This window comes from Orcinus orca, chromosome 9 (assembly GCF_937001465.1).
Source record: "Orcinus orca chromosome 9, mOrcOrc1.1, whole genome shotgun sequence".
In the NCBI taxonomy this organism is placed as follows: Eukaryota; Metazoa; Chordata; class Mammalia; order Artiodactyla; family Delphinidae; genus Orcinus; species Orcinus orca.
The window spans coordinates 2725797-2796296 of NC_064567.1; the positions used below are offsets into that span (position 1 = coordinate 2725797).

General features: G+C 51.8%; 1 protein-coding gene across 7 annotated transcripts; it reads right to left on the bottom strand.

The window, feature by feature from the left end:
- Positions 1-12556: 12556 nt before the first annotated feature.
- On the bottom strand, positions 12557-24922 carry INSIG1 (insulin induced gene 1). 7 transcript variants are annotated; one of them, XM_033408218.2, is made up of 6 exons: positions 24761-24917; positions 23658-24090; positions 21866-21990; positions 20488-20644; positions 20065-20164; positions 12557-14325 (listed from the first exon to the last, which is right to left on the bottom strand). In XM_033408218.2, the coding sequence occupies exons 2-5, from the start codon at positions 24064-24066 to the stop codon at positions 20097-20099; spliced, it is 759 nt and encodes a 252-aa protein (XP_033264109.1). In that variant the 5' UTR covers positions 24067-24090; positions 24761-24917; the 3' UTR covers positions 12557-14325; positions 20065-20096. The 7 variants fall into 7 exon arrangements, 5 of the variants coding, with proteins under 5 accessions (XP_033264109.1, XP_033264108.1, XP_033264107.1 ...); XM_033408217.2 differs by having other exon boundaries at positions 12557-14457; positions 24761-24916; XM_033408216.2 differs by having other exon boundaries at positions 20478-20644; positions 24761-24916.
- Between the last annotated feature and the right edge of the window lie 45578 nt (positions 24923-70500).

Sequence of the window (70500 nt, forward strand, 5' to 3'; positions counted from 1 at the left end):
CCTTGCCTAAGATCTGTTACCTGAACTGATCTCGTAACAGTAGTGTGCCCTGTGGCCTCTTGCCACTGGATGGAACGGCAACGACTCAGGCAGCCTCAGAAGCCACGTGGTCAAGACGGCAGAGGCCCTGTGCACCGACCCCTGAGTGACCATACGAGCTGCGCTGCCCACCGCCTCTGCCCGGCGCCCGGGCGAGAAGCGCCTCCTTTGTCCTGTGATGCGCGTGTTTGTTGCGATCTCTTGTTGGAGGGGCTCCTCTTGCCGAATGAGAACACGAGGTGCAGATTAAAAGGGGGGAAATGAGCTCAGGGGCACTGAGTCCATTACCTGCTCCGCTGTGTGCGTTGGGAGAGCAGTGCTGCCCCAGCCATCTCACGGGGCCTAGTTCAGTGACCCTGGAAGTTAACCCGCCGGCCGGAGAGCACCAGACAGGAAATGTGTGACAGGGCTACTGCTGGAGTGTCTTGAGCCTTTCGAGAAACGTGCCTGACACGAAGCTTTGTTTTCTTTTTCTACTTATTTCAGCTATTTAAATACATAAAAATATATGTAACGCATAAGTAATAAAACACAAAGAGTGAACCCCTGGGTACCAGCTCTCAAGCTGAGCGCTGAAGCGTTACAGTGGGCTGCATCCCTGCTCTGTGCCCTCCCTGGGTAACCGTCGTCTTTACGGGTGGAATTAGTTTTTTCAGTTGTCCACCGGGATTAATGAGGGTCTGACTTTTCATGAAGATCATCGGTATAACAAAGTTAATTTGTAGCCAGAAGAATTTAATGGGGCAGCTATTTGCAGCGCTCACCTGGTGAGTGCTGTGGGGCGGGGCAGGGGAGGATGCGCAGAGCCTGTGGGGCGGGGCAGGGGAGGATGCGCAGAGCTTTAGGGTCAGAAGTTCGTGCCTTATGATTATGAACCTTTGGCGTCTAAAAATGTTTATTTTCTGTGCGGAAATTACTTCTTCAATACATTTCTGTTGTTGTTTTGCCGTGCCGAGCAGCTTGTGGGATCTCAATTCCCCGACCAGGGATTGAAGCCGGGCCAAGGCAGTGAAAGCCCGGAATCCTAACCACGAGGCCACCAGGGAACGCCCACATTTCTGTTATTTTTATGCAGAGCTATTGAATCTTTTTTCTTTTCCTTTTGGTGCCACTTTAGAGATAAAAGATAAAGATGTGGTTTTGTTTCTATACTACTGCTACTGGCATTCATGATTATACATTAAAGGTGCAAAAGTGAGTAACTCTGTTATCATCTTTGAAATTTAATGTCCACTAATGGCTTACTGTCTCTGTGCGTTAGTATTTGCAGTTTATTTAATAATCTAAAATCTGTTACCTTAACTGACCTCGTAACAGTAGTGTGAATATTTTTTTTCTCCCAATTTTACAAACAAAGAAACTTATCTCAGGAATTAGATGATGGGTCATAATGTAGTGAGAATCAGAAATTGGACTCAAGATCAGGTATTTTGGTTTAATAAACTGTGCTCTCTCTACGATTTTTCCCCAGTGGCTTTGTTTTCGGCTCAGTAACAAGCATTCTGACGCTCTGGAGCGGGTTGGGGGCTCAGCGTCACCATGGAATAGATCAGTGTCTGTGGGTGCTGTAACCACTTGCCAAAAGCTTGGTGGCTCAAAACAAGAGAAGTTTATTCTCTCACAATTTGGTGTCACGGGGCCCTGTTCAGGGTGTCTGCTCACGTCTGCCGTGAAGTTTCTGCACCCACCCCACAAGTGGGACAGAAGTGGGTGGGTGTAGGCGGGAGCAGGGCACAGACACCCTCAGGAATGCCCCACGGTGGCTTATGCAGGCTCCCGTGTTTGACAGTTTTGTCTGAGGAGTTGCTAACATCCACGTGACTGTGGGCACCTTCCTCGGAAAACCCTCCTCCATCGGGCCTGAGCTTGAATTTGTTCCCTGGTAGCTTGGAGGCCTTTGCTTAGGTTTGGTCTAATGGTCTGTGGGCCTGAGCCGAGCTCGAAGGCAGGTGCCAGCACCCAGGGGAGAGAATGGCATGTTGTGTCGTTAGGGTCACGTGGTCACAGCCCCAGTCCCGTAACCCAGTTACAGACGCAGCTCCATCAGTACCAGTTCTCAGGAACTTGGCCTTCAAGGTTTGCAAAGCAAGAACAGAACTCACCTCGCTATGATGTAAGTTAAAAAAAAAAAAAGCAACAAAGCCCACCCCTGGATATAATGCTGAGTGAATCAAGGATTATGGGGTCGACTTCAGTTCCTTGACTGTAGCCAAGCAGCTGGAAATTCCCGGCCTGGGCGGCCGGGGGGCACAACGTGAGCTTTCGTCCCAAATCCGGCACAGGCCGCTGATGAGGCTCTGTTTTTGCATGTTACAGACCTTTTCTCTGTTAACGTAAGTGTTAAGTTGGCCAGGCATTCGATCTTGATTACTGGTCCCTGAGCTCCAGGGCATAGGGATGCCTTTACTTGGGTTGGCTTAGGTTCTGAAAGGGTGTTTTAAAGTTAATATGACTTAGAAGATGCAGAGTCTGTAGAGGCATTTCCATGAAACTGGACTGTGAGTCAGTCCTTTGAAGCTTTTAGACCAGGCACTCGCTTGTCATCTTTGCTCTACTCATTCTTGGCCCCCAGGTTTTCATCTGTGTTGAAAAACTGTTGAGGTACACAAGCTACTCTTATTCTGACCTGTGGTTACGACTAACCCCAGCTCTGCCGTTTGCTGTGTTTCCTTGGACAAGTTATGTGACCTCTCTGTGCCTTGTTTCCTAATCTTAAAATGGGAGTAGTCTCTACTTCATCAGGTTATTATGAGGATTAAGCGAGATGGTATAGACCAAGTCCTAACACAGTAGCCAGTGCACATCGAGGCCCCAGTAGATCTTCTGTGGGCATGCTGGTCATTATCAGCTTCAGTGCTGTGGCCTCCGTGCTGGCCACTCCATGGTCACTTGGAGTGACCCGTGGCTTTCAACAAGGGCTTCATCATCAGTACCCTCAGCGTGCCCGTCCGTCAGGCTCCAGAACAAATGCCGCTGTGTTCCTGGGCGCTAAGTGGTGAGGAGGCCCTGGCTCCCCATCCACCCAACTTTTCATGTACTCTGGCTGCTTCTCCGAGCTCTCTGAGATTGTTGATTGCGTAACAGAGCGTGTGGCTGGTACAGTACGCGGCAGAAGGTTCTGTTCTTCAGAACACTTGCGGGGGGGGGGGAGGTTAGGGGGTGCTTCGTTCTGCTTAGTTCAAGCCCTTGATTCAGATCTGATTTTTCTTTGGTCCGTTTCCACCGTTTCACCTTCAACTAAAGACTTAATCAACAGAAACATCCTATTGCTTGGTTCCTCCATCCATTTGTTCATTGATTCAGCAAACATTTACTGATTATCCATGCTAAGTAATATAACAATGTATTGTATATAGATGGCTGAAGGGTCTATCTGGTGATTTTTCTTAAAACTAAGAGCTCCTCCAAAGGAGAATTGAAATGTTTACCTCCAGTGACAGCTTCCTCAACTTATAGACAGTCTATTAATGTGTTCTTATACTTGGTCTTTGTAAATAAGACTCGGGAACCTAGAGAGAGCCATACAGAACCAGGGTGTTACGTTAGATACTGTTTATCACTCCAGCTCAGGCACTTTGGAGTGTAAAGGCGGAGCTATTAGTAATTATGCCAAGAAAACAGGCAGGAGCTGGGACTGGCCCAGGAAGCCAGGACATACGGTCCACTGTGCAGAAAGACAGCGTGAACACTCCTAATACGCAGATAGGCCCTAGAAGTGAGAAATAGTAACAACTAAAGAACAAACAACGTTGTAGAAAAATGAGCCAGAAGCTGATCAGAAAATTCGCAGGAGAAATACAAATGGTTAATAAACATACTCAAAGGTTCAGTCTACTGGTGATCAGCGAACTGCAAGGTAAAAAAGAGGAACCACTTTCACCTGTAGATTGGCAAACACTGAAGGTAAAGTGGTTCCGCATGTCAACACAGGTGGGAGATTCCCAGGCGTGGGAGTGTAAACAGGGACAGCACATTGAAGGGAACATTCACAGTATCTGTTCAAAAATCAGATGTGCGCATGCTATAAACCCGGCAGTGTTGCTTCTAGAGCGCTGGCGGTTGAGGCAGTCAGGCAGGGTGGCAAGGGAGCGCAGACACATGTGCCTGCCTGACCATTGGTAGTGATGGAGAACCACCGGAGATGACCCAGCTGCTCCCTAGAAGGGGCCGCTTAAGTAGTCTAAAATTTACTCTGTAGAAGAGTGTGTGGCTCCTAAAAAGGAAGCGATCGCCCCGAGAGTAATGCAACAAATGGTCTGAGTCAGACACACCTCACCTGATCTCGACCTGAGCCCACCTGCCTGGTTTCTGCCACTTGGAGACCGACCCGTGTGCCAGGGGGCCCTGTCTGAGGCTGGCCAGCCACGCCGGGTCCCAGATGAAGCACCAAGTCCGAGGCAAGGGGTCGGCTTCCTGCAGAAGCTGCCGTCCAGGTGACACAGTACGGAGACGGGGGACAGAACTCTGTGGAGCCGACCGCAACTCAAAGAGGCGGCAGAGAGCAGGCAGCTAGATTCCTCCCTCCTTCTCCAGTGGACCGTCTCCAAGCATGGCTTTTCCATACAACCTGCCTGGAGGTGTCCCGTGTGGCTGGAGCCCTACGTGCAGCTCCCCGGCCTGAAACAAAGCGGGCTCAGCCCCGACTCAGCTTCTTGAGCTCCCCTGGCTTTGTGCCCTCCCCACCTCACTTCCCATCCTCACCCTTGTTGCCCTGGGATTGCTCCTGCCCAGGAAGAAGCATCAGTACCACACCTCACTTCAGGCTGTGTTTTCCAGGGAACAGGGACTGAGCCACCTTCTTAGTGAAGTTTTCATTTCAACCAACCTACTTAAAATTGCAACCCACCTGCCACCCTCCCTCCTAATTCTCCTGACTCTGCTCTGTTTTTTTCCCCCATAGCACTTGTCATCTCCTAAAATATTATATCATTTATTTCTTTAGTGTTTAGTGTCCATGTCCTCTGGCTAGAAAAGAGGCTTCAAGAAGGCAGGAATCTTTGTTTTGTTCACCAGTATATCTCAGAATGCCTAGAACATGGCACTTAAAAAAAAAACAAACACTCATTGAATAAATAGATGAATGAATTTGTGTGGTTGACATGAAAAGATATTCATGATACATTGTTGAGTAAAAAGCATAGTTTTCAACATCCTGTGTTTGTAGATTGGAAGACTTAACATTGTTAAGATCTCAATACTATCCAAAGTCATCTACAGATTCAACCCAATCTCTATCAAAATCTCAATGGCATTTTTTCACAGAAATTGAAAAAAACCCTAAAATTCAAATGGAATCTCAAGGGACCCCAAATAGCCAAAACAATTTTTAAAAACAAGAACAAAGTTGGAGGACTCACACTTTATGATTTCAAAACATATTACAAAGCTATAGTAATCAAAACAGTGTGGTAATGGCATAAAGATAGACAGATTGAAAATGGAAGGGAATAGAGAGCCCAGAAATAAACCCTTGTGTATATGGTCAATGATCTCAACAAGGGTGCTAAGACCACTCAATGGGGAAAGGACTGTCTCTTCAACAAATGGTGCTGGGAAAACTGGATATCCACGTGCAAAAGAATGAAGCTGGGCCATTATCTTAACACCATATACAAAAATTAACTCATAATGGATTAGAACCCTGAACATAAGACCCAAAACTATAAAACTTCTAGAAGAAAACACAGGGGAAAATCTTCGTGACTTTGGACTTGGCAATGATTTCTCAGACACAACGGTAAACACACCAACAACAAAAGAAAAAACAGACAGATAGGACTACCTCAAACTTAAAAACTTTTGTACGTGAAAGAACACAATCAAAAGAGTGAAAAGGCAAGGTAAGAATGGGAAAAATACTTGCAAATAATATATCAGATAAGGGGATCATACCCAGAGTATATGAAGAACTCCTGGAATTCAACAACAACAAAATTAACTGGATTAAAAACCGGGCAAAGGCCATGAATAGACATCTCTCTAAAGATGGTATACAAATAGCCAGTAAGGATATGGAAACATGCTCACCATCACTAAAGTCAGAGAAATGCACCTCAAAACCATGGTGAGCTGTCAGCTCACACTTATTAGGGGGACTCCTATCAGAGCCCAGGAGGGCGGCCGGAAGTGCGTGGGCTTCCCCAGAAGCACAGGCTTCTGCCATCAGTAAGGTCAGTGCTTCGGCCCCTGGGGTCATGTCTGGGACGAGGCGTGGGCTGCCAGGGGAGGCCCAGTGATGTGAACTGGGTCACACAGTGCTCCCAAGGGGGGCACAGAAGCATCCCCACCACCTCTTTTATGGCAACAGGGTGCCCCGGTGCAGGGGAAGGAGAGACAGTGCAGCACCTGCACCCTTGGCTGCACTGCCTGCCAGGGTCACTAGGAGCAGTGCCTGGCCCAGGAGTCAGGGCTGGGGCTCACCAGCAGGGGGAACAGCTTGGGCACCTGGGGCTGCTTGGACTGAATGCAGGAGCCGGGAGTTACCAGAGAGGTGGACATGGGCTACCGTGACCTTGGGCTTGGACACAGGGCTGCAGTGGCCACAGACTCTGCCTGTCCAGTCTCCTCTTGGGCGGTCAGCTCCTCAGTTGTGAAGGGGAGGTGGGAAAGCGGAGGGTGTGGACGGTCCCTGAGACATTCCTCTATACTGTGATCATATTCCCAATAATAGAAGAGCATTCCAGCCATGTATTTCTACGGCTGGGGTGTCTTTGGGCGCCGGGAAGGGAGAACTGTAGGGCAGTAGGACAGGGGATTTGGCTGCCAAACCTGGGTGGAGCCTGGGGTGAGGTGCCCCCAGGGGAGGGCGCCTCTGCTTTCCCTATTTTATTTGTTTGCCAGTCAGTTGCCCTAAGGGCCAGTTGCAGAGAGGAGATTAACTGGGCTTCTCAGCAGGAGAACGTGACACTGGGTGTTGAAGTTCTACCTGGTTAGTGCTGGTTTTAATCTAAGCCAATTATGTTTACAAAGACCACCACACTTTTCCTTGTTGACTAAGCAGAGCCTCTTAGTTTCCCATTTGATTTGCCCAGCAGCATTCCTCCACCCAGCTCCCCGCCCACCCCCACCCCCCCCCCCCCCGAGAAATAAACTGGGTCCATACAAGAGCATTTTCCAAACAACAGAAATCTAGCATAGTGAATTCTATAGTGAATATTTACTGTCATTTTCAACTATCTGTAATGCAGCATGGGTATCCCACCTTAGGATGGCATGGATAATTTGGATTAGATTTCAATATACTGTACAGGAAAAGAAACTCTAGAAGTTCAGACGAAATGTATGAATACATAGAACATCCTTTTGTGCTCCTGGAGAAGTAAAAATCATAGGAAAGAAAGCGAGAGAGATTTATTGCCTGCGGTTCTGGAGGCCAGGTCTCAAGTCAAGGTGTGCAGGACCACACTCCCTCTGAAGGCCCCAGGGCTCTCATCCTTGGGGCAGCCTCAGGCATTCCTTGGGGCCAACCCTCTGTCCTCACTGGAGTCCTCCCCACTGCCTTCACTTTGTCTGCGTCCATGGTTCTCCCTTTTGGGGGGTGTTGTGTGTGTGTGTGTGGGATCTTAGTTCCCTGACCAAGGATTGAACCCAGGCCCTGGCAGTAAAAGCGCCATGTCCTAACCACTGGACCGCCTGGGAATTCCCCCACGGTTCCCCTTTTGAGGAGGACACTAATCCTATTGGATCGGGGCCCACCCTTGTGACCTCATCTTAACTTGGTTAAATCTTCAAAGACTCTTTCCAAATAAGGTCACATTCTGAGGTGTTGGGGGTAGCCCTTCCACTTACCTTCTTTGCGGGGACACAGTGCAGCCCATAACACAGGCTGAAGGACAGTGAGATCCCTGGAGAAACAAGTCCATGAGGAAGGAGCCTTTGGATTAAAAACAGGAGGCAACACTATTTGGAAAAAGGAAGCTTTCCCAACTTTTCTTCTTCCTTCTTGGAGAGCCAGGGTTCTCAGGTAGTAATTACCTGGTGCTTTTAACTGACAACCAAGTACTAAGTCCAGGTGCTAGATTGAAAACTATAGGCTCTTTTAAGTTAAAAATTGGTTTCATAATGCCCGGCAGCTCAGTGTTTGACAACCTACCTACCTACCCATCTTCCTCCTTCCTAAATTCCTTTCAAATACCTGTTACGGAGAAGGATTGGGGTTGCTAAGATGAAACAGAAACAGGGTCCCCAAAGAGCTGTGTGTCTTCGGAAGCGTAAACTAGATCTCCTTGGTGAGCAGGTGGACTCCAGCATCAGAGCAGGAATCTATGTGGCTCCCGGTGCACACAGCATAATTTCTGGCGCACATCGAGTAACATTTTTTACATCGAGTTACGTTTTTCGGTAACATTTTTGTATGTTTTTCAGCGACCATTTAAACAAATGCAAAGAGCTGTCTATGGATCTCAGGAAACACAACAGTTTCCTTTATGAGAAGCCCCCTGACAGGGCTTTCCCGTGTGCCCGGATTTCCAAGAGGACCCGAAGGCCGTTTCTGATCCTGTGAGGTGGAGTAAAGTGCAGGCTCTCCCTCCTCGGACCTGGGAAACTTTGAAATGATCTTTCCAGTGATTTGTTGGCATGTTGACCTTTTTTCAGCGGGCTTCCCCAGAACTGGCCCGACAAGGCGGTCACGTGGAGGACTATTGATCGCCTCTGGGGCTGCAGGAAGCAATTCATTAGGAGCTGACTTGACTGAGGGGCTCCTGTCAAGCCGCCGCCTCACCCTGGGCCCTTTTTCGGAGCTTATCTGCTGGCGCTCCCCTTGCCCTAGCTGGGTCTTGGCAACTAATGTGATTGACGCAAAATTAGAGGAAAGGGTGATGCCAGCTGTTCACACTGGCATGGGGTCACCAGGAGAGTTAGGATGGGTCTGAGAGCCGTCAAGTGGCAAATGAGACACAATCTGAAGGGCGGCAGGATGTCAGTCACCTGTCAAAGTACACAGCGTTCTGCAGTGAAAAGACAAATTCTGAGGGCGTCAGTGTGCACGTGAGAAAGACAAGCAAGCAGCTGGGCGGTGGCCCCAGGCCCTAGTGACAGCCTCTGAGTTGGCAGCAGTGGGTGCTACCCAGGGTTGGCAGCGAGGCTGAGGGCAAGGAGGACCCAACGCAGTCTGACCCTACGCCCGGGTCACCTCCCCGAGCTGGGGCGCCGGTGACACATTAACCCAGAGCAGGAAGACCCTCGTTAGGGGGCGGTGAGGAAAGCAAACCGATGCTGTTGCTGGAAACGACGCCTGCACTAAACTCTGCTCGGAGGAGCCCTCCTCCCATCCCTACTCAGATCTCTCATTTTGTGAGTGGTCCTAACAACTTTAGTTTCCCAGCAGATTGGAGGGGCCTGAGGGCTGGGCAGCAAAATGGCAGTGGGCAGAGTGCCTGCCCTCCTATCGGAAAATGTTTGTTGAATGGCTGATAGATGGATGAGTGGATGATTTATTCAGCATTCTTCCTGAATAATAATGAGGAGCCAGACCCTGAGGCTCAGGGCAGAACAGGATGACTGACAGAGAGGCACTTCTCCCCTCACGGGCACACAGCTGGACGGAGGACCAGAGCACAGACACGGCCAGGCGACAGGGCCCTGTTGCCTTAGCAACTTTGGGGAGGCTTGATGTGATGAGGAAAGTGAGAAAATGACACTTTAGCTGAGGTCTGATGGATGAATAAGAATAAACTCTACAATTTCAAATAGAAAACCTACCTGAGAGGAGATTTCCCTGGCGATCCAGTGGTAAAGAATCTGCCTTCCAATGCAGGGGACATGGGTTCGATCCCCGGTCGGGGAACTAAGATCCCACATGCCACGGACCAGCTGAGCCACGCGCCACTACTACTGAGCACGCATGCTTCAATTATAGAGCCTGTGTGCCGCAAACTACAGAGCCCATGTGCTCTGGAGCCCACGCGCCATAACGGAAGATCCTGCATGCTGCAACTGAGACCCGACACAGCCAGAAAAATAACCTACCCGAGAGAAGACACAGAACAAACACGAAGAGCTATAGGTTCTAATGAGAAAATTACTTTAGGGGACTTTTAACTCATTGTCCTTGGCTGTCTTGTGTTCCTGAACTGGGGAATGTATATCACACAGGACAGCAAAAACTGTAGAGCACTTATAAGGAGCCAACACACTAGAAAAACAGTGGCTAATGGATGAAAATAGCGATGCGATACTGCTTTTCACATGCTACTGTCTCGTCTTAAATCACAAACCTAGGCAGGAACTCCCGCCCTGTCTCAGCACATCCGCTCTTTCCAGACCAGTCGGCCTTGTACCAGGCACTCGTGTTATAATTGTCCAGTAAGAGAGTCTTCAGGTGTGAATCTCTGAAGATCTACACGGAAAATCCACAAAGGACCAAGGTTGGGTCCTAGGCCTTGGATGCAGATTTCTTGCATCTTTCTTTGCATATTTTCGTGTTCTGGGTGTTTTTTTTTATTTGTTTGTTTTTTGTTTTTTTCGCGTTTTTTTGGCCACACCACACGGCATGTGGGATCTTAGTTCCCCGACCAGGGATCGAAGCCAAGCCCCCTGCAGTGGAAGCGCAGAGTCTTAACCACTGGGCCGCCAGGGAGGTGCTTTCTTTGCATATTTTGGCGGCATTCAGGGGTCAGTATGAAATCCCCCTGTGGCTAATCTACCAAGAGCAAGTGTGGTGGTAGATGAGTGGGTAGTTGGCCAGCTTCCTAGTGTGTGAGATAAACGTGTTAGAGCTGAACTGAAGTATCTTTATTAACATTTTATAATATTAATACTTTTCAGAGTATATCCCAACTCTAAGGCTTTATCTGCTAGTTACATTATTACAGAGAGATCATCTGAAACTCTCAGAAAGTGAACATTCATAGCAAAAGGTCTATTTAAAACATGAAGTAGAAAAAGCAAGTTTAGATTTCAATAGGCCCCCTTCGCTCCTCTCTGTTTACCACCAACATAAAGGGAGTGTCTAAAATTCAAGCGTGGGTAGTTCCCGGGCACCAGATGACTTGATTATGTCTAATCCAGGTCTTTAGATGGACTGCCAGAAACACTCCTCAGGTAAGATCGCAGGAGACTTTGAAAACTGGCTAAGTAAACACAGGCCCTCGTCCCCATCCTGAGCTCCTGTTCACTCAGCCTCGCTTTAGCAGCTGAAGAGACGGGACGCGGAAATCTTCTGTGTACCTTTAGTGAAATGGGATATTCAGTCACCTGCTCACAGACCAGAGCAATTCCAGGAAACGTTTCAGTCCCCAGACTTTCTCTTAAACAAGGCTTCGGCCAGCTCAGAGCAGGCATTACCCTGTTAGAGCCTCATGAACTGGATCAATCTCAGGCAAAGTCTTCCGGTCTCTGTGGTGAGGGAAATGTAGCAGCTCTCAGTTTTCCGGACATGAACAGCTCTGTGTTCCATGCAGGAGAACTTACGGGTCTGGACTGTATTATAAATGTATCGGGTTGAGTATAACAAGGGGAGGGCTTTCTCTACTGCCATTGCAACGCTATTTCACGACTGAAAATAACTTTTGCAAAGCTGCGTCGCATAGTTGCCGGGGCGGGCGGGGGTGGGTTCGTGGGGGAGGGTGGGACAGGCGTCCTCTTGTCCCTCTGCTTTCGGGGAAGAGTCAGCGGCACCAAGGACCGCAGCTCAGCTCCAGCCCTGCCTCCCTTCCCAGAAGCCTGTTCTCTTTTCAAGCTTCCCTGTCAACGTCGCTCGGGGGAGAGGGCAATTCCAGGGCATCTCCCGCAGCGCCGGGCCCTGGTTCACCTTTGGGACCGTGCGGGTCGTGCAGGATGGCTTCTCGGGCTGCTCTGGGTGCCAAACTGCGCACAGTTGTTACTTCTCTAATTAAAGAATCAAACAGCACCCACTCTTCGCTGTCTCGGTGGTGCCCTTCACACCTGCCTCCCCCGGCCTGGCCCTGGGGCCCTGGGATGAGAGCCTCTGAGGCCGGTTCTGACTCTTGTCCAGCCCAGCACCCGGCGCTGGCAGAGCAGGCATTCAGGGGACTTGTGCGGAGGGCAGCGTGTGCGGTGGGGCCCTGACAGCTTCGTCACCCGGGGCGGCTCTGCATCCGGCAGGGACCGAGGGAAGTGGACCTGGGGCAGGGCGCTGCTCCTCTGCCGTGTGGCCTGCCACTCGCGGCCCCTGGACATGCTGGCTGTTACTTGGGCTGGATGCTCTTCCCTTTCCCTGGGCTCTGTTTTCTGGGTGTCCAGACCTCCCCCCCGTTCTAGTACAGGGAGAAAGGGCCCTCTCTCCCAGAGAGAGAGGATAGCATTCCTGGGAGAGGACAGAGCAAGGCCCAAGAAGACGCCCAACCTCCCAGGGTCAGTGGGAGGGGCAGGAGGAAGTTAAACTGGGCTGAACTACACGTCACTTTCCACCAGGAGGAAAACGAAGTTTCCCAAGAGGTTGTGTTGAAACTTAGTACATTTTGAAAAGCTATAAAATATTCTTCCATTCCAAATCTGAATATCCTACAGAGAGAATCCGCCGCCTTTTTAAAGAAAAACCCATAAATACGATGGCTGGTTTTGAACCTTTAATAAAAGTAAAAAATGAATGCAAAAGAACACAATGCTGAAAACTTGGTGTGAATGTGGATCCCGCTAATGTTCAAACCTGGCGTAGTGCAAAGCGTGTTCACACTAGTTGACATTCTACAGACTCAGATGGCTTTGGTTCATACACTCGCTATAAAGTATCGGCAACAAAATTCTTCAGATTCACATCTTTTGGCTACATTGTTTCTAACAGGTACAGATTTATTTCCAGTTTAAGAGAAAAAAATACTCACTGTGCATCATCAAGTATATTTGAAAGATTCAATGCCTGCTCTCATCTAATAACTTCTGGTTTTTCATAAAATGCTGATAGCCTCATTGAAAACTCTTTTCACATAGCTGTTTGATTTCAGAAAAATGTGTAAGGGGGTCATTGCAAAGTTCAGAATGATCCTATTTTCTTTTAAGCAAAATTCCTCTAAAACAAATTAGCTACAGTAACCTAAAATTTACTCCAGGATATTTTCCTCAAAACAAAACCCAACTGCAACGAGGACCATCACGTGAGGGGAGCTGAGAGCACAGCCCACGGCTGCTGGCAGTGGCTCTGACCGCCAGCTGCTCAGGGGGAAGGAGTCTTTTCATCCAGCCATGTTCACAGAGTGTAAAACAACCAAAACATTTAAATTGCAAAATACAAAAAGGTAAATTTGTGAGTAAAAATTACAAGTTTACTAAACGCACAAAACTGGAGTATTTCAAAGGACCGGCTCAGTGGAGAGCACAGCAACGAAGTAACTGCACAACTGAGAGGGGCTGTTGCTGAATCTTGCCCCCATGCAGCACTGAAATGGAGAACCCTCTGTAACACCTCATACGTTAAAAAAATAAATATTTAAGAGGATACAAGGCTCAGGTTGGTTTTCATATACATTGCACTTGAAGTTGAAGACCCAGTACTTGCAAACTGGGTCTAACAAACATGGTCTATGCCATTAAATGAATACATTGTGCTCACCACGTCTTTGAGTATTTAGAAACACCAAATGTTTAATACAGTGACATACGCACTCTTCTTTTTACAAGGCAATCACAGATTGCAAATCCCATAGGGCTGTGGAAAAAAACAGTCATCTCTGTTCTGGAGTATCAAAGAAACAACACACGATTTTGGCTCACTAAGACTGAGACACACGGCAGGCAGGTGCCCCTCCTAGATGATTACGGATTCTGGATAAACTGCATAAATACTGAGGTGGACATTCCAGCACATCACAGTGCAGAACGATGACCTCTCATTGCCTTCTGCTCTCGGTAAGATTGTCTACATGCGACTCCACGGAGGAATGAGAAGCACGGCCGTACGCTGGGACACGTGCGCAGCTGCGGGACGGGGCGCCCGGCACTGCCACCCTAAGCTCGCCGCCCCTGCCTTTCTCTTTTTTTACACAACCCTATTTTAGAAATCTTTTGGATAAGTAATATTCCTATTTTATCACACTTCATCTTTGTAAGCACCATCGAGCTCTCCCCTGGGCGCTGATACAAAACCAGAGCTGGTAGTTAGGCTTTAGTTCAAGGCTTGGAAATATGGCAACTTGCTTTTAATGACACATGAAACCGAATCCTTGGGACCCTGCAGCCGGCCGGCCTGCACTTGGGGCCTCCTGAGCAGACCCACGCGTGAATGCCATCAGGCAAGGTGACATCTCAACACAAGTGGTCATCTTCCCAGTCTGCTGCTCTAAAACAGGTGAACTGTTTTCCAGGAGTCACTTGTACAGTCAGCCCAATCTAAAAAGATTATTGAGGAAAAAAGATAATCTTTGTCACAATCCAGTATCCCAGATTTCCTCCCAAATCTTGCCATTCTTCAGGGTCAGTGGGTTTGAAGAATCAATCGCTATGTGGCTTTTCAGGAACACCCTACATGTAAAAAGAGAAAAAGGAGCGAGAGAAAATCAGCACTACATGTATACATATTTTATTTTATTATTATTAGTTTTTTGCAGTACGCGGGCCTCTCACTGTTGTGGCCTCTCCCGTTGCGGAGCACAGGCTCCGACGCGCAGGCTCAGCGGCCATGGCTTACGGGCCCAGCCGCTCCGCGGCATGTGGGATCTTCCCGGACCGGGGCACGAACCCGCGTCCCCTGCATCAGCAGGCGGACTCTCAACCACTGCTCCACCAGGGAAGCCCAATGTATACATATTTTAATTAGCAATTAAGCCGATCCTAAAAAGTGAAAGATAAAAAATTCCTTTGAGTCGGTTAAGATGATGGAGACGAGAAATGCGGAGCAGCAGACAAGCTCCAACAACCCCACCGCGGTCCTCTCCCTGTCCGGGGCTAGGAGGGCTAGGAGCCACTGTTTCACCCAGAAAACAGGGCCCGTCCCTCTCAGGCGAGGTGGCGGGTGTAACAGCTCAGGAGCCGTTTCTACACACGCTTCCTCACTGACCTGTACAGAAATTCAGGGAGATGACCCTGCACTTGTCACCGCCGTCCAGGCCCGGCCTGGTCGGTCCTCAGCAGAGGACAGATGTTCCACTGGAGGAGCAGATCCAAGACCAGATGACCTTCCTGAGGTCACGGGGCTGCGTGAGGAGAGACCGCCACGCCTCCTGCCACGGAGCCAGAGCCCCAGCACACGTTCTAACCTCTGGCTTAGCAGCCGGCCGGCCAAGTGGAGTGGGGAGCGGTGTGCAAGGGCAGCTTCGCGCGCTCCCGAGGCGCCCAGCTCCAGCCCTGCGCTGCACCCACTCAGGCAGGTGGTCAGCCTCCTGAGTTTGTATTTCCCCATCTCTAAAGCGGGCTGACAAGAGTCCCTACCTCCAGACTGCTGTTACAGGACTCAGCTGACAGTGAAACTATTTATCACAACACCTTGAGTGCAACAGAAGTGCTAATTAATGTTGTTATTACTACCAGCAGCCGCTGGATGGCAAACAGGAAAGGCAAACTGAATTCCACGTGCCAGGGAAGCGCACCTATAACCAGGTGTCCGGGGCCTGGGCCCCAGGAAGCAGGGCCACGCTCTTCGCCGTGGCAGCTGGAAGCCTTACTTTTTTTGAGAAAAGACTAAGCTACAAACAGCAACAGATACAGATTCTATAAAATGATGCTACGGACTCACTTTTAAACATGCAGGCTGACAACGAATACCACAAAGAAAAAGCCACTTGGACCATTTAACACTCAAGCAAAGCCGACCTGTAGGTTTGGGGCATGGCTGCCCTTGATGGTAACCATATTTCTTTTAAGGGCAGTGGGAACTGAGAAGGCGCGAGGGGGAGGGGTGCAGAGGCGCTGGGACGGTCACCCTCAGAGGGAACACAGCCACGTCGCACTGGACTCGGGCAGCTCTGGTCACTGTGTTGACCAGCGCCCACCTAAGGTCTCCACCTTCAGACCTTCATCATCTTCACTCGAATCACGTCCCACCACAAAAGCCTTACTTGGTGAAGTTTTAAACCAAGAATTCACTCTTAAACGCTGCCCCTAAAATACCACCTCAGATCCATCTTCTGTCTAAGGGCCCAGCGGCACAGCCAGAGGAAAAGAAATGGGCGGTGCTGACCAATCCCATTTCTAAGGCACTGAGCCATTTCCTGGGTTTTAAGGATGGAAATGAGTTTTCAAACTCTTAACAAAGAATAAGCTCACTTTCACAAATAAGCTGTTAATGTTTTCCCTTTCTTTGAAGAAAGAAAATAAAGACTTGGCTTAAGTATTTTAAATCCTTCTTTAAAAAGAAAATGTTTAACTTGCTCTTTTTAAAGACTTTTTTGGGTGAGAAAGATTCTGGCAAGGTGCCAGTCTGTCCCAGCCTAAACTTTCAAGACTCCCCAAAGAGAGTAAACATGAGGTTAACAATTCTTGGACACAAATACACAGCAGCAGGGCACACATCCCAGCGTGTTAGGATGCACGAGCCTCAGTGGCCCTGGCTTACGTGCTAGGGTCCCCGCAGCCCAGGCCCACGGGACCTTCTCCAGGTGACTGGGATCTGCAACTGCAGAGGCCAGGCAGGTGGAGGAGGGTAGCAGCCACACCTGCAGATGCTTTTACCGCAGTGTCCTCGCTCCAGCCCGCCACGTCCACCTGTTGCTGCTCGGTGGGGAAAGCCCACGCAACAAAAGGTCCTGGGAAGAACTACAGTTGGGCAGGACACTCAATGTCCTGGGGAGCCACAGTTTTCTAAAACAAAGCTTAGTATAAATGGAGTTTTCATTCTTCAGCTCTGATATAATCTGAAGCACATTTAATTTCCTACACTTCCAATTCTCCTCTCATGAAAAATACAGTTTTGGCTTCACGCACTTATCTTTTACTGCTGTGACAGCATGCTTTAGAAAGGCTGCCTGCCAGCCCGCGGGGGTGGCAAGAAAGGCCGCATCCTCAGTTCAAGCCGAAGTGGACAGAGGATTTGCCAAGAGGAGGGGGAGGTTGAGAGGTTCAAGAGTCAGCAGAACTGGATGCGAAGGCTACGCAATTCCTGCTGGACGAAGGCGGACTTTTTATTAAGATTCTCTACTGCTTTCGGGGTAGATTCGTTTACAGATACTTTGAAGGATGGAAGAAGAGAGAAACAGAAAGGCAGAGACCAGTCTGGACAGACTCAGGAAGGGGCTGCTGGGGTACGGATGAGAGTCTGGGAGCTCTGGGGGGACTGATTCGCTGCCTTGTCATCTGCAACCCAAGGCCAAGGCTTTGCTCCCAGTGAACAGACAGCACAGAGGCAGAGGGACCAGAGTCCTGCATGACCTCCACGTAAACAATCTCAACAGGGCACAGCAGCAGGTCTGCCCACCTCCTGACACACATCCATCCGCTGAGAGACCTGTCACAAGCTCCTGTACGCACCTTAGTGCTTCTGCTTCTACAAGTGCAGCTGGCCCTTGAACAACACGGGTTTGAATAGCACGGTTCCACTTACATGCGGATTTTTTTCAATAGCAAATGCTACAGCGCTGCGTGGTCTGCGGTTGGTTAAATCCACGGAAGCAGAGGGCTGACTCTACGTTACACTCAGATTTTCAACTTCTTGGAGGGCTGGTGCCCCAATCCACGTGCTCTTCAAAGGTCAACTGTAATGTTTTCATTGTAAATTTAAAAAATGCAGAAGAGAAAAAACCCCAAACTACCTGCAGTTCTCCTTCTCAGAAATCGCCACTTTCGTTCCTTTACACACCCCCTGTCCTGTTCCCTACCCTGAGAGCAAGTGCTGCACGCCTTTGCCAATCCGACTGACCGATCCTTAAAACTACTTAAACCTGGTTCCTCAATCTCAGGCCTCAAGCAACTCATAGGAGTAAGTCTCCCTCATTGGCTCGCCTGACTTCTGGCAGAAACACAGCTGTGACGTGATGTGCGATCGTTTTGCCTTCATTCACACCGACTGTGCCCTCCGCTGGGTTTGGAAACCTGGAGAAAAGGGACTTAGCTCTTTTCTCCCTTGGAGCAGCCGGCAGCGGGCGCCCGCTACCACATCTGTTCCGAGGACCCACGCTGGACGCAGCAGCCAGAGGGGGAGTCGGGAAAACCAGCTGTGACTGCTCCTCCGGCTGGAAAGGGCCTGCCGTTTCCCCCTTCAGCTGGGATCCAGGCGTAAGGGTTCACAGTTTCATGGATGTAAATACGGCAGGAGCGCTGGGCTCAGAGACCCGGGAGGGTTGTTTCCCTTTGATGACCTGGGATGTTGATCACCCTCCTCCAGTATCAAGACACAACAGTAACATCCAAATACAAGTTTTTCCCCAACTTTAAAGAGTGAAAAAGAAGAAAAAGCTTAAGTGGGGAGAATTACAATTATGCCAGCTATCTTAAGTTAGGTTTAAAACTTTCATCTTTTCAAAAACGAAAATGCCTACGACAAGGATGGAATGATTGCTGATAAACCCACCTTCATTCAGCGTCGTGACCAAAGGTGTGATTATGCCACTCTTGTAAAATAAGTTACCTTCAACCATTTCTAGGTGTTAGGAACTTGTGCATGATGTGTAGTGTCTACCTCTATCAAAAAAGACCCTTGGGCTTCCCTGGTGGCGCAGTGGTTGAGAGTCCGCCTGCCGATGTAGGGGACACGGGTTCGTGCCCCGGTCCGGGAGGATCCCACATGCCGCGGAGCGGCTGGGCCCGTGAGCCATGGCCGCTGAGCCTGCGCGTCCGGAGCCTGTGCTCCGCAACGGGAGAGGCCACAGCAGTGAGAGGCCCGCGTACCGCAAAAAAAAAAGAAAAAAAGACTAAAGCTGGTTAAAAACCTTCATCATAAATGCATGGCAGCATCAGCCCAGCCTCCCGAAGTTATAACCAACTGGCTGAATGCTGTCAGTTTTAACGCCACGAAGGGTCACGGGGGTTGAAGACAACTTATCTCAAAAGCCCTATTAGGACTCCTCAGCTAAATGGCTGAAAATAAAAATCCCAAAGCAGTAAGGGATCGTAAAGCTGCCTCGTTCTACTCTGAACCGGAAGGGGCTCCAGGGAGCAGCACGGGGGCACCACGAGACTGTGGCCACCGTGAGTGTGAGAAGAGCCAGGTCCTCTGATGCTCATGAGGGGTCGAGAAAGAAAGGCTTTTCAATTGAGTCTTTTCGTTTTGGCAAAAGCAGATCCACACAGAGTCACAAAAGGGCGGGAGGCAAGGATGATTTGGGCTCAGGAGCCGGTGGGACACATTACAAATTCTGCCTTTTTGAAATTACTTCCATTTTTATGAAACAGCCAAGCAGCCTTCAGTCTGGCCCTCCCAGGCCACCGTCAGCTGGCGCGAATAAACGGCTTGTTTTTAAAAACACCACCTGAGGAACCAAGTCAAGTTTCTGAGAAAGCCCCAGAGTGTCTCTGAGAGAAATGGCCCTTATAAGATTGTAGTTTCTTTCTTTTTAGTTCATTTTATTTAAGCCTCGAGTCAAAGTCTATTCAAAATGACAGTTAAATGTCCACATTTCATCAAAGCGCTCAAGTGTCGACCATTAACTCCCGGAAATAACTGCTAAGTCATCCTGACTTCGTTTGTCTTTCTGGCTCTCGGGAAGTGGCTCTGTGCGGGGCTCCCGTTTCTCTCTCTTTAGTTATTAGACAGGGTCCAGGCTGGAGTCCGCCTACCCAGGGGAGCTGAGCCCCCTCCCAGCCTGGTCCACACTCTCATAGGCCTGGCCTGGGGTCCTTTCCCTAGCATAGCATCATCTGTACCTGCGTGAAGGCGGGGAGGAAACTCATCATAAATCATTCATTTAGCCATTCAGTAACTTTTCTCTGCCAGTTATCACAGGAGAGGCAGTTCATCTGTAACGTGAGTGGAACTCTAGTTCCTTTTAGTGCGTGTTGTGAGCTTACGATTCCCTGAATCTTTATCATCTAGCAAAGAGTAACCTGGGTATTGTACCTAGTTTTCTTTAATACGCTTTTCTGAATAATTGTTGCGAGTCTCAACTAGATATTTATCAACAGCAACCATAATGCATCACGTACACTCAGCCTATGAAGCTGGAAACCACAGTTGGGCACACAGGTGACAACTGTACGTACCATGGCTAGCTGTCGTCCTATGTTTCCCACGGTCACACCTCCCGAGAAGAAGATGCACGGGAGCCAGGAGCGGATGTACAGAAAGTCCGGGGACGTGTACCTGGAGAGAAGGAGACGTGAGCCCCTGGGCAGCCGGCTCCCCGGCGCAGGCGGGGCAGGCACACGGCGCACCAGCAGCGTCAGTGTGTGACATCCACGCTCACCGCCACTGCTGGGTGTTCCTTTACATTAAATTACGCATGGTGCATTTTTAACACGTCAATCAACAATAAGCAGCGTTTTTGAGAATTTCATGTCTAAGTTTATGCTACGTAATTACAGAAAAAACATGACATCTTAGCTTAGAAGGTATTTTTTTAAAAAGTTAAGTAACAGCTTCCGGACGGAGGTGATATTTGAGAGCACATGCTTACTGATAGACACCATTGTACACCAGCAGCTGAGTGATCACAGTGGCGAGGAAGGCGATGGTGATCCCAAGCCCAAGGCCGCTTCTTGAACGGTCAAATGTCCACCAAAGGCCCAAAGACAGGGCTGCTAACGTCAAGGAGAGCTGAACGTTATTGGCAAAATCCAATTTCTGGCGATGCAGAGTTAAGGAAAAGCGTAACGATTTTTAATATGGTCAAACCCAGAGAAGCCCCAGGGCCTGCAGTTACGTGTGCACCACATAATTCTCCATCCATGGAGGCTGCCAGGCGAGCTGCAGAGAGCATCTGTTGGATACAAGGTTACCGTGACCGAGATGACCTGGAACTTCTCTGGGATCCCTGGGTTGAAAACTTGACTTTACAAGTAAACTTCCTGAAAGCTACGTATAAAATTCTGCTGGTATTTCAACCAACAGCATACTTGGCTAGTAAGTCATCTATAGTTCCCCTTTTACTTCTCGTTTTTATTAGTAGGTTGAACTGAGCAAGCCCAGTCTTCGCTCCACGTCTGCAAGAAGACACCTCACCAGGATGGCATCCAACACGACATGGTCGCAGCTGGTGGAGACACGACTGGCTTCCGTCACAACACTGCTTACCAACTGCGGACGAAACAAGTTTGTCAGAGCCCAGACCTCTTATAATACCCTTTTCTGACATTCTTATCATTAAAATCAGGCTAGAGCAGATTTAAGAAGCAGTAACTCTAAAATTAACTTTCTCCAAAAATATAATCTAGTTGTGCTAAAGAAACCATAAATCTTTTGAGACCTGGGAAACCACGGCCCATCTTCCTGAAGAATGCACTGTGTACAGACACGCAGCATGTCTTGTGCGTCCACCCATGGACGCCAGCACCTGATCCTGAGGTTAGCCTCCACTAAGAACCCTATTCCAGAGGCCACCACTTCTGACTGGCCCTGGGCCTTGCATGCTCATGCCAGGGAGGGACAGAGAAGCAGACAGGCTTCTCCTCCACCTTCTGGAAGGATCCAAGAAGAGTGATGCTCTCGCCACTTCTCACTGGGCCACAGGAACCAGGTCTTCACGGTGGAAGGATGTAAGGTAGAAATGTAAAGGGAATTCACAAGGTCAACTCTGAGGATCCAACAGATGCTGCCTGAGAAAGGACTGAATGAAGACGTCCACTGTGTTCCTGGTGTTAACTGTTTCCTGAAATGAACTGAAAGGACTCCAAGAACCATTATGAAAATTGCTGAGAGTAAACTGAGCAACGTGCTTTGAAATAACATACTCGGAAGAAGATGGTTCAAATGACTCATGATGTGATATATACTCATTAAAAGTAACGAAACTTTCAACGTGTAACGTAAGAAGCTGCTCGGGACAGCACACCCACTGAAGGATACAGCACTGGCGTGATTGATACCAACAAAAACTGCGACACAGCGCATCACACTGGCCCACTCCCTCTTAAACTTGTGTGGCTCTCCAAGGCGACTGTCAATGCAGGGGTAAAGCAAGCCGACGACAGCTGTTGAAGAAAGACAAGGCAGCAGCGTTAGAGAACCGGCTGAAAATGACGTGATCTCTGCGTGGCAATTATTCACATATTTTTCAAACCATTCCTTTTCCTAGAAGATTTATCAACTACAATGTAATATTTGAATTAAAACTAATTTTACATTTTTGTTCTCCTCGAGTACAAACAAAAATCATTGTTTCGAAAAATTTAAAATAAAATCGCAGTTCTTTGGTTTGAAGCACAGAAGGAATGGAGCCAGGGGTCAATTATCCATAAGCAAACTACTTCTGCGCCTACACAGGGGCCTCCAGCTTGCATCAGTGTTGTTCCTTTGTACAGTGGGGAGGGGAGCTGCCACGAGGGCCTTGAGGCCACGGCACCAGTGTGTATAGCCATATACTGAAAGGGTTTAGGAAAACAAAGTAGCCTATCTTTCCAAGAACAAAAATGAGAACACTCTCCCCACCGCTTGGTAACCACAGCACCCCTCCCATGACACGTCCCGGCCGGAACACAGCTCTCCACTCCAGCCTCGTGCTGAGAAGGCAGCGTGTTTCCACAGCGCAGGGGATACACCCAGACTCCGGGGGGGAGTAGGCAGAGTTAAGAACAGTGGGCCTGTCACTCCGTTGTGTCCCCTTGGACACGGTTGCTTAACCTTCTGTGATTCAGCTTCCACGTCTGTAAAATGGAGCTACAGCAGAGTCCTTTTGTGAGGACGAAAGGAAGCAAAACATAAAACTGCAAGGTAAGCAGTCCATAAACATCAGCTACGAAGCAGACAGGAGGGCATCCCTCCTGTAGCACCGTGGTCACTTAGGTACATGCTTGTTCTGCCCGCCAGACCAGGATGCTTGACAGGGGCAGTCCGCTCACTCTGTCTGCCAACAGCTGGGAGAGCTGATGCTACAGAAAGCATCTGACAAATGTTTGCTGATCAGTGGATGCTGTGTGACCAGAGAAGTACTGTGACCTGAGCCGAGACCAATTCAGCAAGTTTATAAAACAAGCCAAATGACCAAGAAATTCTACTCAAAAAAAACAGTCCGCCTGTCCACAATTTAGACTGCTAACCTGGGTTATGTTTTGTGGCTGGCCAGGTGTACTGCAGTATGAACTCTGAACAGGGGATTTGTTTTCCTTCATCTATGGAGCCCAACGCTTTAGGGGGAAGGCCTGGCTTTGGCACGTTCACGGGCATCCCGAAAAAGGAAGTGTGGGAGGCCGCTCGGGCAGCAGTTCTGCCCACTCGGCCCACGTGACGGTTTGTTTTCAGTTACCCAGCGCTGTAGCATGTTCGCTGGGGCAGCCAATCGCACTGCAGTTCCCTCGCTCACCAGTTCTGCCAGCGGCCAATCGCACAGCTCGCTCGGGATGACAGCTGCGGGCTCCCCCAACACTGTCCTCAGGGCCGGATCAGTAAGAGGGAAGGACCTCGGTCAGCCTGGCACCAGCGTGAAACAGCCAGTCATCTCCCCACCTGGTCCCCAATCGCTGGGCTGCTTCCAGCCTCCAGAGACTGGCATTGCGGATCACCATCCTCTCCCCCCGCCTCCTTCTCCAAATACAATCACTGGAGATGCACACTTCCCCTCTGCGGATGGTTCGATTTTCAAATGAACGGTTCTCAGAGGCTGAAAATCGTTCTTAACCAAACATCTTCAGTTTCTACTCACCAGCTGCTGTCCCACAGCACGGGGGAACCCACCAGGCGGAGGAGAAGATGGTGGCGATGACCTCCTCAGGGAACAGGGTGACGTTCCTCTGGACCTGCAGCAGGTTCAGCACCAGGGCCAGGACCACGCCCACTGAGAAGAGCACCAGGCTCCTTTGCACCAGGTGGTGATGCCAGCTGGTGATGTGGCCGCTGCTGCCATGGCCTCCCACAGCAGCGCTCCCGGGCCCGTGAGCCGGGTCAGCGCCCCGGGCACTGTGGGCCACCAGGGGAGAGGGGCCCGACACTGCGGAGGTGATCATTTCTCCCACTTTGGCCTCCAGCCCTCTGGCACTGGCCCTCAGGTGGCTTCTGTGCTTCGCGCCCTTAGCGCAGGGACCGCTCCAGGGGTGGTCGTCCAGTCTGGGCATCAGCCACCAGTGTGACAGGCTTTCCTAGAAGGAAAAGGGGGTGTGGAGGTGGAACCCCGATCAATTCACTTCCAAAGGACATGGCAGGTCCAGGGAGGCCCGGTCAGAGGGAGGGCTCTGCTCGCCTTCATCACCGGTACGTCCAGGGAAACCCCCAAGGCCCTCGGAGTCAGCCGCTCAGGGGAGCCCACGGGCAGGTACCGCGGGGGAGGGCTGCAAGGACCCTGCCCACACACCCCGCCTGGGAGCTGCACAGGCTGTTTTCAGCGGCAGCCGGATTAGGTACACCTGAGCGTTGAGCGCCCGCCGCAGTGCCCCTCTGCATAAGCCCCGAAGTTCTGGCCCGTCCAGTCCAGAAGTTTTTCAGACCCCGTCCATCTGCAGGAGGCAGACCCAGCCAGGCAAGCCTGGAGGCAGGCCGCCCAGGACAAGGTGCTGGGGTCCTCCGAACTGACAGGATCACTGGCAGAGCCCACCTGGGGTCGGGGGTGCAGCCCCCCGCTCCGGGACTCGGGCTGGGGTCAGAGCGTGCGCCCAGCCCCGAGGGTCGGTGCCGAGGATACCAGTGGAAGGCCGTCTCGAGGGGCGGCTGCCGGGAGTGGAGGCGCCGGCGCCCCGACATCCCCGCCCGGCCGACACCGGGACCCCACCCCCGCCGCCACCGGCCTGGGTCCCCTCGCTGCGCCTCGCGTACCTGGCTGAGGGGCGCCCGCCCGCGGGCTCGCCGAGAGAGAAGATCGCCGAGGAGCGTCACGGCCCAAACCGCCTGGAGTTGAGCCCGCGGCGCTCAGCTCGCCGCGCAGCTTATAAGGCGGGCGGCGGGGCCCAGGGTCACGTGACCCCGCCGCGGCCCGCCGCCCGCCCCAAGCGCCAGGGGGCGTGGCCACCGCGCGCCCCGCCCCTCCCGCGCGCCCGTCCGCTCGCGGTCTGGTGAGGCGGCCGCGACCAATCGGGGGCGGGCGACCCATATGACGTCATCACACGCCACCGCAGCCCTGCGTCCGGCGCACTGACTTGGGAGCGCGGACGGACGGCGGGCTGACGACGCCGGGGGCCAGACGGGGGGAGCCGGACGGGGGCGGGGGGACGGACGGGGACGGACTGACGGACGGGGCTGTGGGGGAGGGGACGGACACACCGAAGGGCGGAGCTGGGAGGGGACGACGGGCTGGGGGACCGATGGACGGGAATGCGGGGAATGCCCGACGGCGGACCGATGCACGGCGCTGCGGGGCTGTGTCGACAGGCTGGGGGACTGACCGACGGACGGGGCCGGGGAGTGGGGCACAGGCTGACGGACGGGGCTGGCCGAGAGCGCCCCGGACCTCGGGCGGGCGGCTCCCTGCGCAGGTTCGGACCGGACGGCGGCGGGAGGGCCGTTTCCAGCAATTGGCAGCCGCGGGCCTGGCGTCGGGTGGTTGAACATCTTAGTCCCCAAACCCTGACGCAGGCGTGGCCCATTCCAAAACTTCCCCAGTGAGGCCTCGCCAGCTGGTCACTCTCTGCACCTGCTTGTCACCTGATAATAGTCTGATCTCTATCCCCTGTCCTGCTCCCTGAGGCTCCTGACACCACAGCTGCTAATTTAAAGCGGGTTCGTGTGTGCAGTGACCAGAAGGTGCTGGCATGCGTAGTAAGGGCTCGGAGATATGAGTTGTTTATCGTGTGTGCAAGGATGTGCGTGTTGTTAAGGGTACTTTTATGTTTCCCAGCCACCAGAGTGGTTCTGAAAACTTACGACATAAGATCCTTTATGAAAATGAAAGTGATGAAATTTTCATAAAATAATTTCTTCTAGTTTCTAACTTTCCTTTCATGGGAAAACAAACGATAAAAACCACTCATGAAAAAATAAGACGTTGTTTTATCTTGCTGATGTAATATATTTATACCCCGTTTGCCACATGGGTCTCACCATCTAAAGAGGAGGCAGGCTCCTCGCCAACTGAAAACCCACATTTTGTTGAGCAAGGTCGTATTATTAAGATGTCCTTGAAAAACAGTAGAGAAAGTCTATGGTCTTTTGTACTGTCTGCGGGTGAGCAGAGATTGAGAGGAAGTTTGTGCTCTAAATAGCAAATTCTCTCACGGCCAAGAGACCCTACAGGCTTAGGCAGTGTGAAATACCATATTGTGTGGCATCTTCCACATCAGGGTTTCTGGCTTTATGCCAGAAGGTGAAAAAAAACCTGAACATCTTCCAGAGGAATCAACATTTCTCAAATTTGATTTGGAGGGTGGGGGTAGGATTCACAAGAATTTCTAGTAGTAGTCAGGAGACTTCAAGGAAAAGTAATGCTGGCAGTGGATATGTTTACTGTCCCAGACCATAGCAGTGTTTCCTTAGGAAACCTGAGAGGCGCTACAAAAGACAGTTGCCTTGTTAGCGTGTTCCTGTTGCCCCAGGGTCAGAACTGGTTTCTCTTCTTTGTCTCCTTTACCTGACGGGCTAGACACAGCCTGATTGTGTGGATGTCCTACCCCCGGTCCATGATGCCAACGTGGCATGAACTTAACTTAATCTTCTACTTCTATGAAAACATAAAAGACTGTTGTCACTGTGGATTATAACGAAAATTGCTCTCCAACGGTTATGTTCAATCGAGACAGCATTTGCTAATCATGTGACTTGTTTTCATTTCTTGAGCCTGACCCAGACAAAGCAGGAGTTGGTGGAAAGGAGGGTTCCATCTTCAGCTCTGCCTGTGGCCAGGCAGGGCCAGGCTTTCCTCTCTCTGCCCTGGTCACAACTATGTACTTTGTTCCCAAAGGTTCAAAGTAGTTTTGACTCCAAGGAATCCAAGAAAGGCTTGGAGCCTTGAAAGGCTCCAAGTGGCCTTTCTCTCTTTCTCTCTCAGGAAGCCTGCATAAGTACATGAAGATATGTTTCTCTGTGTGTGTGTGTGTGTGTCTGTATGTGTGTGTGTGTCCGTGTGTGTGTGTGTATACCTTCACAGTAATGTTGGAACCCACAAAGTTCCAAGAAGCTGCCCAGCTATCAAGCAGCAGGAAACTGGTCCGATAAAAGGTGGCACGTCAGTACGACGGGATGCTGTATAATTGAGAGTCATCCCTTCTTCAACCATCAGAGGACTGTGCTGGGTCTCCCCTACCCCACCCTCAAGTTCAAGTCCCATACACACAGGTTAGGAAGCACTGATGTAAATCAAGCTCTTAACCTCATGGAGACGCATATACATCGCAGCCTTGACCCTGAAATGTAGGTGTGTCATGGATTCAGTTGGGCAACACCAGTAGATACAGGAAGCTTTTGCACATCTGCTTTCAAAACCTGGTTTATTCAGATATATGAGGCCCAATAAACCAAGGTGACAGCTCTCTGCTTACCTACTGAACTGCTGTAGACAGGGATTCCTGGCAGCACAGAAATCAGTGTATCTGTCTTCTGGGATCTAAGATAGTTTTCTTCATCTTTTTTCTCTTGCCATTCTGCATGGCCATGCAGACTATCCCAATATCTTTCAATTTCAATGTTCCTTATGTCCAAGTACGTATCTTATAAAAAAACTTTATGGGTTCCTGTGTTGTCTGTCTGCTGTGCAGAAAAGGGCTGTGAATTCCATTAGCCAATTGGTGTGTTAGGGTCTGTTCACTCAGTGACCTTTTTCTCTCTACCGGAGCAGATGTTAATGCAGCCTAGCCTCTGGTTCTCCATCCCCTCTGGCGTCTGTACTGGGACTCTGTGAACCGGGGGGCTCCTGAAGCCACACAGAGGCCCCGGGGACCCGTGGGAAGGCGGGAGGGATGCCTGTGAGCTGCATTTTGTCTGGTCCCTGCCGAGGGCTGTCAGCATGGCCTCTATCTCAGGTAGCGTTGGTCACTGCATCCCCAGGGTGTGTGGTTTGCCTAAATCCCTGTGGAGTCTGATCCCACGAAAGAAGTCAGTCTAGGGGAATGACAGTGGAAGGATTTGGATTTACTGTCTGGAGACCGCAGCCTCGATATCAGAAACCATATTCAAATATTTTGAGAGTTTGAAATGCCATTATCTCCAGCGAGGCTGTCATTGATGCAGTTTCTCTGTTCAGCATAATGGGCTCTATTCTCTCCAGCCCCAGTCAGTGACTCTGAGTTAAGTGTCTGGGCAAATGTGTTCATGAGGGTCCCATTTAGTTCTTAATTGTACCACTTTATATTAATCATTATAGATGTGCTATTACACAAGGGGAGTTTACTGTCCCTTAGGAACTAAACCCAGTCCCGTGCCTTCTCCCCAGACCACTCACTAAGGGCACGATGCTCAGTAGCTCTTCTGGACACAGACGAATCGTGGGATCATGGGCGGTGTGTGTGTGGGGCTGTTCTAAGAACTTTAAGACATCGTGTAGTGGGCAATCTATGGCTCTTAGTCTGTATTCCTACTGTCCTTTTAATTGTAACGCTAATAACCATTTTAAAAATAATCTATTTAAATAACCTATTTTTGAAATTAGGGTAGATGATTAAGTATATTATTATTATTTTTTAAATTTATTTATTTATTTATTTTTGGCTGCGTTGGGTCTTTGTTCCTGTGCGCGGGCTTTCTCTAGTTGAGGCGATAGGGGGCTACTGTTTGTTGCGGTGCGTGGTCTTCTCATTGCGGTGGCTTCTCTTGTTGCAGAGCACTGGCTCCAGGCATGAGGGCTTTAGTAGTTGCGGCTCGCAGGCTCGGTAGTTGTGGCTCGTGAGCTCTAGAATGCAGCCCCAGTAGTTGTGGTGCCCAGGCTTAGTTGTTCTGCGGCATGTGAGATCTTCCCGGACCAGGACTCAAACCCATGTCCCCTGCATCGCCAGGTGGATTCTTAATCACTGGCCACCAGGGAAGCCCAGTATATTATTTTTAAATAGAAAAACATCACGTGCTTATTGTAAAACATTCAGAAAACATGTGAAAATACATTTTAAGAAAATCCATAATTCCCACCACCTAGAGACACTCCCTGTAACTTTTTGGGGTATTTCCAGATATTTTTCCTATGCACGTATGTGTGTGTTTTTTAAAAAAAACAAACAAAAAAACACAAGTAGGATCATACTTTGCGTATAGTGGAACCAGGCCTTCGGAGCTCATGCATAGACCATGTCATCACTTTTTAGCAGCGTTGTTGAGATAAAATTCACTAATCATGTAATTCACCCGTCTGAAGTGTACAATTCAATAGCTCTTAGTATATGCACAGAGTTGTGCAACCATCACCACAGCCAGTGTTAGAACATTTTATCACCCTGAAAGAAGCTCTGTGTGTGCCGAGCTATCATTCCCCTCCTGCGCCTCCCATCCCACCCTCCAGCTTCCACTCCCCAGCCCTAGGCAACTACTAATCTCTTTTCTGTCTCTATAGGTTCTGGAGTTTCATATGAGTGGAATTATATAATATGTGGTCTTTTGTGTTTAGATTCTATCACTTAGCGTGATGTTTTCAAGGTTCATCCTCATTGCACCACGTACCAGTACTTCATTCCTTTTTACGACTGAGTAATATCCCATTATGTGGAAATACCACATTTTGTTTACTCACCAGTGGATGGGCAATTGTGTTGTTTCCACTGTTTGTCTATGATGAATAATGCTTCTTACAAACATTTGTGTGTGAGTTTCTGTGTGGACATATGTGTTCCCTTCTCTCGGGGGGAACTGCTGAGAGTAGACTTGCTGACCCTCTAGTAACTGTCTTTAATTGTTTATGGAACTGCTGGACTCTTCCAGAGCAGCTGTACCATTTCACATTCCCACCAGCAGCATATGAAGGTTCTGATTTCTCCACACCCTCACCAATGCTGGTTGTTATCTGACTTTTTGATTCTAGTTAGCCCAGTGGGTGTGAAGTGTGTGTGTCTTCGTCTTGATAGCAGGATGGTATTCTTCCTGTATGTTGGGGAGTGTCTTCGCTTGTTTGCTAAGACTTTATTGATAAGTGTCATCTCAACACGAGTGAGGGAATGAAGTGAGTGAACCAGTGAAGGAGGAAATACAAGGCAGAGCCTTACCGACGTGGCTGCAGCTGTCCGAGGAAACACATCCACTTGCCTGGTCGTGCACCATGTCTCCCATACAGGCTGTGGAGAACAAACATGTTTTACAAGAACAGTCCTTTGGGGAAAAGAAAAAAAAAGAGTATCTTTAGTTTTCTGTCTCCCTTCTCTGGTTGGTCAAGTTTGTCCCTTGGTCACCATGTCCTCCGCGATTCTGATTCTGGTTCTCAGCACCCCCTGTAGCTGCTGGGGATCCAGAGCCCACGGCGAGTGCATTGTCGGAGTCTGAAGCTGTAGGAAGAGCCCAGGGCTGCTTCTGCAGGTCCAGTTGGGTCAGATGGTCCATTCCTGTGTCAGTCACTCAGAAGGGGAAAAAAGATTCGTGAGAGCCCAACCCTTTGATTTACAGAGACCTCTGCAAATGGCGGCCAGAGTCTTTGGAGGATGCACGAAGGCAGGGTGTGTGGGGTGAGGAATGAATGAGCGTTGGTGGCCCTGGGGGCGGAGATTAGGAAAAGGCTGCAAAGGGCACTGGGATGGAAGGTCCAGAAACAGGAAAAGGAATGTGGTTAGGAAACCCAGAGAGACGCTCCCGTTCGCAGCACAGACACTAAACGCAACGACGCAGTGATCAGCATGGGCCCTGAGCAAGGATGACGTGCAAGTCTGTAAACGCTTCTTCCACGTTAAAGGGGAAAAAAGAAACCCGGAGAGGTGTGTTCCACGAAGGAGGGTCAGCAGAGGCAGAGGCCAGCTCCTGTCCGAAGGAGGCCGTGATGGGACGTGGGGAACTTGGGGGGGGGACAGTGCGGAGTCAGGCTGCTGCTTCATAAGGAGCCAGGTTGGGCAAGGAGGGGAGAACAGGGCTGGAGGGGAGCGTGGGCTGAGGTGTTTTCTCTTGTTTTAAAGACGGGAGAGACACACATTTAAGTGCTGATGGAAGATTCCAGTAGAAAGAGAGAGAAAAGGGGGAGAAAGTGAGTAACTCCTGAAGAGTCCTGCTGAGGAGGGACGGGTGTGGGGTGAGTAGGGGTTGGCTGTCCCCAGGAGGGCGCCCCTGAGGAAGGCCTGGGCCCGCAGGCGGTGGGCCTGGAGGGTGGGCTCCAGGGCGCCGCCCTCAGGGCTTTCGAGTTTGCTGGAGGCTTCGGAGTGAGGGGTGAGCTGGCCAAGCGAGGGCCTCCTGGGGCTTCGTGCCGGGCCTCCACAGGGTCTGCAGGGTGGCGCGATGATTCCTTTGTGCACCATCTGGGGGCAAGAGAAACTGGGTTTTTCCAGGTGCAACAAAGGAAGGACACCGGGGCAGGGAAGGTTAGCGTATCGGGGAGTGGTTCATGGACGTGGGCGGAGGCCCGGGGGTGGGGGTGGCAGCGGCCCCCCGGGAGGGAGAACCGCGCAGAGTGCCGTGAGAACTCGGTGTTCCCTCCCGCGTGCGGCATCTGTGTTTTGTCTGCTGGCATAACCCAGGCACCTACACATGCGTTACTGGATACACGATCTGGAGGAGAGACTGCGGTCACGCGGGGGGTTCCAGAGGGACAGCAGCTGTGGGTGATGGTGACACGCCACGGCGTGGCCCTGGAGTTGGGCGGCCGAAGTGGCGAGGAAGAGCCTCGCGGGCCATGGGGTCCGGCGAGGCGGGGCCGGGGCGCGGCTGAGTCGTACTCGCGTGGGGGGACAGAGCTGCTTAGGCGGGATGGGCTGTGGAAGAGGATGTGTGCCTGGCCCCGTCTCCAGGGAGTGACGACAGTGGACTCAGACGATGGTAGGTGGCTGTGGCTAAGAGGCTGCACTGGGTTGAATAGCGTCACCCCAAATTCGTGTCCTTTCTGGGACCTCAGACTACAACCTTATTTGGAAATTGGGTCATTGCAGCTGTGGTTAGTCAAGATGAGGCCATGCCGGAGCAGGGCTGGCCCTTAATCCAACATGACTGGTGTCCTAATAAGAAGAGGGACAGAGCCACGGAGAGAGAGGACACAGAGAAAGGCCACGTCATGATGGAGGCAGAGGGTGGAGAGATGCAGCTGCAGGCTGAGGAAGCCGAGGGTGGCCGGGAGCCCCCGAAGCTGCAAGGCGCAGGAAGGGCCCTCCCCAGAGCCTTCAGAGGGAGCGCGGTGCTGACAGCACCTTGATTTCAGACTGCTGGTCTCCAGAACGGAGAGACAAGAAATGCCTGTTGTTTTAAGGCCCCCAGTTTGTGGTGCTTCGTTACAGAGGCCCCAGGAAACTAACACAGAGGGAAGGACAGGTCTGTGGGACAGCTGCACAGCAGGTGGCACGGGACAGCCAGGTCCTGCCAAGCCTGGAGGCGTGGGCGTGGGCGGGGAAGAGGCGGAGACGGCAGGCAAGTTCACTGTCCAGACGGGGATTTCTAGAGGGCGGGGGCGTAGCCGGGAGGAGACTGTGGAATCAGGGAAGAGGAGAGGTGGGTGGTCAGCGTCTCATGCCTCACAGCCCTGTCTTCCTTGGTTATTGTCCAAAATGCAGACGCCCAACATGGCCTCTGTTATCATTATTATTTTTTAATATTTATTTGTTTGTCTGCGCCGGGTCTTCGTTGCAGCACGTGGACGCTTAGTTGCGGCATGCATGTGGGATCTAGTTCCCTGACCAGGGATCAAACCCGGGCCCCCTGCATTGAGAGCGTGGGGTCTTAACCACTGCACCACCAGGGAAGTCCCTGGCCTCTGTTATTTAACCTTCATAAACACCTGAAGGATAGGTGTCATCTGTTACCTAGCTGTGAAGAATTTGAGTCCCGAATTAAGAAATTTGCTCAGAGCTGTTGCACATGAGTGACAGAGCAGGGATTCAAATCCAGGCCCATCTGAGTTGGAAGTTGCTGCCCTCCCTCCTCCTTCCTACCCACACCCCCAAACCCTCATTGAGCATCTGCTGTATACACTGTATACAGAAGCTCAGGCATCTACCTGTGTCCTCTACAAGCTCACAAGCTGGTAGAGAAGGGCATCGTGTGAGCTTCACAGGACTGTAGTAGCAAATTGTCATAAACTTGTGGCTCAAAATAATGCACATTTCTTGTCTTAAGAGTTCTGGAGGGTGGAAGTCCGAAATGGGTTTGAGTGAGTTAAAATCGAGGCATCACAGGCTGCGCTCCTTCTGGAGGCTCCCTGCCTCTCCCAGCTCCTGGAGACCCCCCTACCCTGGGTTCGTGGCCCCTCCTATATCAGCCTGACGTCTGCTTCTGTCCTCCTGTCTCCTTCTCTGACTCTGCAGCTTCCCTCTGTCACTTCTGAAGACCCTCCTGGGTAATCCAGGATGGTCTCCCCATCTCAAGAGCCTTGACTTAACCGCATGTGCAGAGTCCCACTGTCGTGCAGGGCGCCATGGTCCCAGGCTCCAGGGGTTAGGACGTGGCCACATGCGAGGAGCACTGTGTCCTGCAGCCAGAGACGTGGGGCCACCGTCCGATGCAGGTTTCCTCACAGAGGTTCACACAGGATGCCATGGGAGCACAGACGTGCCCCTCAGGGGTGAGAGGCTCGAGCCTGTCACGTGGAGACGGGCAGTGGGGGCGGGCGTGAGCACGGCTGGGGGGTCGGGTCAGTGTCTGGAGGAAGGAGGGGAGTTCCTAGGGCCAAACCCCAAGGGACATGCTCAGTAACTTAGGCTTTATCCCCTGGGCTGATGTCTGCAGACCTTAATTTTTTCTGGAGAAGGAAGGATTTATTATGACTTGCAGCAAGTAAGAAGAACGCCAGGGATCTTTCCCGAAGCAGTGTCTACTCTCTGCAGACCTTTTTTGATCACATGTTTCTGTTGGTTAAACGAGGGTTAGCTCTCACCCTAAATAAGTGTGTCAGTGTATTTAAAAATTATATGTGTATCGTTATACTAATACCTTGTGTACTTTTATAAGATGTATAAAACAGGGATTTACTAACAGAACACCCTGAATTTTAGCTGGACACGTGATGACACTTCCCAGGCTCCCTTGAGTGCAGGTGTGGCCGTGGGCCAATGGGATGTGAGCAGACGTGCCTGAGCCACTTCTGGGTCATCTCTTTTTTTAAACTAATTAATTAATTAATTAATTAATGTATTTATGTACTTATGTACGTATGTATATATGTATGTATTTTTGGCTGCGTTGGGTCTTCGTTGCTGCGCACGGGCTGTCTCTAGTTGAGGCGAGTGGGGGCTACTCTTCTCATTGTGGTGGCTTCTCTTGTTGCAGAGCATAGGCTCTAGGTGCGTGGGCTTTGGTAGTTGCAGCGTGCGGGCTCAGTAGTTGTGGCTCACGGGCTCTAGAGCACGTGGGCTCCATTAGTTGTGGAGCGCGGCCTTAGTTGATCCTCGGCACGTGGGATCTTCCCGGACCAGGGATCGAAGCCGTGTCCCCTGCATTGGCAGGTGGATTCTTAACCACTGCACCACCAGGGAAGTCCCTGGGACATCTCTTTAAAGACAAAGTGCTTTCCTGAGTCCCTTCTTAGTCTCCCCTTATTCCTGCAACAGAGAATGTGGACGGAAAGGTGAGCCGGCTTCTACCCTGCAGACAAGACGACACCGTCAGGACAGAGGAGACACAGGCCCTGTGGAATGACCCGTGAAGCACAGTCTGCTCATGTCCACATGATTTCAGGAGAGAGAGCTAAACATCTGCCTAAGTCTGTCATCTTTCATCGCCCAGTTACAGCAGCTTTGGTTTTACCCTGATGCGTATACTGTGTCCAAGTTCATGTTTAAGCTCAGGTTGTTTTTCCTAAGTGCTTTGCCGTGAGATGTATAACAAAGCTCCGCCTGGCGGAAAATATGTTCACGGCCCCTTCCCGTCTGCTTACAGGGGATGCTAAAGATTTTGTTACTATTACATACACGCGAGAAGGACACGGATTATGAAGTGGTTTCTGAGTTAAAATGACCTATAAGCCACATCAGGGACTGCAGTGCGGTAGCCGTGGGCTGAAATACACACTGGTGGTGTGACCCACGTGTGCCTGGACATGTCACATCCGGCGTGGCCTGCAGCTGCCCGTCTGGCTGAGCAGAGTTGCTGCTGTCAACCTGTTTGGTGAAAGTTAGCAGAACTGGATTTCTGTTTAGAAACACTTTGCAGAGCCCTGGGGTGCCTTGCTGCTCCAGGCGTGGGGCGTCTCGGGAGCTCGGGAGTGGTCATGCTCTCACTCTTTGCTCTGGGAGATGATCAGACCTGGATGGGCCAGGACCAGGTGCAGCAGTAACTGTCTGGGGGGACAGGCCACGGCATGATGTTGGCTCACCTGGTGGGGCTGGAGGGGAGCCGGGAGCCGGGAGCTCTGGGGTAGAGTGTGGGGTTCGCTGTGCCTTTTCTCCCCTCCGTGCCTGGGACCAGGTGTAGCTGGTGGGGTCTGTGGCCCCTTGGGATGAGCCGCCCCCCCCAAGAAGGTCTCAGGGAGCACAGAGCCCATGACCCCTGCCGAGTGGCCCTTCGGTCCAGGGTCCGTGAGGGAGAAGAGGGCATTGTGTCTTCTACTTGGCCGCGGCCGGAGACAGGGTGGGGCAGAGACCCCCATCCTCAGGACAGAAGGTGGAAAGGCCTGGCTCCACTTCCTGCCTCAGAAGTGAGCAAGGGGTACAGCCTGGGGACAGCAACTCTGAGAATGTCTGTGCTTCCCTGGTTTGTTGCTGTTTTTAATCCTTTGTCGCTTTGCCTGTGGTTATTGGCAACAAAATCTTTAAAACAGAAAAAGGAAAAGGGCGTTTGTATGTGCCCTTGTTCAAGATTAACAAGAAAGAGGAAAAGTGGAAAAATGACAACCTGTTTTTCAGCCAGGTTTGGGGGTGAGCTGGGGGGAATGGGGGACAGGGCCCCGAGGGATAAACTGGGTGACAGTAGCAACACAGAGAGGACAGGGGCTGCCCGGGGTACGAGTCTGGCCCAGCTGCATAACAGGGAGGGTTTCTGGAATTCCTCGGGGATGCGGAGGGAAGGGGGAGGTTCCCAGCGGGTCCGGGCGGGTGGTGCTGCCGTCCAGCTGGCTGGTGACCCTGGGTCCTGGAGGAGGAGCGGGTCGGCCTGTGGGATCGGGCGAGGGTGGGAGGGAGGATGGGGGATGCTGGGAAGGTGCTTGGACACGTAGGGGGTCTGGACCCCAGCAGATTTCAACAGGAACGTGTGTCAAAGATGGAGGAAGCAAAGGAGACAGACTGACGGCCAATAAGCACGTGAAGACGCGCTCAGCATCACTAATCATCAGGGAAACGCAAACCAGCCCCGTCATGAGATGCCACCTCACACCCGCGAGGTTGGCTGTTTCTAAAAACAGAAACAAAAGATAAGTGTTGGCGAGAGAACATGGAGCAGTTGGAGCCTGTGTACTGGTGGTGGTGGTGTAAAATGGTGCCACCCGTATGGAAAGTTGGAGAGTGACTTTGTCAAAAAGTTAAACATAAAACTACCGTGCAATTCAGCAAGTCCACTTCCGGATTTATACCTGAAAGAAGGGAAAGCAGGGATTCGAACAGGTATCTGTGTCCTGTGTTCGTGGCGGCATTATGTAGCCAAAAGGTGGAAGCACCGTAAGTGTCCATCAGTGGATGATGGATAAACAAAGCGAGGTCCATCCGCACAATGGAATATGATTCCGCCTTAAAAAGGAAGGACGTCTGTCACCTGATGCAACAGGGATGGACCTTGAGGACGATACTCCAAGTGAAACAAATGAGTCACAGAAAGAGTAATACTTGGAGATTCACTTATATGAGGTCCCTGGAGGAGTCAAATTCATAGTCAGAAGGCAGATGGTGGAACTTCCCTGGCGGTCCAGTGGTTAAGAATCCGCCTTCCAATGCAGGGGATGCGGCTTTGATCCCTGGTTGGGGAACTAAGATCCCACATCCCTCAGGGCAACTAAGCCCACGCACTGCAACTACCGAGCCCACACGCCACAACTAGAGAGGAGCCCACATGCCACAAAAATGGTCCCACGTGCCGCAGCTAAAACGCGATGCAGCCAAATAAGTAAATAAATAAATAAAAAAAATGTTAAAAGTCAGTATTTAACAACAACAAAAAAGAAAGTAGATGGTAGTTACCAGGGGCTGGGGGGAGGGGAGAATGGGGTTGGGGGCTAGTGTTTAATGCGGACAGAGTTACAATTCAGGAAGGTTCTGGAGATGGATGGTGGTGATGATTGCAGAACAGTATAAATGTACTTAACACCACTGAACAGTGCACTTAAAAGTGGTTAAGACGGGGCTTCCCTGGTGGTGCAGTGCTTGAGGGTCCGCCTGCCGACACAGGCCTCTCACTACTGTGGCCTCTCCCGTTGCGGAGCACAGGCTCCGGACGCGCAGGCTCAGCGGCCATGGCTCACGGGCCCAGCCGCTCCGCGGCATGTGGGATCTTCCCGGACCGGGGCACGAACCCATGTCCCCTACATCGGCAGGCGGACTCTCGACCACTGCGCCACCAGGGAAGCCCTGGAATAAATAATTTAATAAAGAATTTAAGGATGTTAGAAGTAGGAAATGCCCTGGCAGGTCACCTTAAAATTGTTTGTGTGCGGTTAATTATGTAAATAACTCATGTTCACCTAGGAAACTCAGAAGTAAAAACAGGAACATAAAAGTCACCTATAATCCCCAAACCCAGGGATGGTCATGGGTAGCATTTTGGTATACACACGACCAGATCCTTTTGTGTGTATAATTACATATGTAAGTTTCCAGGCAAGATATTACTCTCAGGACTATATGGTACGTAATATTCTGTGTCTTGTTTCCCAGTTTACCCCTCCCCCAACAATCCAGGGTAAACGCCATTCAGGATAAGAAACATACCTTTTCAACAACAAGTTTTCTGCTGCATAGGGGGGTGTGTGTGTGTAATTTCTTAGCCTGTCTTACCACTGGACATTTATAGAGAGCCCCATATTTTTTAGTATCATAAACAAAGCTTCAGCAAACATCTTCATAGTTAAATACTTGTGCACATCTTCATCCTTTTTTCCTTAGGATAAACTCCAGCACGTTCTGATAAAATAATTCAGTTGCACATCCAGCCAAATGCATGCGATTCTTGGTCCCGCGTTACCAGTCCGTCTGATTTCTGGCTGTGGAATTAGTATTCCTCACCAGCTCTCATGCCTGGTGCAGTGGTGCTCTGGTTCCTCAGATGTAAGCAAGGTACAATTAGTGATAATCTCACAACTCCATCTTGGGTCAGTCACTCGTGGGACAAATGGCTCTTGTTCTACTTTTCATTCACAGTGATGTCCTTGTTCCCTATTTTCTTTAAAACCAGAGCTGAGCTGAAATCGCTTAAACTGTGGTTTAATAGGAACCCCTTCAACTGCCTATACCTTTAAATATTCAGTTGCTGTTTTAAAATAAGAGCGTATAAAGCTCGTGGCTATTAATGAACAGGATAGGCACACTTCACTGGGGCTAGATTTAGTTTGCTTTTGTTGCGTATTTAATTTCGCCAAAAAGCAATTTAATCTGCTAATGGAATTCTTCCTTTTTGCAGTAAGTAAAATTTGGGGAATTGTAATTTAGTAATTATAATTGAGTATTGGACTAATTTCCTCCTCAGATACAGGAGGTGCTGGGTATAAAATTAAGAGCTGAGGAAAGAGATGAGCCTCCACCTTCCCCAAACTCAGGGCCATCGTTATTCTCTGATCAGAGGGTCGCGCCCAAAGGGGGCGAACCACGAGGATTTTGGGCGTGCGGATGAACTCCACCTCAAAGCGAGACTGGACCACCTCCAGAGTGACCCCCTGCCATGCCTGGGGTCAGTGTCAGCGCACCTGTGAGACACATCAGGAGCTGAAAACAATAAACCTTTTACAACCAAACTTACCGCCAGGAACCCACCTGCAAGGTTTTACTTCCTGTAAGAGTAGCAAAGGGTGGGGAGCGGAGAAGTTCCTCTGATTCCCTGAGTTCATCTGATCTGGTTGGGAGCTCTAATCACAGGAGGGGGAAGAGTTTTTCTCTTGATCTGTGGGCGGTTCGTGCAGAACGTACCCAGGGGCTGCCGACCGCGAGACCTGTCTCTGTGTGTGGACCCGCACGCGTGCACACGGGGTCTGTTGAGTCCTGCCGCGCGTATGTCGAAGCTCTGTTATTAAGCTCATACACATTTGTGACCGTTAGGACTTCGTGATAAATTGACCCTTTTGTTATTATGAAATGTCCCTCTTTATTTCTGGTGATACTCTCTGCAGGTGTCTTTGATCTGTTGTTAATACAGCAACTGATGGTGTGTGCCTTTTCCCATCCTTTTGCTTTCGGCTTATCTGTGTATTTACATTTAAAGTGCATCCCTTGTAGACAGCATATCATTGGGTCTCCCTTCTTAAAGTCCACTCTGAATATCTGTGTCTTTTCTTTGGAGAGTCTGATCCTCTCCACTTATTGTAATTATTGCTATGATATGAGGTCTGTCATTTTACTGTGTGTGTTCTGATTGTCCTTTTTAAGTTGGTTGATTTTTAGAATTCTATTTTAATTTATCTATTGTCTTTTGGAGCTGTATTTTTTTGCATTTTCTTAGTGGTTGCTCTAGGGATTACCGTGTACGTCCTCTGCTGGTCCCTGTTAAGGTTAATGTTGTATCCTTAGAGTTAATATTGTGTCATTTAGAGTTAATATTGTATCATTTCACATAACCGTAAAAATTGGCAACTGTTAAAAAAAAAAACCCTGTTTACCCCCAACCTACTTATGCTATGGTTGTTGTGTGTGTTACATCAACACTGATATAAACCCTGTAACGTTGTGGTTGTTTATTTCAGCAGCTACACACATTATAAAGAAGAGAAGGCGCCCGGATCTGGGAGCTGCGTGAAGCCCTTTTCTGTGTTGTGCTGGCTCCTCACGCCGCGGTGTTTCGGCCCCTCTCGTCTTTTTTTTTTTGTTTTTTTGCAGTACGCGGGCCTCTCACTGTTGTGGCCTCTCCCGTTGCGGAGCACAGGCTCCGGACGCGCAGGCTCAGCGGCCATGGCTCACGGGCCCAGCCGCTCCGCGGCATGTGGGATCTTCCCGGACCAGGGCACGAACCCGTGTCCCCTGCATGTGCAGGCGGACTCTCAACCACTGCGCCACCAGGGAAGCCCCCCTCTCGTCTTTACTGGGCTACAGTTCTTTGTGACGGGTGCCCTGAAAGCGTAGGCAGGGCTGGAGGGTCTCTTACAGACCTGTGATGGCTGCCCGTTCAGAGCACAGTCAAGAGCAAAGGGGGCTCTGCTCCCCTCATACAGTGTTTGCGAAACTTGTGTCTGCAAGTCCTGTGGTTGATCCAAACTGGTTCTGAAAGGTGTGCAGTAAGAAAAGCGTTTGAAATGGAGCATTGTTTATGAGGCCGGAGAAGGATTTTATATTCTTGCAGTCAGTACGTGTTATTCTTAAACCAGGGCTACACACACCTTTGATTTACCAGCAAGGTGCTAAGGGTACGGCTCACGTTCTAGGACTTATGTCAGAAAACAAAACCCAGCAACCTGCAAGCAAATGAAAAGATGAAACTATTAGAGGCATCAGAATGATAGGCTAGCCCCTAGGAAAGCCATCAATAATGCAGCAGATTGTGAGGGCGTTTTTCCCACTAAAGAGAATATCATAGCTGCATTTACCCTGAGCAGGGAACAACCCTCCCAGCAGAGAAGGCGGGCTGCTCAGCAGGGCTGCTTTGAGTCCCTTCTACATAAAACATGGATTTTCATCTTCTGCAAAGCCGTCAGCTTCCCCAGCTCTTATCTCTGCGTAGCAGAGCAGTGCCGGGAGAAACTTGCTGCACGGAGGGTCTCCCCTATTCTCACAGCTCCACTGCTGGGCCGTGCCCCCCCCCCGTCCCCCCACCCCCCCAAGCCCCGAGGTGTCTGCAGAATTAACCTTGGCAACCGCTTCCGGTTTCTGGGCAGGTGATCTCATCCTCGACTAGCTCTCATGGAGGGCTCCTGACCCCAAGGACTGCCTCAGTTTTCTTACTTCCCTACTTAGCTTTTGTCCACCCTACCCCCGTCCTGTGTGCAGAGGCCCCCAGTGACCCCTCTCTTGCCTGCACCTTCCAAAACTCTCTCCCTGCTGCTTTCTAAATTTCAAATTTCCCTTACCTTCAAGAAATTTGGTGTAGGATTCTGTCTTTCAAGAGATTTTTCAAAATCTCCTTCCCATGGTGTGAAAAAGTGGCTAGTTGTTATTTGAATTTAAATCAATCTATTTAGGAAGGGTAAAATGAGTTCCTCCTTTTTTTTTTTTTAAATGCCTGCTACAGTGCCATACTTACAGAAAGCATTTAAGAATTGCTCAATATTGTTGCTGTGGATAATAAACCTCTTTTGAGAGCAGTTGGTTTTTCATTGCATAAAAAGGCGAAAGAGGAGGAAATCCAGCCTGTTCACCAAATACTTAATCAAATCTCGTCTAACGCATTGCTTCTCCAACACTAAGGTGAATGCGAATTCCCGGGGGATCCTGTTAAAATGCAGATCCTGATGCCTGGGTCGGGGTGGGGCCTGAGATTCTGAATTCCTAGCAAGCCCCCAGGTGATGTGGACCCAAGACTCCATTGCTGTAACCTGGGAGCGGGTGTCCAGTTACTGGCACGTTAACCCACTCCCTGTCTACTTGGGAACACTGAGAATTTTCCAAGTGTTCTTTTATTAGAGCCCTACTTTTCAGCTCTTGATAACGGAGCGAGGCAACATTTCATAACTGTTTTTGTTCTATGTTTAATTGTTTTTCAATACATAATACTGATGCTAGTAAATCATGTTGGTAGAAAATTATTTCCGCTCGATTTTGTTACTCACGATTCAATCATGGACCCGCATAACAACGATCTTAACCAGCGAGAGGCCTGTGGTTTTAGTGGAGGCGAAAATGGCTGATTATAAATGCCAATGAAAAGGACACCATCCAACCATGGGGAGCATAAACAGATGTTTGACAGGGACAGTGTTTGTCGTAGACCTGCCTTAAACAGAGAGCCAGAAACCTCATTTGTATCAGGCCAGAGATTCTCAAACTTGAGCCTGCATTGGAGCACCACTAGGGTGGGGGAGGGGTGCTTGTGAAAATGCAGGTCTCTGGGTCACACTCACCCTCAGCCTGTCCGATCAGGAGGATGGGGCCCGGGCATTTGCATTTCTGAAAAGTCCCAGAAGATGCTGCCATGCTCTCCTGGGACCACACTTTGAGAACCACAGGCTTTAGCCCGTTCATTCAGGGTGTGATGAGGCACTTGGCAGGCGTCTTCTGTTATCTCCCACCCTAGGCTTTTGGAGCCTATTTTGGCTAGTAAATATTGTTTTATGGCTTTTATTGCTAGTTTATTTAAAACATTCCTATTTCCATAGCATTTCTCGAAAAGCTCTAAATATTTTTTAATGGTTCTCAGACACGAGATTCTTGCAGAGGAACTAGAATAGTATGTTTAATTTAGAATATCCCTCATTTCCCCTTTTACCAGAGAAGAACCTAGGAAGAACAAGACTTCTCCCTGCTCAGTTCCTCCCTTGAATATGTCCAAGAGTCACCTTTAGTGCATTCTTCTTATTTACTAGAACTGTCTATAGGTCTGTAACCAAGGCCGTGCGTGTGTGTTTAATTTTAAAGGCCGTGTGGTAGAAAGGCAGGTCAGCCTCTGAATTAGGAGTTCTGAGTTCTGGCTCTGAGTCAGCCACTCATCACGTGACCTGGAATAAGTTATAAACTTCTGTGAACTTCAGTCTCCTCCAACTTGAGGGGACAATCCAGAAAGCGTCAGATGCTGTTGAGACCATGTCCAGCTCTAAGATGCCGTTGAGACCATGTCCAGCTCTAAGATGCCGTTGAGACCATGTCCAGCTCTGAGATGCCGTTGAGACCATGTCCAGCTCAAAGATGCCATTGAGACCCTGTCCAGCTCTAAGATGCCGTTGAGACCATGTCCAGCTCTGAGATGCCGTTGAGACCATGTCCAGCTCTGAGATGCCGTTGAGACCATGTCCAGCTCTAAGATGCCGTTGAGACCATGTCCAGCTCTAAGATGCCGTTGAGACCATGTCCAGCTCTGAGATGCTGTTGAGACCCTGTCCAGCTCTAAGACTCTGACCCTCTTATTCCTCCCATTTTTGGCTTCAGACGTTTTAAGCATTTTTATGTAAACTCCCAGAAAGAAGTTATACACACGTGTGTGTGTGTGTGTGTGTGTGTGTGTGTGTAATTAAACTATTGAAAACATTTCACTTGAGGTTAGAAATATTCTTATGATGTTGTGCTTCAGCAGTAAACACACTGTACGTCCCACGTGTTGAATTTGATCTCTGTGGTGCCCTGACCCCTCACTGCCTTATCTGCTCCCCACTCTTTGGATGGAATTGTTTCAACCCTATTAAACAGATACAGGTGCACATCCGGCTCCTGCACTCACCAGTGGGTACCGTCTGGAAGCCTTGGAGTTCCCGTGAGAGCTCATCTCTAAACGGTCTTGTGCCCGGGGTGGCTGCTGGTACCAGCTCGGTGCCCCCCAAGCCCCCCGCCGGCCTACTGCAGCCCGCACCCGCACTCTGCCGTCCCTCAGAGGAAAAACGTAGCTGCAGAGATAAAAGCTCCTCTAATGCAACAATGCAGATTTACTCTATCAGATTTGACTGCTTCACGTCTGATGGGCTGAGCGAAGCTGGAGGATGGGCGTCCTCTTGTGCATGTCTGGCAGGCGGTCCCCTTCCTGCCCTCTCTCTGGTCATGACCTTCAGCGGCTGCGTCAGAGCATTTGTTTGGTTCAGTGTTATCGATCGACCCTGTGGTGTCCCTTTCCCGAGCTGGGAGAGCGTCGACACAACAAATTCGAGAAAGGTCGCCTTCCAGGAGGTGGCCACGGAGGTCCTCTTCCTGGCCACTCCAGCGGGTGCTGGGAGGTGAATGCCGGGTGGGGGGATGCGGGTGTCTGCACTTCCCACAGCTGCGTTTTAAAACAGTGCCGTTCAAACTTGAGTGTCACTTCACATCGCCTGGGGACCTCGTCCACCTGCAGGTTCTCACCAGGCAGGTCTCGGAGGGCCCAGGTTCTGCATCCTAGCAAGCTCGCAGGCAGCGCTGCTGCCGCTGGTCCATGGACCATGCTTTGAGTAGCAAGGCTTTAGGAGAAACCTCATCATAGACCTTTGTGTTTTCGTTTCAATCGTCTTCTGTTGTGTGAACTTGAGCACTATTTTGGTAAAGTATAAACTATTGAATAAAAACGTTCATCCAAAAATAGACATCATGCTACTTTCCCTCAGCCTTATCTTTTCCTGGATTTTCCCCCTCGCATCTTGGCAAGCCAAGTTGGGAGAGAATAAAAAATCCTTATCTGTCATGCATTTCCTTGTGAATTAGGAAGTCAAGATTGCCCATGAGTCACTAGCATGTTTATATATTGAATGTAATCAAATAGCCAATGAACAGATTATTGGGGACCCCCTTCTGACTAGATTCTGTGTTAGGTGTTCAGTGCCTGCCGTTAATGAGCTCCCTTGGTGGAATCACCTTAAGAAACAAATAGTTGTCACCAGGTGTTAAATATTAGGACAGAGGTACGCCCAGTTTGCTCTGTGCTATAACATCTTACGAGGCAAAAATTAAGGTGTAATTTGTAATTATTGAAGTTGCTTCTAGGACTGAGAAGAACTGGGAGAATGTTTCAAGGCTCAGCTCGGCTGTCCCACCGGGACCCTCTCGGGAAGAGAGGGTCCCCCCCTCCTTGCTGCCCTACCGCACGTCCCTGATTCTTAATTAATGAGCACTAGTGGTATGTGGGTGCCTCCCTATTAAACCATAAACCTTGTGAGAGTGGGGTTTGTGTCTTAGCCTCTGGTTCCCCACCGTACCTGCCACAAAGAGGTGCTCAGAAATACCAGCTGGATGGTAGCCACTGTGCTCTGGAGCCTGGAGTTGCTTTGCTCTGGACCAACTTTAGGTAGGACCAGCTGGGCCATAGGAAGGGGGGAGGGTTTCCCTCCTTCCCTTCCCTGTGGTCGAAGACCCAGGGATGTGTTACCAGAAAGCCACCTCTAAACTACACGCCTTCTGGTGGAGAGGTCTTTGGCTTGAGGAGGGTGTTGTGAGCATGGAAGGGTTGACTGCTTCTCAGGCTGGAAGCGTGCGGGGGCCACTGGGTGAGGTCTGAGGTCACTGGCCGAGTTACCACATCGATGTTAACTGGCATTTGAAAGATGTGTACTCTTTGCCTAACCTTAACTGGGAAAAACAAAGTATTGATTCGCTTCCCAGAAGCTCTGGCCGCCCCAGAGCACGTTCGTTGGCACAGGACGCGCTGCCGTCTCCGTGCTGCCGCCACACGCACAGACTTAAACGCCTGTTTCCACTTAGAAGACGGGAGAGAAAAGGGGAGGGAAAGCACTCACTGTTAAACCTGAATGAAACCCATTTGGGAGGAACATGTTTTAAAGCTTTTCTCAAACTTCACAGGGCTTTTTTCCCTTCTTCTTCCAGCCAACTTAGGTTCTTCCCAGGGCTGAATCTGTTCATTTCCTTGGAGAAGTATCTTAGCCAAGGGTTTTGATTTTTTTTTTTTTTAAAGCACGTTTAGGGAACCTTTTTTTTTCAGTGAAATACTACACCACGCCTGTTATCTAAGGAACCCAGATATCCACAGCTTCTCCAGCCTATGCCATCATTTTCCTCACTTGGCAAATAACCGAGCAAATGCGGACCTCTTATGAATGCAGGAGGGGCAACCTTTTATCAGGGCCCCCTCCGCACATATTTCTGTCCATTCCCAAGGAAGACACACCTATTCTAGGACCTCTCTGGGCTGGGGCTTGTCCCCCTAGAAACGCCTCTCACTGCAGCCCGGGCCACCCTGCTGCTGTCCTAGCACACATGCCCACCCTCCCCTAATTCTCCCAAATACCACTGACTGAGGCTGTCAGGGACAGGACATCTTACTGAAGGTTGATGGGGAAGCACCTGCCCCCCAGCTTCGTCTCCACATGCACTCACACGTGTGTGGCCGACCTGCAGTGCCCTCTGTTGAGACACTGAAATCTGTCATCTCTTCTGTGACATGCCTCTCACTGGCATCCTCCGTAGCGCCTGTTGTCCAGCTCTCTAATAGAACTATTATAAAAACAGCTTTATTTCTCGTAAATATATCTACATATCTTCACTCCCTGATAGGCTGTCCCCTGGAGGACAGAAACCCCATCTTATTAATCTGTTGGTGGATTAGCTGGGAGTGAGTTCAGTGGCAGGTGTGAGCAAACCACACTCTAGTGATAGAAATCACTACTGTTTGCTTATGCATCCCACGGCATGAGGTCCACAGGCAGATGGTCCAGGATCGGCCCAGCTGCTCAGCAATGCTGAGGGGGCCCAGCTCTTTCCTTCTGAGCTGCTCTCAGGATCCCAGCAAAACAGGACAATAAAAGGATGGCACTCTCAAATGCGTGGGTGAGGAGAATTAAACAGAGGCGTGATCTAGGGATCTCTTATACGAAGGGTGGGAAGGGTTCTGGGAAACCATCACGGGATGGAGGAGCATCCCAGGAGCTGTTCCCACCTCCAGCCTGATGGGGCAAGGCAGGGGCTGTAAGCAGAATGTGGAGAGATTTGCAGCTGCGGCTGCAGCTCTTGGAGGGCCGTCGGAAAGGAGCTGCGGCTTTCAGAAGAGGAACGCTGTCAGGGAGGAGCAAGAAATTAACCTGGTTTTCGTCCCTCCCTCCACTCTCCCGTTGGTGCCTCCCAACTTCCTCTTGAATGAATCAACTGGAAGCCAGAGGTTAAGGAAGCACTGATGCCATCCATGCAGGATAGCATCTTAGGCACTGAGCCGAGTGGAGGTGAGTGAACAGTGAATCAGGAGGAACAATGGGGCACGTCCAGCCCTCTGCCATCCTTACAGTGCGGGCTTTCTACCTGGCACTTGTCTAGCACCTCATGGTTTCAGTAGGGCTGCAGAACTCTGGGCATCACGCACATGTTCCAGCCAGTGATAATTGGGGAAAGCAAGGAGACAAAGGCTTACGTCAACTGTGTTTGGCCCTTTGTATCAGGAAAGTGAAGATTTCATGGAAGCCCCACCAGCAGACACCCCATGGGCCAGAAACGGGTCCATAGTTTTCCCTCTTAAGACTCTTAACAGGAGAGGCCTTCAATTCCCAGAGAAGTTCCACGTGTTAGGCCATCAGGGGCCTAAGAACTGGCAAATCTATCAAGCCTGCTTGGCAGAAGTGGGTAATAAGTAAACCATGACTCAGTGAATAAAGACAAGCAAGTGTTTGTGGTTACACTGTTAGACACTACAAAGATCTGCAAAATGAAAGACAGAAACAATTTGTGATCTTAAACTAACAGCGCAGGCGGGATGTTAGAGAGGAAGTTGTAATGTATCGTCCTTATTATTCCATATAATCTAGGGGAGAGAGCATTTGCATTCAGCATCTATCAAAAGGACCATTTTTAATGCAACATTTTGTTTCAAAAGGACCATTTTTAAAGCGGAACTTCAAGTGACGCCATGAGGAGATCTCACCCTAATGCGGAAGGACTTGGAGCAGGAACCCGCGCACGGCTTCTTGCTCTTCTCGGCTGCTTGGTTAAGCTTGGTTTGCGCTGTGCCGGTGCCACGGGGGAAGCTCAGGGAGCTCACGTCCTTGTTGCCCTGTAGTAGCCGGAGTCTGTGACTGCGTGTGTAGAGCAGGGGGGCAGGGGCAGCCACCTGTGCCCGGGGGTTCCCGGAGGCCCGAAGAGAAGAGAGGGCGCGGGCGTCGAGGTGGCCGGGACGCTCCTGCGTGAGGACTTGGGGGTGATGGGATCACGGCGGGGTGCGTGTGGCTGTAGGAGAACACCCTACCCCGGTCGTTATCGGTTCTGTGATACGGCTCTTGAACTACATTTTCCTGGCTGACCCCAGCCCTTCTGGTCATGCGGTGGGTGGGGCTAGGGGTCCTTGACCCCGTTTCTCTGCCTCGTTTATATGCCCTATGCCACTCCCTAACTTAACCACTTCTCTCAACAAACGGCACCTCCTGCACCCGCAGCGCGTCCTCAGGGCTGTGTGTGTGTGCACGTGTGCATGTGTGTCCACATAGGTGTGTGTTTGCATGCATGTATTGCAGTGTACACGTGTTGGGTGTCTGCACGCATGTGTTTGTGTAGGCGCACACATCTGTGCATGCGTGTGTATGTGTGCCCACACGCACACATGTAGGTTGCACGTGTATATACAGCATGTGCCTGCAAGTGTACACATGCACACCTATGTGTGAGTGTGTATATGTATATATGTTCACAGATGTGTATGTACGTGCATGTAGATGTATATTTTTGTGCACACACAAGTGTGCATCACACACATGTGTACGAGGGCATACGTGCACGTGTGTATACACACATGTGGGACACGTGTATACGTATGTGTGCATGCACAACATGTGTGTGAGCGTACCTGCCCCTGGACTGAGATTCTCTGGGTTAGGAATTGCACCCGAGCATAGAGTGACTAGAAATGGGTGATTTCGAGCATCCCCTGACTTTCTTATGACCCTGATGTGAACTGCTTCCGTCCAGGGGAGCAGGCGGCCCCCCTCCCCCTGCACCTAGCACCACCACTGTGTTGGAGGCTGCTTCTCCATCGTCCCAGCCTCTCTGTGACCTGCCACTTCCCTGCTGGACAGTCCTCAGCCCTTTGCAGCCAAGTGTCTTGAGCTAGGTCAGGCAGGGCCAGTGCATTTCGTGAATAACTCAAGTGCACCAAGCACGGGGCTCAGCCCTTTCAGCGAGCTTCCTCAGTGAACCTCACACAGACCTTCGGAAACAGGCAGATATAGCTGAGGACACAAGTTCAGAAAGGTTGAGTGATTTGCCCAAGGTCACACAGCAGGGCTTGAATCGAGATTTTCTGGCTTCAGATTTGGAGCTCATTCCGTTACATTCTGCGAGTTTTGCTGCTCATGGTTCTGAGCGAGACTTTAGGAGAGCTTGGCTGCTTCCGCGGCGTGAACGTGGGAGGACGGGAGTGACCGGCAGGTGCGGCTCTGTGCAGCACCTGTGAGTGCAGGCGACCCTCCTTGCCCTTGTTACGCTCCAGGGCTCTGCTCCTGGAGGACGTACTCTGTCCGTGGAAAGGAGCCGTTTATGTCTACACTCTGACTATATTTTGTAATTTCATAAGCTTTGCATCTTCATTCAACCTTCGTATTTTCAGAAAGAAACACCTTTTGTTTTTAAGCCATCTTTGGCGTCTCTTCAAGGTCTGGAGAGGTTTCCAAGATGCCTTCGCCCTTCCGTTCTGAGGGACCTGCTCGCTAGGGCCACGTCCGGTCCTAATTTGGGTGTGCGGGCTGGCCGGGGTGCGGCTGAGGCCCGGGGCCTAACAGAAGTGAGCAGTGGGACGCGGTGTGGGCGCCCATGTCTTCCGCAGCTGCACTCGGGGATGGTCTCCCAAGCCAGGGATTTCCCAAACACCTGGTGTCAAAAAAAGAAGGACGAACGTCCACGATAGGAGGAAAGTGCTCTGACGGTCCGGGAGAAGCTGAAAATGCTGGTGCTTCGGTGCAGGGTCAGTTCGAGAACGAGGTGTCTGTATTTTTTTTTGTGTGGTACGCGGGCCTCTCACTGTTACGGCCTCTCCCGTTGCGCAGCACAGGCTCCGGACGCACAGGCTCAGCGGCCATGGCTTACGGGCCCAGCCGCTCCGTGGCATGTGGGATCTTCCCGGACCGGGGCACGAACCCGTGTCCCCTGCATCGGCAGGCAGACTCTCAACCACTGCGCCACCAGGGAAGCCCAGAGGTATCTGTATTTTATGGAAGTGACACGAGTGTGCACTTAGGGCGCACGATGCACACTTAAGTGTTCCCACATGTTTGTGGAGGAAAGAGTAATTCCATGTAATGCTGAGAAGTATGCCCTGAACGTGGATGCATGAAACTAAAATATTGTAGGTGAGCTTGTGTTAGTTTTCCAAGGGCTCTTGTAACAAATTGCCACAGCCTGTGTGGTTTACGACAACAGACTTTCTCACACAGTTCAGGGGACCAGAAATCTAAAATCAGGGCCTCGCAGGAACGGCCCCTCTCAGCTTCGAGTATTGCCCGAAGTCCCTGGCATCCCTTGGCTTGTGGCCGCATCACTCCAGTCTCCGACTCCATCATCACAGGTCCTTCTTTTGTGCTTCTGTGTCTTCATGTGGCCGCCTCCTCTCTCCATGGGGAAAACAAATTCTCTGCTTCCAAAATACACTGATGGGACAGGCAGAGGAGAGACAGTTCCATCCCTAAAGGGAGAAGCTGGGAGGACTAAAGTGGTCACGAGTCCCAAGCAAGCCCGAAGCCCCACAGGGCCTGTTCCCTGAGGTCTCAGGGCCTGAGAACAGCGGCCCTGGGGGCCCCGGTGGCAGCCCCATCCCGCTGGCCTCTGAGCTGCCCTGGGAGTCATCCTCCCTTTTCTTGGAGGATGACACATGTTCACGGCCGGGCAGCTCTGCAGCCCGTCTCCTGCCCGTTGAGTCCCGGAAGTGGAGGGCTTCCATTTGGCCATGGAATGTTTAGAATGTTTTACAACTGAGCAGAATATGATCGGCTCCCACTGGCCTTTCAGGAACAGCTCACATCACACGTCCCGTTCGGGCCATCGTGCGTGGTCCTGTGTGTTCTGTCCTCAACGCAGTTCAGAAGAGGGCCGTCCGGCAGTGACGCTGTCTGAGCACAGCCGTGCTAGGTGCCTGGGATCCCCGCCCGATGGCAGCTCACGATTCAGGGACCTTCACTGCTTTCGGGTCTTTTCAGCTGGTGTGTGAGGCCCTCGCCTTTGCACTCTGACCTCTGTTGTGCTGAGCGAGGAGCTTTGCTCCTGGTGGGTCCAAGGCAAGCACTCTATCTGAGTGAGATGCTCGCAAGCCCACTGGGAACCTGAAGTTTCACCAGGACCCGGTGCCCAGAGCTTGAGTTCCACCCAGCAGAGATTTTCAGGAGGGGCGCAGCCTGAGGGGGGACAAAGCTTTCCTCGTGGACCCAGAATGGAGGAACTGTGGGGTCCCTGTCTGGCGAGGCCCATCTGACCAGGAAGAGAGAGAGAGGATAGCGCTGCTTCCTCCCATCCCGCCCAACGAAAGAAGGCCTGCGGAAGTTAGTCCTCGTCACGCACACTCCTAACGTCTTACAGTCAGACCTCCTGACGGCTGGGTGACAACCAGTCATCCTTGGAAACAGATGGTGATAATTTCGATTCGGGTTCTCGTCGAGGGGCCACGTCCTTGTGATTTATCTTCTGCGGACTCGTGCCTTTGAGATTTAGGATGGAGAAGAAAATGGCGGGAGGGACAGATGATGTCTGTCCTGAGTGCGCGTGGGGGTTGGGAAGTGAAGCTGCTGGTGAAGAAGGCCGGGGGTCCTTCCGTCTCACACGACAGCTCCCGGGGGTGTGGTCCAGGTCAGGGGGCCTGGGCCCGGCCAGCCCAGCTTCCTCCCAGACCCTGATCTGCACCGGCCGTGCCACGGTGCTCTGCGGGGGCCAAGCTGGGCCTCGGACGCACCAGAGTTCCGGATGGGCACGTCTGATGCCTGAGGAGTTTGGGGGGACCACTCTCGGCCCCGCTGGTGGCCGTGCTGGCCACGTCCTAAATCAGAGCAGAGCAGATGCCAGCCCTTGGCATCATGCAGTGGGCCATCCCTCCTCCCCCCATTGCCACCCTTAAGGCAGGAGCCACGTTCCATAGTGACTCCCGGCTTGGCCTGGGCCTCGTTGTGTGCAGCAGGGACAATTCATTACTTCTCCTGCACAAGGCTTGCCCCCGACACACACCCGAATGGCAGGGGTTTGAGCTGGGAAGGACATGGGGGAGGATCTGGGGGCCCTGGGAATGAGCTAGGGGCTTGGACCACTGGGTGGTTCCATTCACCCTAGACACGCTTCAGTGACGCTTTCTTCACACTGGAGAAGGGTCACCAGTACCAGGAAGATCCTGTGTCCGTGAGTCTCCAGTAGAACTTGGGGAGTTGCTTTTGGCACAAGGAACCCAAACAGAGTCACAGATGGGTGGGGGAGCTGCAGGTCCCACTGCCCAGCCTCGCAGTTCGGATGCGCTCCATGGCGCAGAGCTCTCAGCTCCTCGCCCTTTAATAAGTTTAGTGGCCTGGGAACAGATGCCATATGTCACTGAGAAAAGATTATTATCGTTCTCCTGAGACCCAGGTCCGTATGCATCACCACGTGAGAGGCCTCTCTGCTGGGGGGCAAGGGGAGCGCACCCCTGCCCGTAGCCCCGTGACCCCTCGGGCAACAGCAGGACATCTGTCTCCATCTGTCCCCGCCCATCCCTCTGTCTCCGGCACCGGAGTGAAACTGCACTCGCGTTGACACAGGAAAGGAAGATCAAATAGTGGCCTGAAACACTGGACCTTGGGATATTTTCCTTCTTGTAATTATACATATACATAACTGTATATACCTCTCTCTATCTAGAAATGTGTTTGTACATACATGTGTATGCACACACATGCAGAGAAAGATCTAGAAGAATATTAATGTAAACTTAGGCTGTATTTCTTGGATGTGAATTTAAAGAACACTTCACGGGACTTCCCTGGTGGCGCAGTGGGTAAGAACCTGCCTGCCAATGCAGGGGACACGGGTTCGAGCCCTGGTCCAGGAAGATCCCACACGCTGCAAAGCAACTAAGCCCAGACGCCACAGCTACTGAGCCTGCGCTCTAGAGCCCACGAGCCACAACTACTGAAGCCCGTGCGCCTAGAGCCCGTGCTCCACAACAAGAGAAGCCACTGCAATGAGAAGCCCATGCGCCACAATGAAGAGTAGCCTCCACTCGCCACAACTAGAGAAAGCCCACGCGCAGCAACGAAGACCCAATGCAGCCAAAAAAAAGACACTTCACAAAAAACTTTTTGAACAAATGCTATTGCATTAATTTTGCAATCATAAAAAATAATTATGATATAAACAGAAGTTTAAGATGAAATATTCCATGAAATTGATGTGAACATTTCTCATGAATTATCCAAATTCTTTACTCAACTATACTCTAGGCAGGGCCAGTCTTGAAAGAACCCAAGGAATCTACTTATTCTAAGAGAGTTTCTTTCACTGGACCTGTTACCTGTCTGAAATTCACGGCATTAGGGACCGTCCTCTGGAATAAAGCACAGTGTCTCTGAAAGATCCCCGTTAAAAAGCAGAACAGTTGCCTACCATGAAGGATGGCTCCCGAGGATGTCTTTAGGGACAAGCCAGTGTGATCAGTCAGGTAGGGGATGGGTGGGGATGGGAGAAAAGGCCTAGAGACGGCCCCGGAAGCCCCCGATGGCCGTGAGTCCTCAGGCAGAGAGAGGACACTTTAAGAGGGAGGCTTCAGAAGGAGGGGACGAAGGGCACGCAGGACCCGCTTGCTGTGCCGGCCTGCATGAAGGTGGGCTGGTCCCAGGGTTTCGAGCCACAGAGCTGGACCCCGCCGAGCCGTCTGTGCCGTCTGGCTGGATCGTTGCTGGGACCTGTGGGGGCAGGCGGTGGAGCTTCTCTTGAACGGCATGGCTGGCCTGTTCGGTGACCGTGCAGCCGCTGGAGAGCCGGGCTTCCTCCCCCAGGCTTGCCGCAGGGCCGGGTTCTTTTTCTGTGGTTTAGCTTCTCAGCAGCTGCTCCCGGCCGGCTCTCAGATCCGTGGTGCTCCAGGAGACCTTTCACACCATTTCTAACATTTTTTCCCCTCTAAACTTACTCTTGTCTACTCTGCTCAAAGCGGCGTATGCCTGCTTCCTCCAAGGACTCAGAGACGGTTTCAGTCGTGTCAGGGTTTTAAGGGTGAGGCTGGTTGCACACTTTACCTCCTTGACACCGTCAGGGTACAGGTTCACGATCTCCAGCTCCCATGCCAGCTGTACGTTAGATATTTCAGACTGTGCTCAGATGAATCCCAGGCTCCTATCTTTTTACCGAAGGACTTTTCCTGGTACCTTGACCTCGCCAGGCATTTCTAATTATTTTGGTTAATCATTTTCTTATATTTTTATGACTCTGAAGCATGGGAGTCCCTTGATGTGGCTTAACCCGGTCCGTAGGAGCCACTGGTGTGACGGCTCATGATGATAATTTGAGGCAGATTTTTCTTTTTTTTTTAAATTCTTCAGGTTTCCTTTGTCACTCAAAATCCTGACCTTGAGGAAGTTTGGGACTTTTCTGTCACTTAGGTCAGAACTGAGCAATTGATATTTTAAGAGGTTCCAAGGCCTTACATCTTTATTTTTTTCCTTTATTTCTTTTACGCTTTATCAATAGGAAAAGGTAGCATGTGAAAACATGTGGAACAAATTAATACGTGGCCCAGGGACAACTTGAAACAACAGGTAAAGGTGAAGTCCCATCAGATGCAGCATCAAACACCAGGACGACCTTCCCTTTGGACGCGGTTTGTGCCGGTAGATGACCTTTCAACAGCAAAACCATCTAATGGTCTAGGTTGCCAGGGGCACATAGTAGAAGCCGTGGGTTGCTTCCGCCTGGTCCCAAGTACCCCAGTTCCGTCTGGATTCCTCAGTTCCCGTTTCCATCCCTCAGTTACTCATGGACTTCTTCGTGGGCCTCTTGTTGCTTTTTACCCAAACGTGTAGTGGGTTAGATAGTAAACAAGATGTAAAGGACAGTCATTCTCCTGTCTGCCCTGCCGTGGGCCTCATGAACTGAGAAGCTGAAGCTTTATTCCTTGCGCGGTGGCTTCCTGAGGAGCTAGAGCTTTGTTCCTTGCACGGTGGCTTCCTGAGGAGCTGAAGCTTTATTCCTTGCACGGTGGCTTCCTGAGGAGCTAGAGCTTTATTCCTTGCGCGGTGGCTTCCTGAGGAGCTAGAGCTTTATTCCTTGCACGGTGGCTTCCTGAGGAGCTAGAGCTTTATTCCTTGCACGGTGGCTTCCTGAGGAGCTAGAGCTTTATTCCTTGCGCGGTGGCTTCCTGAGGAGCTGAAGCTTTATTCCTTGCGTGGTGGCTTCCTGAGGAGCTAGAGCTTTATTCCTTGCACAGTGGCTTCCTGAGGAGCTGAAGCTTTATTCCTTGCACAGTGGCTTCCTGAGGAGCTGAAGCTTTATTCCTTGCGCGGTGGCTTCCTGAGAAGCTAGAGCTTTGTTCCTTGCGCGGTGGCTTCCTGAGGAGCTGAAGGTTTATTCCTTGCACGGTGGCTTCCTGAGGAGCTAGAGCTTTGTTCCTTGCACGGTGGCTTCCTGAGGAGCTAGAGCTTTATTCCTTGCACGGTGGCTTCCTGAGGAGCTAGAGCTTTATGCCTTGCGTGGTGGCTTCCTGAGGAGCTAGACCTTTATTCCTTGCACAGTGGCTTCCTGAGGAGCTGAAGCTTTATTCCTTGCACAGTGGCTTCCTGAGGAGCTGAAGCTTTGTTCCTTGTGCGGTGGCTTCCTGAGAAGCTAGAGCTTTATTCCTTGCACGGTGGCTTCCTGAGGAGCTAGAGCTTTATGCCTTGCGCGGTGGCTTCCTGAGGAGCCTGGTGGAGCACAGACCACCGAGCGCAGGTCTTCAGGGGCCTCAGCCCGGCTTCCTTTGCCCCTGCTGTGCTCGCTGCCCCAGCCCTCTAGGGAGGGTCCTACTTTGCTGACCATTTGGGAGGCTTTGTCCTATAGCACCTGTATCCCAGTCAGCTCGGTGCCTAACAGAACACCACAGGCCGGGTGGCTTATGGAACAGACATCTGTTTCTGATGGTTCTGGAGGCTGGAAGCCTGAGATCAGAGTACCAACAAGCTTGGGTTCTGGTGAGAACTTTCTTCCTGGCTTGCAGATGGCCACCTTCTCATTGTGTCCTCACATGGTAGAGAGGGAGAGAGCCAGAGGCAGAGAGAGGAATCATGGGGGTCTTTGGTGTCTCTTCTTATAAGGGTACTAGTCCCATCACGGGGCCCCACCCTCATGACCTCACCTAATGCTAACCACCTCCCAAAGGTCCCATCTCCAAATACCATCACATTAGGGTTAGGGCTTCAACACATGAATTTGGGGAGGCACATTCAGTCCATAACAGCCAGTCAAATAGACTAGAGATGTGTGTCCAATCTGGCAGCCACGAGCACCATGAGTCTTTGGGGCACTTGAAATTTGGCCAGTCCAAACTGTGACAGTCAGAGAGTAAAATACACCCTGGATTTCTTTCTTTTCTTTTTACTTTAATTAATTAATTAATTTATTTATTTATTTTTGGCTGCGTTGGGTCTTTGTTGCTGTGCGTGGGCTTTCTGTAGTTGCAGCGAGCGGGGGCTAGTCTTGTTGCAGTGATCGGGCCTCTCATGGGGGTGGCTTCTCTTGTTGCGGAGCACGGGCTCTAGGCATGCGGGCTTCAGTAGTTGTGGCGGGCGGGCTCAGTCGTTGTGGCTCACAGGCTTAGTTGCTCCATGGCATGTGGGATCTTCCTGGACCAAGGATCGAACCCACGTCCCCTGCCTTGGCAGGCAATGGATTCTTAACCACTGCGCCACCAGGGAAGTCCCCACCCTGGATTTCAAAAGCTTAGTATGAAGATAAAATGTAAAATATCCTATAAATAATCCAAACATCATTTTTTATTATATGTTGAGATGATACCATTTTGGATATATCGGGTTAAATAACACCTAATACTAAAATGGATTTCACCCACGTTTGATGTTTTTTACAAGGCGTCTATGAGAAAATTGAAACTCATACATGTGGCTGGTGCTAGGAAGGTGGAAGAGGCAGAGGGCATGAAGAGGAGGGACCAGGGCTGGGAGCCGTGGGCTCGCACTGTGACCAGCTCCAGGGAGCAGCGGTGGGCATGGTCGAACAGGAAGGACAAGGCACGGGTGCTGCAGAGATGCTGCCCTGGGTCAGAAACAACTCCAAGCTCTGACAGGTGTAAAGAGCAGATTGGGATTCCTTTTACTGTGTGTCCTACGTTTGCTTTCTGGACTTCGGGTCTTTGAGTGCAACTTCAGGCGGAGATTGGGCCGTCTGGACACCACCATCTCTCTGGTGTGTACGTGGTGCCTGTAAAGGGCGCCAGTCAGCACAGTTTCTACCTGGTTTTTCACCCCAGATCACAAGTGCAGGGGTCACTGAACTCAGAGGGAAAGGAGAAGACACTCTTAAGGTGAAGAAACAACACGAATGACGATACACGTAGTCCCTCTAGGTATATCTCAGTTAATTCATGGAAGCTTCCTGTTGAGGTGGTACTGCGGAAGGAAACGAAGGGAACTCAAAGTGATGTGTGAGCACTGCTGGGTTTCGTGCTAATGCTGTGGAGTGCCAGGCTCCTGTCCAGCTGTTTCTGAGCCCTCCCTGTGGCCGCGTTGTTCACACAGGCTGCAGAGAAGTCCGCCAGGGTTTGGAGCCTGGGGGCTGGGGGAGGGGTCGGGGATCACGTTGGTCCCACTGCAGCCAGTTTTGTTGCCTTCGTATTAGAGGGAATGCAAGGGCCTCCAGAGCACCTTGCTCCATCCTGCTCCTGTCTTTCCTCCTCCCCCCACCCCCCGCCTCCTCCTAGATGAAGAAGATGAGAAAACTAATGAAAAGCAGTTAGGCAGAGAGAATTCCAAATAGAAATGAGATCATACGGGAAGCATTCTTACAATCTTATTCTACCATAAACTCAGATTCAGTTTAATAAATGAGGCAGAGATAAAACCATTGGAGATATTACTCCTTCGGGATTAAACCCCGTAGTCGGTGACAGTTTTTCATCAGCAGCCTTGGGGTGGAAGGGGAGCCCACAGGGCTGAGGATCTGCCGGGCGCAGCCAGGGCAAGGAGCTCGGGGCCGGCCTGGGCTGGGCTCCCACTTGCCCCCGGGCGATGGTTGCCGTCCCCAGGTCAGGACGGAGGAGCTAAGAGCCGGAGGGCTGCCCACCTCTGCCTGCCTTCCCGGACCTCGGCCTCCCCTGCCCGGCTGCCTGGGAGGTGCTGCTTTGCTCTTGCCATGAGGGTGCAACATTGTTGCAGGTAAACAGAAACGAGGGGTAAATAAGGCAGACCCGCGCCGCAAGCCACCGCGCCGAGGCTGAGTACGGTTGCCACTCGAGTGGGTCTCCACCCAGGACTGGACGGGGAGACGAGAAGCCTCGGGGACGTGGTGTGAGATGAGAACCAGTGTCACGTGGCGGCCGCAGGGGATGCGGCTGGAAGACCGCGCGGTTTGTGAGGCCCCGGAGTCGCTCGGGAGGCAGTTGATGGCAGGCAGTGGGGAGCCAGGGACGGTTCGGGGGTGATGGTAAATAGGAACCGAGCCGGCAGTGTGGACATTAAGCCGGGACGCAGAAGGCAGACCCCAGGGATCAGCTGCCCCGACCCCTCATGCCTCCGACAGGGAAACCCAGAGGCAAAATGGTCTCTGCAGGTCACACAGCCAGGAAGGGCTGAGGCACCCACGCTGTGTCCGTTCCTAGCGCAGGAGTGTCTTTCCCAGCCCTGTCAGGTGTGGTGGCCACAGTCACACGTTAATTAAATACAATGAAACGGACAATCCGGCTCCTGAATCGCCCGGGCCACGCTTCAGGTGCTGGAGCCACATGTGGCCGGTGGCTCCCATCCTGGACATTGTAGAGCTAGAACGTTCCCATCATTTCCGGGAGTTCTGTCGGATGGGCCTCCCTCCACCGTGGCTGCCCCGCTTCCCGGCTCTGGCCCACCATCTGCACGCAGGACCCGGGCTCCTGGCACTGCATCCAGCTTTGGGTCAGTGTCCACGAAGGCTCTGGCCAGCCACGTGAGGCCCTGTCAGGCCCTCTTTGGCTCTCTTTTCCCTCTGCTCCCTGCGGCCGCTCGTGCCCTTACCAACAGCCCCACCCCCAGTTCTCAGCAGAAATTGATGAGGCCGACGGCCCGAGGAGGACGTGGATCTGGCTGAGGTGTGCCGCTTGGCCTGGAATGTTCCGCGCTGGGGGCTGGGGCCACCGTGGGCCAGGGCAAGGTGAGGCTGGAGGCCGGAACAGGCAGGAGCGGCCTTGCCCGGGACGCCTGAGATCGTCCCCTGGTGGCCTGCCAGAGGCCTGCCCTCCCACGGAACGGTCTGGAACGCCTGTCTGCGTGTTCCTCATCCCGTTGCCCCAATGACAGCGATATCCCGCGCGTCCCGAGCACCGTTTGGAGGAGATGCGGAGCCTCACGCCCATTTAGCCGTGTCGAGTCATTTATTTGTCTTGTTCCTTTTGCTCAGCAGGTGGTATTTTTGTTCAGTGATTTTATTCGTAGCTGCCTGTGTTTATCGAAGATGACATAGTAATCATGCAAATTAGGATATTATTAATGAAGAACAATTAATCCCGTTCCTGCTTCGGGGTTTGCCGTGACAGCTCTGTCAGTGCCCGCTCGCTGCTGATACTGCGGGCAGCTTCTCTGCGGTCGCAGCAAATTGATGAACTGCAATCAGGGTAAAGGTTGGAGACAGAAGCAGAGGGTCCCTTCCCCTTCGGGCTGGGTGTTGAAAGAGTGCATTTATGTGAAAGTGCACATTTTCAAGAGAGAGTTGCAAAACCCTCTTTCCTCCCCGCTGTGTTCACAGCGTGTCTTTGGAGGGAACTGGCTCGTCTCTCGGTGTCTCCTGGTGGGGCCCGCTGAACACAGGCAGCAGCCCAGCGGACCTCCTAGGATCCCTGAGTCCTGGCCAGCTTGCCTTCTGAACGCTGTTGGCAGAGCTAATGCGGTGACTCGTTCGTTCCCTGCAAACGCTCCTTGGCCTCAGGACTCTTGAAACAGCTGGGCCTGTGAAGCCTTCTGAGCTGTGGGCGTTTGTGCTCATGACGCTGGAGACCTGCAGAGAACCTGGACGTGCCCGATGCCCGTTCTCCCTTGTTCCCTTTTGTGAGCCCTGGTTTCCAGCAGTGACCCGTGTGCCGGGAGCGATCGGCTTATCCCGATCTCCTTTCAGTCGTGTAACGTTCCCCTACTCCGCCGAGCTGAGTGTGGAAACAAGGTTTTTGGAAACTTGGCTGCCACCCAGCGCAAAGGAGGAGGTTGTGCCACTCTGGAAGGCTTACCAAGTCACACCACCTTTGGTCATGAGACTTGGCTGACCCTGGGCAAAGAGACCTCAGCTCTGTCTTCTCCCCGCCCTGCCCTGCGGTTCTGATTCCGCAAGAACACAGAACCCAGGACGGAGCGGGTGTGGCAGGGGGAGGGCCTCCTTGAGCCGAGATGTCACCAGCCCGGCTGGCTGCCGGTTCGAGTACAAGATTAGCGTCCGAGCTTCTGTGAGCCGCTCCGGGAGAGCATTCACCGTGGCTCTCCGCCTCGAGGCCCCGGAACGCAGGGGCCTGAGACCGGCTGCAGCGCTGGCCATGCCTCCGCTATCTGGGATCCCTCACTCTCCCTTCTTCCCGTACTTCTCTTGCTGCCTGTTCCCCCAGGGTGTCCAGAGCACCTTGGTCTTCACCTTGTGACATCCCGCCTGTATAGATTCTCATGATCCTTTCTTGCCCCACCCACTCATGCTTCAGAACTGGAACCCAGTGGCTGGTGTTGGCGGAGAGATTTTTCCCGCCTCTTCGATCAAATCACAAATTAAATCCCTGACCCCAGACCTGGGAAGCTCGACCTGGGAGCTGCATGAGTTGCTAGGGCTGCCTTAACAAAGTACCACAGACAGCGTGGCTTAAACACCATGTACTGTTGTCTCCCGGCGCTGGGGGCAGACGTCTGAGTTGGAGGTGTCAGTAGAGCTGGCTCCTGAGGTCGAGCGGGAGAAGCTCCTCCAGGTCTCTCTCCTGACCCCTGGTGGCTCCGGGCCAGCTCGGGGCCTCTGTGTGCACCTGTCCCTTCACAGGTCAGTGTCTCTACGAGTGATAGTCATGTTGGATTCGGAGCCCTCTCCTCCAGGATGACCTCATCTTCACTAATGACACCCTTTTTAAAACATTTATTTATTTATTTACTTATTGGCTGCATCGGGTCTTAGTTGTGGCACGCAGGATCTTTCGTTGCGGCGCGTGGGCTCTTCCTTGCAGTGCGTAGGCTTCTCTCTAGTTGGCGGCACCTGGGCTTAGTTGCCCCGGCGGCATGTGGGATCTTAGTTCCCTGACCAGGGACCGAACTGACGTCCCCTGCATTGCAAGATGGATTCTTAACCACTGGACCACCAGGGAAGTCCCATAAAGACATCTTAATGACAGTGTTTCCAAAAGGCCACGTTCTGAGGTTCTGGGAGTTTGGACTTCACTGTATGAAGGTTGGGGGGTGGGGACAGAATTCCACCCATAACAGGAGCAAAGACCATACTTGGGTGAGAAAAACCTGGTGCTGGGAGCCCAGAGTCTGCAACCATGACTGCCCATGACCCAGCCCATAGCGGACAGCCTGGGACAGACACCCCTGGGCATGGGCTGCGTTCTCAGGTCCTACACCTGCCAGGACAGCTCCTCTCCTGCTGGAGAGCACCATGGTTGGCAGCATTCTCAGAGATGTTGTAGATCTCTACTCCTCTGCACCTTCGCTGAGTTGGTGGCAGGTCTGGGGGCAGAGGGCTGTGCAGGGGTGGCCCTTGCAGCGCACCTCCCCAGGAGGACTTCAAGGAACACAAGAGACCCTGAAGGACACAGTGAGTTGTCACAGCATTATGAAAAGTCATACCACAGTAATTTTACTTGTGGTTGTACCTGGGAGAAAACCCATGTTAGAGAGCGCTCCTTTGGGTGTACGTTAAAGACATTCATCTCAAATAAAGTGGGTAGAGGGGAAATTTCTTGGAACAGTAATGTAATTCCAGGAAAGGTAGGGGTACAGCTGCCCTCAGGGGCAGCAGGACTGAAGTCCCAGCACCGAGAGAGCTCTCCCCCATCTGTGTCTTTGCCTCCATCTGTGCGTCTCCCTATCTCGGCCGGTTCTCTCAGCTGCTTTTTCTACAAGGGAGGAAGCATAACCACTAGCTGCCCCTGCTTTGCCATGACGGAGGGGTCAGGACTGGCTCTCTGAGTTCTGGCGCTCAGGGTCGGGGAGGAGGGGACTCCGACTGGCCCAGCTGTGTCCGGCCAACCCTGGTCCAGTGACTTGTTCCGGGGATGAGGTACTACGACGGGCCAGCTGGAACTGGACTCCCAGCCTTGGCCAACCAGCTATGGCCAGAGGTGGACTGGGGGTCTTTGAGGCCTTCTGAGCCAAGCAGTTGAGTTGTTTCCCGGAAGAAGAGGCCTGTGCTTCAGGAGACAGGCAAGCACGGTGCTTCACCTGTCAGGTCGGCACCTTGACACTGTGCTGTTTCCAGGGGCAAGGGGAGTCCCCAGCTTCCTTCTTGTTCTCCTGAGCACCTTTCAAGGCGCTGAACACAGGGAGCCCGAGAGCATGTCACTGAGCAGGTTTGGGGTTTCCGCCAGGACGCGGCCTTTGGGTGCCCTGGACTTGGAGGGAAGAGGTGTCTTTGGGAATCGCGGGCTGGCCACCTGTGGCCATGGGAATTTGGGCACGGGAGAATCAAACTCCAAGGCTTCTCGGGGTTCCCGGGCAGATTAAAATGATATCACACGTGTTCTGGGCTGAATTGTGTCCCCCACCCCACCCCAAGTTCACGGGTTGGAGTCCTAGCCCCTGGAGCCTCAGATGGGACTGTGTTGGAGGTGGGTCTTTAAAGAAGTGATGAAGGTGAATGAGGCTGCGTGGGCGGGCCCTGATTCAATCGGACTAGTGTCCTTATACCAAGAGGTGATCGGGACACAGACACACAGAGAAATGACCAGGTGAGGACACGAGGGGAGGACGGTGTCCACGCACCAGGAAGAGGGGCCCCAGGGGAACCAGCCCGCCAGCCCCTGGGTCTGGCTCTTCCAGACTCCAGGATGTGAGAGAGAAGCACCTGCGGTTTAAGGCGCCTGTGTCTGGTATTCGTGGTGGCCGCCCCAGGACTGATGCAGAGCTGGCCGGCCCAGCCCTGGGTCTAGCGCGGCAGGCATTGGAAGATGTGCTCTCAGAGTGCCTGGGTCCTGGTGCCCCCCGAGCATGCGAGCCTGTCAGAGAATGAGGCAGCGCTTGGAGCACCATGGGAGCCAGAGCTCCCTGGGGGCCCCCTCCAGCCTCCCTGCTGACCACTTCTTCAAGCCCTGGGCTCTCGCCACGTTTATTACCCTGTAGATCCCAGACCGGATTTCGTGCCCTCCGAGGAGCTGTCCTGCCTCGTGGCGGCCCCAGAAGCCTGGGCTGCGGGCCGGAGGGAGGAATGGCCTGCGATGAGGATACGCAGGGCCAGAAGCCAGGCCTCCCTCCTCACTGCCTGCCGCCTGCCTGGGCCTGTCCCTCTGGCTGAGGGGGGCTGAGGGTGCAGAGGCAGCTGGCTGCGTTGGGGGGAGCGCTCCGCGCAGGTCTACCAGGCAAGGCCAGGCTTCGGCTCGGTGCCCGGGGGGCCCCGGGCAGCGCTGCAGCCGGGCCCACAGGCTCCTGTCACCCAGGGGCCGCCTCCCCAGGGGTTAGCATGCTGCAGCAGCCCCGGGCACTAACCCTCTGCCCTCCTTCCCCATCTGCTGGACGCCGTGCGCTCAGTCACACAGACAGACAGGCTCGAGTGAACGCTGGCCTAAGTGGGGAGCTGTAAAAACCCATCGGAGTCCATCGCAGCTGCGGAGCTGAAGAGCTGCCTCTCTGAGGCATCGGTACCCTGAGACCTGCACTTTGTTCCCTTGATCTGCCCCTCGGCTCCTGCCTTGATTCCGGGTGGCACTCAGCATGGGTGCGGGGGCGAAGAAGAACCCATTTGTGGGGTCCTGGGGTCCCCGGCTGGCGCCAGATGGTGCAAAGTCGTGAGCAGAGGTCCATCCTTCTCTGGCTTGAGTTGCAGGAGGGGAAGCAGTGGAGAGAGGCCGTGGGCTGCTTCTGTTTCCCGTACGCCTGCCTGCGGTTAATTGGCTCCCTGGGAGGGGGGAAACCTGGGCAGGTCAAGTTTGACTTTTCAGAGCCTGCCTTGGAGGAGCGCATTCTTCTGGGTTTTGCCCCGAGGTCTCTGAAGTTTTCCACCTGCTTCTCGTTAAAATTCTTGGTGTGAGTTGAATGGGCTATCCTGACACCCCACGAACAGGAACAGTTAATGTACGAGCCCGGCGGCAAGGCCCCATCCTTACAGAGTATCGCGGACGCAGCACGTCCTTCCAGGCTGAGCCACGCACTGACTGCAGCTGACGCCAGGGAGGCGGGCAGGCGGGTCCACGGAAACCCGGGCCTCGAGAAGCAAGCCACCCGCACTGGACGGGCTTTTACCGTTCAGTCCATTGTTCTGGTTCTGCCCAAACTAAAGCCGACCTGGAGGATCAGACTCTGAGGAAGAAGGAGGAAGAAGTGAACCAGTTGGGAGATGGGAGGGAGGCCGAGCGTGGAGCTGGGTGAGGGCAGGTCTGGCAGCTCCAAGGCTCCGTGGGGACCGCCGCTCGGGGTGTGTCTGGTCTCACGATCAGCCCTGGGTCTGGGGTGTGGGCCAGCGTCACCCTGTCTACCAAGGAGGACCGGGAGCTCCGTGTGGGGAGGAGCTGGGACTTGAACCTGGGACCTCGGCCCAGAGTCTGGCGCTAGACAGGTCCCCCATGGGAAGAGCGGGTGTTCATGCTCGCGGCCCTCTCAGCGTCTCTCAGAATTTACACGTGTGTGGAGCTCCTGGGTTGTGCGTGTCTGTGTGCCGTCACTGCTGAGTTCTTCAAGAGTCAAACACAGAATCAGAGACTTTGAATAAGAGGATGACAGATCCAGGGCTTCCCTGGTGGCGCAGTGGTTAAGAATCCGCCTGCCAATGCAGAGGACACGGGTTCAAGCCCTGGTCCGGGAAGATCCCACATGCCGCGGAGCAGGTAAGCCCGTGCGCCACAACTACTGACCCTGCGCTCTAGGGCCCGCGAGCTACAACTACTGAGCCCACGTGCCTAGAGCCCGTGCTCCGCAACAAGAAAAGCCACCGCAATGAGAAGCCCGCGCACCACAACGAAGAGTAGTCCCCGCTCGCCGCAACTAGAGAAAGCCCGCACGCAGCAACGAAGACCCAACGCAGCCGTAAATAAATAAATTTATATATAAAAAAAGAAAGGGACAGATCCATCATTTTCCTGGGTCAGTTAAGAAACGAAAACGGAGCCTCGGCGGCCACCACTGCCCGCAGAGTCAAGGCCAAGCTTGTGCAGGGCGTCGCCCCTCACTGCTGGCCTGGTCTCTCCAGTCCCCCCCCGCCCCGCCTCCTGCCCCCATTGCAGTCCCGCTGAACTTCCAGACGTTTCTGTACCACGGAGGGTGCTTTCCGGCCCTCCCGGCTCTGCTTGCAGTCAGTCTGCCTTTGCTGGGAAAGCCTTGTCTTTCCTCCACTTGTTAAAAACCTTGTGTGTGATTTTTGACCCAATCCAAACAGCACTTCTGTATGTTTCCAGCCACCAGGCCCCTCTGTTCTGCCCCTTGGCACCGGCCCACAGCTGACAACCACACGCCCTCTTCCGAGGCTGTCAGGCCACCTTCCCCATCTTCTCCGGCCCCTCCTTCTGCCCGGACTCCCGCCTTGACCGTCCAGCTAGCAGCTGGGCATCCGGAGTCCAGTAGGCTTCTGACACTTCACATGTGTGAGACAGAATCTTGATTTCCCCCAAATCTCTGCCTTCCCTGTTTTCACGTCCAAATAAACGGCACCCCTCTTTGCCCAGTTGTGACCCGGAAAGCATCCTCCGTTCTTCCACTTCCCTTTCCCCAAACATCCCAGCCAGTCAGCACGGCCCCCCGTCAGCCGCTGCCCCGACCCCCTCGCGTGGCGCTGAGGCAGCGTCCTCAGGGTTGCCGCGCCGCAGCTCTTCCGGGCCCTCGTTCTGGCTCAGACGTCCCTTCCTCCGAAAGGCTTCTCTTCCCCCACCCCCAGTCACTCACCTGGCTTCATTTTCCTTTCACGTCACTGATCACCACCTGCAGTTGTCCTGCATGATTTAACTACCCTCGTTGTAACTGTCCCCCTTCCTCCGTGAATGCGAAGTCTAGGAGAGCAAGGGCACTGTCCCCTCCGCTGTGTATGCCCCGATTCCTACAAGGATACTCAGGACGCAGATGCACGCAGCAGACTCTCGCGGAAGGAACGAAGGCCACTGCCCTTCACGAGGCCCCGTCAGCTCCACAAGTCAGAAGCCTTCCCTCTGTGTCCTCAGTCCCTGGCGTTTACAAAGGGCTCGACAAGTGCTTGTTAAATGCACGTGAACACATCAGTAACATCCTTCACTCTTAAGGTTTTCAAAAGAGCGCCACCCAGAGATCCTTTAAGTTAGGTTCTTGTCCAGGCTGCCACCTTTGGCTTTATAAATGAATGTGCTTTCAGAACATTCACTATCAAGATTACTTTTAAGTTTTAAGAGCACATTGGGTCTCTGAGGCTAATGAATTTCTCTTAAGTCACCTGAGAAAGATCCATGCTTCCGAGGAAGCACCTGCACCTCCCCCTACAGCCCTGAGATTTGCCGAATTGATCTGGAACTTACCAAGCAAGAGAGTAGCAAGGCTGGAGAGCGGCTGCCAGAATTCCTCCCTCCCTTCCTCTCTTCTTCAACCAACAGGGGCCAGAGGCCACTGCGTCCCTTCCAGGTGGTAGGAACGTGACAGAGAAAGCCGTGGGCCTGGGCTGGGGCCAGCTTACTCACCTTGGGGAGGATGCTTTGGGGACCTGAGCTGGTGCGGGAGAGAAAGGGCATCTAGGCAGACGCAGAGCAGGTGCTGGACACGGAGGGGGCGCCGTGAGGTACGCTCAGGGAGGGACAGTGGCGCGTGGGCAGAGCTTCAGGAGGGGTGTAAGCAGGAGAGAATACGGTAAACATCAGAAAGTTTTCGCAGATGACCGCGTGGCAGACGGACTCAGGCAGCAGGCAGGGCCCCGGAGACCAGCTCAGAGGCCCTGTGTGGTCTGGGTGAGGGAGATGGAGGCTGCACCGGGGTAGAGGGCGCGGCACGTGGGGACCGGGGGACCCGCTGGCTGTGGGTGAGTGAGGGCTGAGTCTGGGATCACGGGCCCCCGGCCTGAGCAGCCAGAAGCACGGTGGTACCAGCCAGCGGGTCAGAAATGTAGGCAAGAAGCAAGTCTGGGGGAAGAGAGGAGCTCAGGGGTTTTCTCAGTTAAACTACGCACAACATAGTATTTACCAGCTTAGCCACTTTCAAGTGCACAGTTCCGTGGCTTTAAGCACATGCACGTTGTTGTGCAACCCTCACTGCCGCCTCCAGACTCTGTCATTTTCCTCAGGTGAAACCTGTCCCCATTAAACTCTAACTCCGCATCCCCCGCCCCCGGCCCCCACTGTCTATTTTCTGTCTCTAGGGATCTGACGACTGCAGCGGCCGCGTGTGACGGGAACCACGCAGCGTTTGTCCTTCTGTGTCTGGCTCATTTCACTGAGCGTAACGTCCTCAAGGTTCATCCATGTCGTAGCAGGTTTCAGAATGTCCTTCCTTTTAAAGGCTGAATAAGTACGCCTCTGTGTGGATGGACCACAGTTCACTTATCCATTCACTCGTCCATGGACACTCGGGTTGTTTCCACCTCTTGGCTGTTGTGAATAATGAACGTGGCGCACAGATATCTCCTTGAGACCCTGCTTTCAGCCCCTTTGGGAGTGTACCCAGACATGGGGTGCTGATCGCAGGGCTGCTCTATCTTCAATCTTTAGAGGAACACTATTGAGTGAGATGTTAGGGTGGAGGGCGCTAAGCTGAGAGGTGGGGTGGGCCACTGGGAGGGGGCTCTGGTGAGGTGGAAGTCAGATCGGTGATTTCAAGGACGGGGCTGTTCGTGGGGACGACAAGCCTGGGTGGACCACAGAAGCCATGCCTGTCACAGACTCAGCCGCAGCCACGCATCGCTGGACGGGGTAGAAACAGATGCTGGAGGTTGTCTGTCTCTTTCAAATGGTGAGGTCTCTCGTGCTCCTCAGAATGGACCGTGTGATATAGAATGTGCAGCAGCTGTGCGATGAGAGCAGGCCACTTTCTGGGCTCTGGTTCCCTTACCCATCCGTGGGTTAAGAGTCACAGCCGTGTCCACCTCACAAAGCCGTTGACAGAAGCAAATGAGACATGTTTGAAAAAGCTTTATGGTGGTCAAGTGCTTTCGTTTCACGTTATCACACTTACATAAAAGATGTCTAATGTTGAATCGAGTCAGGAGGAAATATACAAGGAAATTCTAAGGAAATGCCACTGGTAGATCTCTTCCCCTAACGACCTCTCCCCCAGCACTACCCCTGATTTTCTGTCCTTCTCCCCAGCATTGATTGAGACAGGAAGAAAAAGGCAAAATTCTAAATCTGTTAGAATTAGCTGTGCACGCAAGCAAAGAAGAACTCCAGCTAACAGCAGCATGAAAAAGAGAGAAGATGATCGCCTCATAGTCAAGAAGCCTGGAAGCATAGTGTCCATGGCTAGAAGAACGCCTCTTGGTTCAGGGAACTCCATTGCTTCTAAGCCCACTGGTCCACCATGCTTGAGTTCCATTCCCAAGTTTACTTTATGGTCCAAGAAAGCTTCCAGGACACCAGCTGTAAGGTTCATGCTCCAGCCAGAAGGAAGAAAGGGAAAGGAAGATGTTACCTTACTTTTCCTGGAAGGTTTGCAGGGCAAGTGTACCTTCATCTTATTGTCCTGAACTTGGGCGTAGCCCCGATTCACAGTTGAGAGACTGGGACATGGACTCTTTCTTCTGGGTGGCCACAGAGAGAGCGAGAATCGGATCTCCCCTCATGGAGGCAGACGGGCAGAGTGGATATTAGAGACTGTGGCCAAAAAGAGAGACTGGAAGAATGGAATCTTAGAATGATAAAAGATGACTGAAATTTGCTGTTGCTTCACGTGCTTTTTGGAAACAGAGAAGGTGATAATAAAAAAGGCTGGTGATGGACCTTGACCCTTAAAAGAATGAGCCTATCTGAGCCAAATCATGTACTGGAAAATAATTCCCATGCTTGGGAAAGAAAGGCAGTCCTCTGATGTCTGATCTCTGTGTTTCAATCCACAGCTGAACGTAAACCCTCTTCTGATGTTTATGTTGGGCATGAGTCAGAATCCTGATGGGTCAGCCAACACCATTCCTCCAATGACACTCCAAAGCATACTTCCACGAGTGTGGTCCACCTCTGCGTGACCTTGCACCCAGCTCGCTCACGTCAGCCCCTGCTTAAGCTGCGGTCCCAGCTTAATTATTAATCACATCACTTTTGCTCTCCAAAGTGTGCTGGTGTGAACAGTGACCACCTGCACCAGAAGTGCCTGGGAGTCTTGCAGGAAATGAAGATTTCCGGGTTCCAGCTCAGATCCAGCCATCAGAACCTCTGGGTGCAGGGTCTGGAATGTTGTATTTTAAACTAACAGGCAATAAAGTTGGAGAACCAATGTTCTACTGCCACATCGGCAGTAGACAGACATGGCCATAGCCCAGACACGTATCTTTTTCACTTTTTTTTTCTTTTTTTTTTTGCGGTACACGGGCCTCTCACCGTTGTGGCCTCTCCCGTTGTGGAGCACAGGCTCCGGACGCGCAGGCTCAGCGGCCATGGCTCACGGGCCCAGCCGCTCTGCGGCATGTGGGATCCTCCCGGACCGGGGCACGAACCCGTGTTCCCTGCATCGGCAGGCGGACTCTCAACCACTGCGCCACCAGGGAAGCCCCCAGACACGTATCTTAACGATGACAAGTAAAGTCCAGAGACAGAACTGACATTTCCCGCCTTTTATTCTAGTGTTTTCTCCTTACAGCTACATTGCTGGAGAGGTTTAGGCTCGAGCCCCGGTTCGTTGCCATCAGGTGCCCTCAGGTGGAGCAGGAGGTGTCCATGGCACAGCGACCTCAGGGGGTCATAGCAAAAGTCAGTTGAGGCACCAGCCACCCAAGTATGTACTTTGCTGAGACGCTATCCAGGTGAGGTCTCATTTTCCATGATTATTATTTCGGTGTTTTTGAGTGTGGCCGTGCTTTCTCATATCTAAACTTTCTTTAATGATCTGCTTCGTGACAAGGAAGTAACTGAGGCGTCCTGGTAGGTGTTTGGTGGTGCTGCGTGTCGTTGAACATGCAATTCTCTGATGAGGAAGAGGTTGAGCACCTGGCCCAGGTAGGGGCCTGTGACTCCAGGTAAACGACAGGCCAAGAGGTTGCGAGGCCGAGAAACCAGTTCACCAACACCTGCCCTTCCTGGCCTCATTCCTGGGTTGGATATTCGCTCAAATTATCCGTGACCCGGCCCCACCCACATTCCTGGAGAGAGCCCATCCCAACACGTGTCCCGCATCTCTGGGGCCCAAGCAGGGCTGTTGTTTTGTAAACTTGGTTTGGGGCTCTGCCCGCAGGTCAGAAACCTGCCCTCCTTGCCTGCCACATGAGCCTTGCTGACATCTTGTATTTTCTGGGTCATTGGTGAGAGCATAGATATCATTGGCGATTAAGTCACTGCATGTCAATAGCAGTGACATTCCCGAGAGATGTTAGCAGCTTTTTCTTTTTTTTTTCCATTTGGTAAAATGTTAGGGAAGTATTTGCTTAACAGGCTAAAACATTCTAGTAGGAAATAACTTGTGTTTGATTGCTGCAAAGTCCTTCTTG

Bases quoted from the DNA above. Each gene is read 5' to 3' on its own strand.
- INSIG1 (XM_033408216.2), bottom strand. From the start codon at position 24,066: ATGCCCAGACTGGACGACCACCCCTGGAGCGGTCCCTGCGCTAAGGGC. The intron at 21,991-23,657 runs GTGAGTAGAAAC...TTTCTTCAACAG, and splicing joins GTGCTGTGGGACAGCAGCTG to CTGTCGTCGGCTTGCTTTAC. The intron at 20,165-20,477 runs GTAAGCATGTGC...CCTTCTCTCCAG, and splicing joins GTGTACAATGGTGTCTATCA to GTACACGTCCCCGGACTTTC.